Genomic DNA, 72,089 nt, shown 5'->3' with positions numbered 1-72,089 from the left:
TAATACTCCACTATCCATTTCTACAAGATCAGCTTGCCAAAGATCATCGATACCTTTTATAACTACACTTAATCTGTCAAAGTTTTTTCTAGATGGTTTGTGAATTTCTTCTATAATGTCTTCTCTAACACCTTTACCTTCTTCTAGTCAATCAGGCTTTTTAACGAATTGAGTTTTAGTAACACCGCATACAGAACAAATACCTTTCTTTAGATATCTTCCACTCTTTGTTTGTTCAATTCTAATAGTATCTTTCTTCGTATCTGTCGATTTCTTACACTTAACACAATACATCCTGTTTATTATATAGAAAATCAATAACTATCGCTGTTTAATATTATGCTATCAACATTCTCACTATCATCATCACTATCTTCGTCTTCTCTTTCTACATGCATAAGAAGCAATAGTAATTTACCATGTTTCAGATCAGAACCTTTAGATGGTCTAACTGCTAATTTATCATTTGTATTAAAGTGCAATGGAAAAGTTTCAACTAGAGAATCATTTAAATATATATCTATATAATACGTATTGTAAGATGATTCTATATGCATTAACCTACCTTTATAAAGAAATTTGTATGTGATAGATAGATTATGTATTAAAAAGAACGGAGTTTCAACATTTTCTGATATCAATCGACTATGAAGCTCTATAACATAACTCCGTTTGATGAAGTTAAGCTCTTCTTTCAACATAGCAATATCTTTTCTCACAACTGTATTATCTGATGTCATTTTAACATTACCAAAGATATCCATATTTATTATATAGCAAACGTCTTTAAGAAAGCTCTCTTTCTATGTACATTACAACAAACAATAATTGTCCTTCTTCCATAGCAGAATTTTTATTTGGTTTAATCGTAATTATATCGTTCTTCTTAAAGTCAAAAGGTATCTCTTTAATCAAAGTATCACCCAAATATATATCTAGAAAATATTTATCCAAACTTAATTCCATGTGCATTATTTTCCCATTATAGAGAAATTTGTAACCATTAGAAAGATTAAATATTCTAAAGATTGGCTCCTTAACGTTTTTAGCTCTTAATCGATATAGTAGGGGCATGGTTTCTTTTTGCATAACCAATTTAGTAGCATCCATCCTAATCTTTTCAATATCTTCTTTCTTGACGTATGTGTCTTTTAACGTTTCTAATGCATCTTCAAATCGTTTTCTATCGTTCTCTAATTGAGTTTCTATTGACCTAAGTAGATTTACGCTAACAACATCATTTAAATTTTCCAACAATTTTAATTTTTCTTCACTAATATCAACATCACCTTTTCTATCTTTAACATTACCAAATATATCTATACTCATTTATTATACAGAAAATGCCCATCCTAATTTTTCAAAACATTTCTTTAACGTCTCTATTTGTTTAGGTGAGTGTTTAAAATCAATATCAACATGAACACCGTGCTTTTTCAACAGATGGTACAATACACATTTCAAGTTAATAAACAATACTCTTTTCGGATACAGCTCCCTAAAGACCTCGTGTAAGTTTTCGAACTCATTTATAAGTGTTTCCTCCATATGTTGTAATTGTAATGGTTTTTGATCGGTTAGTTGATAGTGTATTAAATAGACATCATCATAATATTTTGTGTATTTGTTTTTCTTTAGTACTTCTAGAACATCTTTTGTTGATATTAAATCTCTTGGTATATCTCTAAGTTCATCATTTAACACCTTGAGCACCTCTTCGGGAATAATTCTATCCTGTAAAGCTTGCAAACGAGATATCTGTAACTTAAATCTTTTTCTAGTATCGTACCATGGTTTTCTTACGCAAGCAGCTTTCGTTTCTTCACAAGTACTGTAAACCCAACCACTCTCTACAGAACAATCATCACAAATGTATCCGCTCATACCTTTTGTTAATGACTTACTACCACAATTACTGCACTCTAATGGTCTAGAGCTATAATTTGACAACAACTCCTTTAAGGTAATTATTGGGCGTAACTTTTCCAACTCTTCTTCCGTGTACAAACATTTTGGTATTAGCATTTTCCATAGATCAATAGCATTATATACGTTGTTTTTATCTTTTAAGTCTATCTCACTAACATGCTGAAAATACTGATAAAAATTATATCTATCTAATGCATCTAGTTCATCCTCATGCTTCTCAAAATAATCTAAAAATCTATTGTGTATAGCTTCCATATTTATCTTAAAGAGAAACTTTTATGGATGTAAACCATAAAAGCACTTAATCATTTTTAATCATATACATAACATCACTAAAAGAATACCCTTGATTTAGAAGATTTAAAACCTTAACACAAAGATGACCACATATAACTGAATTAAAGTCTTGTATTCGTTCGTCATTGTAAAGTAAGTTTTCGGTACCAAGATATTGTACCAGTTGTTTAGGAGGAACACCACCATAAGAATCGAACACGTATTTTATGTTGTTATCTTTCCAATAGCATATCCAATGAGTACCAATGTTTTCTGATTTATCAAGGTTAACTATACCACACTCATTTACATAAGGCTTTTGTGGAAGTTCTTCACTCATAAATACACCTCTAAATCGTTTTATCTTTACTTCTTTAGCCAACCTCTCTATATCGAAGTTGGTCAATGGTTTTAGTTTTTTGACTTCTTTGGTTTACCTGCTCCCTACTTTTCTTCCATAGCTATATTGTGTCTTTTTTGTTCTTCAAGTTCTTGTTTATTCTTCTTAGCATCAAGTACAGTTTTAGTAATCGCTAATGAGCCAACTGCTCCTAAAGCTGCTAGAATGGCTGGAATTGTAAAGATAAAACCGCCAATATGCTCTTTCTTAATCTTTTTCATTTGTGCAGTAGTTAAAGTTAAATCCATTCCTTTACCTTCTTTAATTTTCTTAGATTTATCGTTAAGTTGTTTCTTTGTTAATACATGATCAATATTTAGATCCTTTAGTTCGTTATAAGGAACACTAAACATACAACCTTTAATAGAACACATCTTCCTATTTATTTAAGAGAAAATCTTGGTTTGTAAAAGTACAGTTGTTGTAGCTTCACCAAAATCAATTAAGGAATCATTCTCATCTGCTATCCTTATCTCAAAATTGTCAACCTTGTCTTTGGATATAGGGAAAAATAATGGATAAGTAGGCTCGTAAATAATACTATGTTTGAACTCAGCATCCGTTTTGAATGATGCTATAATTCCTGTTTCTCTATGTGTGTATTCTGTATCTTTAACAAACATGCCATCTGCTATATTACAGTGAACATTTATAGTATCAAACGGATGAAACTTTGGCAACTTACTTCCAATATGTGTTTTGTTCTTTTCTAAAACTTCAAAAACATTAAACCCGAGGACAGTGCCTATACTCCCAATTGTAACATCATTACTATCAGTTTCAATTTTAACTCTATTTCTTAAATGATCTTCTAATAATGTTATGTTGATGGATTGAGATTTTAAATATTCATTAAGACTGTTTAAGCTGTATTGCCCTTCTGGTATAAAAACTTGTCTATCACCATATGAGAAACTGTTTTTTTGTGTTGTTATGTTTGGTGTCAGATATGTACTGTAAAACCCAACTAGTCCTATGCTTAAGTAGTTGCTCTTGTTGTCTAATTCGTAATGGAGTTTCTTCTTTAAAACAGAAGTATCACTCGTTAACTTGAATACCTTAGCCATTTATGATATAATAAATGAACGAGTTTGATTTACCTAGAGATATTCCAAGAGAGAAAGTAATCAAGTTAATAGAAGATGTCATTCGAAAGTTAGAATACAGTTTAAAGAAGAAAAAGAGAAAACTACAAATTGTTAAATATGCATACTACACTTTGATCGCGTTGTCGGTTATTCTTTCTGCAACAACTGGGTTTATTAATATTATTATACCTGTAACAATTTACTCGATATTAACAACGTCTCTTGCAACTGGAAGTGCTATAATAACAGGTTTGTCTTCGAAGTTAAACATAAGCAAAAGAAAAGACGAATATAAAACCATTGTCACTTGTATGAACTCATTTAAAGAACAGTTAGAGATGATAATAACATTGAATGGTGAGATGGATAGCGAATATATAAAAGATACGTTGCTTAAGATCAGAGAACAACTTAAAGATATAAGATCATAAAATTTGCCCCGCTGTATTCGAAGGTCCAAAAAGTCCAAGACTTCAACGTGTATATTTTTGGTAGCACCGATCGGAGCTCCCTATCTGTTAAGTATTACGGACACCCTTCCAAATGAACAACCTCACACAACCTTCATCAACGGGTATATAGAGATTTTAAGGGTGAGCAAAACGCTCACCCTACAGTTCATCCTCAAATTGTTTGAAAGGGGTCCAGTGCTGGTGGACCCCAACGTGGGGCGGTGAATTGCCGCTCTTAACTTCTTCGTCTACATGATCTTAGATGGTGTTTCTAGGTTGTGAATACTCTAAGACAAATAAGATCATAAAAGGTGATGATTTTCTCTATAATAAATGAGTAAGAAAACTGTTAATTGGGATGTGAAAGAGATGATAAAAGAAACAACAGCTAAGAAAAGAAATGGAGAACTTATACCTGATGATATTCGTTGTCTTATCGTAGGTTCGTCGGGGTCTGGTAAAACGTTTTTGCTATTTAACTTCTTATTACAGCCAGGTTGGTTAAACAATAATTACTTCTACATATATTCTAAAAGCATGAATCAGCCAAAGTATGAGCAGTTAAAAGATCGATTTGAAAAGGCAGAACTAAAGTTTAAGAAGCAAATAGCAACGTTCTTAAGCAGTAACGACTCTATTGTACCTATTGATGAATGTGAAGAATACTCTGTTGTTGTGTTTGACGATTACATTTTGGAGAATCAAGATACTGTTAGAAATTACTTTACAAGAGGTAGGCATAGACATTTAGACTGTTTCTATCTTGCACAAACATATTCAAAAGTACCTAAACAGCTTATAAGAGATAACGTCAACTTCCTATGCATATTCAGACAAGATGATACTAATCTCAAACATGTGTATAATGAGTTTGTTGGAGGAGATATGTCTTATGATAAGTTTAAAGAGATATGTTCAAAATGTTGGCAAGAAGATTATGGTTTTATAGTAATTGATATGACAAGGAAGGTAAACAATGGTAAGTATAGGAACAAGATAAAACACTTCTTAAACGTTTGATGTTTATTGACGTTTTACGTTTTAACGTTTGACGTTTATTGACGTTCTTTGACGTTCATTGACGTTCATTGACGTTTGTTCGTTTGCTATACAATAAATGGATGAGAAAGAAATTGATAAGAATATTAAGTTGAAGGAGTTCTTGATAAAGGGATTCAAATCTTGGAAAAAAGAAAGAGCAGGTATATACGATAAATTTAAGACACAAGAGCAACCTGTAATTGATGCTATTCAAAACTTGGGAAGTGAGATCAAAGAAGTAGCAGAACAAAATAAAAATCTAATAACTGAACTTGTTCCAGTTGCACATAAGACGGCTTCAATAGATCTCAGTCTACTAGAAACACCTAAAAAGATAACTTATGATAGTTCTCCAAGTAGTAGTGATACGCCTATAACGGAAGAAATAAAACAAATGAGAAAACAAATTAAAGACAAAGTGGAAGGAGTAGAACCTTTAACAACAGCACAGTCATTTGGTAAGATTGCAACGAAATATTATAGTAAAAGAAATGATACTGTGTTTGGAATAAGAACTGTAGAAGAAGATGGAAAAATAATAAATAAGATAGGAAATTCTGAAGTTAAAGTGAATGGTGATGATTTGATAATTAATGGTAAAACTTATAAAGGAACAGAAGGTCTATGGTAATTGTTAACGACGAATACTAGTAAAACCATTGAAGATTATGATGATGATGATTTTGAACAGTACAAGGAAATAATAATAGAATCAGATGCCGCCTTCCAAAAATATAATCGAGATAAAAAGGTAGCATCTAGTAGAGGTTCAAAGTACATTAATATTATCAAGCCTATTTGGGATAATTATATTAAACCAACTTTACCCCCAACTCCTAAAAAGAACACGACACCTAAAAGGACTGGTGAAGGAACTAAACAATATACCGAGATACCTAAAGAATACGTATGGATGGATGACGTGAGAAAGCTTATAGATAGGCTAATTGTTATAGATGGAGAAGAAAAGGCTGGAAATGATAACTTTTACAATGAGAAAGTAGGTATAGTGAGTATGATTAATAGTAAGCTTTCACAGTTTATTCCTAATGATCCAAAAGGTATAGGGTATTTGATTAAGATTTTAAATACGTTACCACCACGATTCTGGAATGATGAGAAGCTTGGAAAAGGATTAGTAAATGACTTGATTAATAAACTCCCATTTGAATTACATATTCCAGGATTTTCGTACTGTGGTCCGGGAACTAAGCTACAAGAAAGATTAGAAAGAGGTGATAAAGGTATTAACCCATTAGATGAGGCTTGTAAAGAACACGATATATACTACAGAGACAATAAAGATACAGAGTCGAGACATATTGCAGATAAGGAACTGGAAACTAAAGCATGGAAAAGAGCATTGAGTAGTGACGCATCAATTAGTGAACGATTAGCTGCTTTTGGGGTTGGTACTGCTATGAATGCCAAAGTTAAGTTGGGATGGGGATTATAAGTTTTTGATTGTTAATATGCATGAGTCTTTTATGGATACGTCCCATAAAAGTGTTGTTTCAAGATTTTCTTTATAATAAATGGATAGTGTTGAGAGTTACGAGTTACAGAGTTTTAAAGCTAACACAAGAACAATTAATAATTTGAATGAAGCTAACAAAGATATTGAGTTCGATTTCAATGTGGGGGATGGGTTCGTACATCCACACAAAGCAGATTGTCATATGACTTTTGAAGTTGTTGGTGCATCAGTTGGAGGAACATTTGGTGCAAACGATACTATAAAACTTGTAGATAACTTCTTCCCATTCTTCTTTTCTCAAATTGAGGTTAGAAATCATGGTGTTGTTATAGATAAGATTGAATTACCAGGAATAACATCTACAGCTGTCGGAACATTAAAGATTTCCAAGCCAGAAGTTGAATATCTAAAACAAGCAGGATTTGAAACATGATAAACTTGGTCTAAGAAAGGACTTTAGTGTTTTGTACCCATTAAGATTAATTCCAGGCTTCTTAAGTGATTATAAAGAGGTTATGTGGAAAGGTGGATTGAGAATAACATTTACAAAGGCTAACAACAATAACGATATCTTGTACAAATGGACTGGATCAGGAGCAGCTCCTCATGATGGAAAAATAACAATAAAGAGTATGGAGATAAGAATGCCTATTGTTGAATACGAATCTAATTTCGAAAACAAGTTAAAGTTGAATATTCTTAAAGAACCCAAAATCATGTTTTCATTCCATACTTATCAATGTGTTCAAAAGACTGTTGTAGGTTCTTTCTTGGAATTTGATGTTACTACTCAATTTAATTCTAGACAATTTGATATGCCTGATTTCGTAGTTGTAATATTCCAAACTGATAGAAGTGGCAAACAAACAGCAGATGCAAGTAAGTTTGGTCATTGTAAGGTAAAGAATATCTATCTTAAGAATGGGAGGAATGAGGTATTTCCAAAAGAATCAAGAAACTTAGATATTGCTAACAAGGATTATTTTAAGATGTATGAAGATTATACTGCGTTTAAGAGAATAACGTGTGGCAACACTGAAATGTACTATGACCCTAAAGAGTTTATAGATAACAGGCCAATGTATGTGATTAATTGTAGTAAGAGGAAGAATGTATCAGTAAATGAGAGAACAAACATAAAGATTGTTGTAGACTTTGCAGAAGCTGTGGCTGCTGATACTATATGTTATGCGATTTTAATTGGGCGAAAGAACTTTACATATGACCCCAAGAATGAGAAAGTGGTAGAAGAGTTTTAGATAGTTAACAAAATATCAAAAACAATTCAAGGATCTAAGGGTCAGTATCACTGGACCTTTATCAGTTAGCCATAGACGACTTTAAAGGGTATCGAAAAGATACCCTTGCATCCTCAAACTGTTTTCATTAACGATTGTTTTATGGAAGTTTTTCCATCAAACGAAATTGACGAAAATGATTAAATATTTTTTTGGTGAAGATAAAAATTGAAAAGTGTTCATTGATTTTCTATATAATAAATACGATTGCAAAACACGTTGTTTTTTTAAACAACCTTGAAAGTCTTAAGCAGAAACAAGTTGTTGGATTAAGAGAATTAGAATTAAATACGGAATATAAGATTGTGAAAATGGAAAAGATTAAAACTAAGTTTGGAAAGAGCATTTTGGTCGAGTGTGAGGAGTCCAAGTTTTTTCTTCCACCTAGATTTACAAAACACTTAACAGATAAAATGATTGATGAGATCGTTAAAGATGGGATAAAAATCAAATACACTGCTCTAAAAGAAAACTATCCAACTGTTAAGTTCTGTATGTAAATCCAAAAAATGAACGAAAATGAATAAAAATATGTCATCAAAAGTAAAAAATGGAGTGATTAGAATGGATCCCCAAAAGAAGTTTATACTGACTAACAATTTCAATGTAATTGTGAAAAATGTGCAAACCGAAGTTCAAGTTGTTTTTGATATTAACGGCTGTCTATTCAGCTTGAATTATGATCAGTGGACAGAGTTTAAGAAGTCATTGTTTCCCATAGAGAACGAGGTTAACAGAAGATTCCATTATCAGTATCCGAACTTGTAATTTTAAGTATGTTCTAAGTGTTTTATGGTTATAAAGCCATAAAACTGACATCTTTAAACATACACAATGCATAAGGAGAAGCAGTACTTTTGAATGTCATTCGAATTTTAAATATCCATACATAAATAAGAGATTTATTTGAGTCTTTTGTAATTATATTCTTAGAGTTATGCAATTTATAAGACATTCGATAGATAGAAAATTTATTTGTCTATTGATTGCCGTTTGAATTTTGAAAATCGGTTAATAAACAACGGAAATATAACAAATTCGGAATATTATCTTTAGAGGTATGCAACCCACAATACATTCAGAAGATGGCAAATTTATTTCTCTGTCGAATGTCGTTTGAATTTTGAAAATCGGTTAATTACGGGCCGATGTATTAAATAATAACGTTATTTGGGGGTTAAACTATCAGTGTTGCCAACTCATTTTTAACAATTATCATAATTATTAGTAATGGGGTGAATTCATCCCTATATGTTTTAAAGCGATATCTTGAAAAATTAAAATCCTGGAACATTCCGAAAAAAATATTGGGTTGGAGACACTGATTCTAAAAAGAGACCTAGTGAGAACAGCATGTACAATTTGAGAATTTCTTTCTTTTATTTCAGGAAATGATGTTGAGGAAATCATGTTGAGCTATATGTAAGTCATTCTCTCTCTTGTTGGAGGTAGAAGGATATATGACGTATATCAATTACGTAATCCCATGCCGTGGGATTTCGTCATAGTTATTGCGTAGTCTCATCTCGTGGGATTACGTCATAACAGCGCCATCTGGTGTCCACTGCTAGCTAGAAGCTCTGTTGAAGGAAGAGGCTAATGCATATATATGTATGTTAATATGAGAACAAGGAAAGAGAATCGGATTAGCCAATCCTGCGCTGGTACTGAAATCGTTCAAATGAATCAGTGACAGATCACCTATTCCAGAGTTGTATGTATTCTTTGTATGTATTCCTTCTCATTGAGTTTTTAAAGCTAATTATTAACGGATTTTCATGATTCAAGTGTCAAATGAAAGCTTATAAACTGGAGATTAAGATGCAATAAAAGTATTTTGTGTAGGATCCCATTGTAAGTTTTTAGATGTAAGTTATTATGATTTTAAATGTCATAAAAGTATATTCAATCTCACTTTGGGGTATCCCTCTGTGTTAAAGTGCACAGTGGCGGTTTCTTGGGTCATTCTGTGTTGACTAAAAATATATACAAAATGTGTTAGCTAGGAGTTTTGGCCCAGAAGTAACCACCCCTAACTACTTATGTTTTATTCTAATTTTATCTTGTTTCAAAAAGAGGGTTTGGAATATTTTGAAGTAAAGATACTACATACTATTTTGCTAGTTATTTGTGTATTTTTTTTAAAAAAAGAAGTGTTTACTTTTAGGGTGGGCTGGTTTAACCAACTTTTTTTAATAACTGGTTTAAACCATAAAAATAAAAAGAATGAAAAATGCGAATCGTGTGAACGTCGTGGTGACCCTTCCAGATATCAAACCACCTGCAATAGTTTTATTTCCTTTTCACCCGGTGTCTCAGAATTAAGGTGTCTCATGATCAATTCTCGGTCGAACAAACCAAGTAGCGGTTTGGATGTCACTTTAAGCGAAAGTCTTCTCCTTGATAACCTCGGTATTACGTAAGGATGTTCAGCCTAAACGTACAAAACGATACCAAATTGTATATTTTTCCTTGCCTGAATGCCTGGTATTTTATAAAGAATCCAAAATTGCTTAAATATATTGATAGAAATTGGCAACATTTATCGATTGCCTACGTAGCTTCCAGCATTAGATTGGATTGCACTTTCAATGATATCTATGTATTAAATTTATAATTTAATACCTATATTAAATTTATAATTTAATATTAAATTTATAATTTAATAAATATTTCATAATATTTAAATTTATAATAATACCTTTAATAATTTTAGCGTACTGATTATGATACGTTGACCTTTAAATTTTACATGCAAAGCAATAACAGGGATTTCCCGTTATTGTCTTACATTTCAAGTAATGACGGGATTTTCCCGATGGCTAGGGCGGGAGATTCTCAATTTAAGAAATTTACTGACCGGGCTTCTTTAAGCGTATGGGAGTTCTTCCGGCAAAATCTCGCTGTTGCATAATAACACAAAGGCGAAGCAAACTTATTTCTGTGAATATGTAATATAAATACATAAAGCAAAAAATCTAAATAAAAAACTGGTTTAAACATCCCCCCAAAAACGGGTTTTTGGCATTTTCAAAAACAACCATGGTTCTTGTCAACTCTGCTTACTTTTGTATATAGAAGGTTAAAAAAATTTTATTATATACATTGGTTAATCCTGTGCAATTCATAATGTAAATATGTTGAAGACAAATGGTTTGAAATATCTTTTCGAAATTCATAGTTTATTTTCGAGATTTTATCTTATTATCAGCACCAACCACTAATTAAATGACTTTTTGTGTTATAGAGAAGCGAAACAAAGTCTCCTTTATCAATTTAAAGCAGAATTTTGAGAAAAAGCCCAAAATTTCCCAAGCAAAAAAGAGAAGCAGAAAAATCCGAGTTTTTTTCCAAAAACGCCGGTTTTTTCCGAGCCCTTGCTTCTCTAGCGTTATATCGAGGACTACATGAAAACACAAAAAAGTACGAAAGTGTAAAGCAGTTGGTTAGATTACATTACGTTACTTGAGGCTAGGTCAGGTTGTTACCTTCAAAACAGAGCCATGTAAACTTTTAGGATTTACATGGCATAAAAACATTACTATTGCGTACAAACACGGCGTACGGATGTATGCTACAGTGCTGGGTGCGTCCAGAGGAAGCAGGCGTGTCAGCGATGGTGGGTATGCGAGTTGGTAGTGAAACAAATGGTTTTTGGCAATGATATTAGCTTTAATAGGACTTCATATTAGTAAAGCTCCACTTGTAAACAGTATACTCTGTCTTTTACAGAATTTCAACAACTGACATTCGTTATTTTTGTGTAATTCTATAAAACGCAAACAAGGTATGTCAGAATCTTGACATATACGCGCTATTACCACACTCTCTTTTCCACCACTAAATCATAGCAAGTGTACTTCTCCGCCAAACAGTCACTTCCGCCTCCGCATACAATATCCCTTACAATATCAAACACAGCCTACAGAAATCGCTATTCCCTTCACCTGACTTTCCCTTACTCTTCCACTCAAACCAAAATAAATTCTCCAATTCACCCTGTAAATTTCCAAAAATTGGTCCGGCGATACAACACTTACACGGTAAAGTCCTTGCACAAGCACAAGGTACAGGGATTTAGTAAACGTTACCTTGAACGTAAGCACCAGAAGCCGTAAACACAACCTATACAAACCAGTGTAGTGCAAGGTGCACATAACCATGTGTATGGAATACTTACCCTTGCACTTTCAATTCCATACTCTTGATTTTCCTACATACGTTAATGGCACCCACGGAACAGTCGGAATATTATTCAGATAAAGTCACGAAAATTAGCATGTTGTGCATGTTTTTTTTTAAAAAAAAAAAAAAACTAGATTTAAAATGTACATTTTGTAATCAGCTTAACCATGAAAAATTGTTTCAAAGGAACTATGGCATAAATTACTGTTTGACTACTGAAATATAATATACATTTTAGACAAGTTAATTCATTTAAAATATCCAGATACAATTATAAATACAAAATATTCCATTTACTTTTATATGTGACTCGTTTGATTGGTTGCTAGAATCTTTTCAATCTTCACTCAAATAATGCACAGACAACACATCAACCGAAAACACACAGTATGGCGTATGTTCATGTTACCTTATTGTCATGGATACATTCTTCGGTACAAATTTACTGTACCCATAAATCTTCCATGTACCCACTAATTCATGGGTAAGGGCTGAGATGCGTTGTGTACCCACTAAAGTCTTCGGTACATTGAATTCTCATAGGTACATCAGCGAAGTTCCTTCTATTTCATGGGTAATTGTGCAAAATCATGAGTACTGTTTTTAGAGTGTATCAGCAGTGGAACAACTGACCGGTGGAAGATTTATCGTGAGTAAGTGAATAATCAATTATTCGAGCCACCTAGCCACCTTTTTATTGAAGGAAAGCAAATAGAAATGAAATGAAAGGTTGAAACCATCAAATAAAATGGAAAAAATCTACTTGACCGCTTGTAATCTCTTAATGTTCTCTTAATTTGTGTAATTCAGATTCAGCAACACATTCTTTGCACAGTTTAATTAGGTTTTATTTTAGTTGTATCGTAAAGTGGTTTCTTTGTTATTCGTTAATATTTGTGTTGAAATTAATAATTTTCATATATTTCTATTTTACGGTCAACCGTATGTGCCCAGCTTCGGGTTTTCGATAAGATATAAGTTCGGATGTAATTGTGATTTGCCGTAGTAAAGCTGGGGTGAATGCTTAGGTTTATAGAGTTTTAACAACGGCAAAAAAAAAAAAAAAAAAAACACGATTACAAACACATAGTGACCATGACAGGACAAAATGATCAATCTTCGGATGTAATTGTGCCCGAAGATACTACTGATTTACTTGGTAAACACAGTTTTGAGAAGTGTCAAAAAAGAGAAGGTTTTGTGCAATTGAAATAATGACACATTAGTTTCTGAAAGTTGTTTGTTTACACTTTGTTGTTGAAGTTAGGCGTTCGTATTTTTCACTTTTGTATTGTGAATTAGTTGTTTGTAACTTAAATAAATATAGAGAGTAAAATTACATTAGAACAAATTCAAGCATTGTTAGAGAAACAGTCTGCTAAATTAGAGCAGAAACTAGAAAATAACAGTGAACGTTTAGAATATAAAATTGAAAGCAATAGAGAATGAGTAGATGAAATAATAGGCGAATGCAAACAGTCAATAACAGAATCAGCAAATGAATGTAAACAGTGCATAACCAAATTAGCGGAAGAGTGGACGTAGAATTGAGTTGAATTAGAAGTAGACTTGATGGTTTGAGTAGTACGATTACTGATTACTGAATTCAATAATACGATTACTGAAATACGTTTGGAATTAGCTAGCCTAACCAAATGCGTTGAATCACTTAGGAAAGAATATAGGAAAAGTGTTGGGCAATTACAGGCATCCATACAAGCGGTAGAGATTGAGAGTAGAGAAACCACCGAGGCCCAACAGCGTGATATTGATACTTTGAAAGAGGAAGTGCAAGGGGTAAAAGGCCAAGTAGAGAAAATAGAAGAACACCAGGTGCTCACAGACAGAAAATGCGAGATTGATAGTTTTTGTATGAATAGACAGGAAAGTGCCGTACGCGAATTAAACGGATATGTAAAGGAACTCTAGGAAAAGAGAGGTGAGATAGGTGAAGAAGTATAAGGGCAACGGCAAATTCTAAAACTTAACAGTGAACGGTCAGATGGAACTGAACAAACCTTAGAAAGTTTTAGTGAACACCATAAAGCTACTGTTGAAATGATAATGGAGCATTTTGAGAAATTGCCCGCTGTTACCGTAAAATCCGAACATGATCAAAATATTATCAAAATATGATCAAAATACGTCACCACGTAAAGAGAATCAGTTCGATCATGAGTACCACGGCTCACATTATCAAAGTGAAGGATTCAAATCCGACGGTCCCCTAGTGTATTTATGAATATGTAATATTTGGCATAATTTGAATGAAATTTGTCGTGACTAGTGATGGGCAGTGGGAATATTCCCGGTGGGAAGGAATTTAAAAATGGGAATATTCCCGGTTTTTCCCCTGGCCTATAAATTCCCGGGAAGGAATTTATTTCCATTTCTTTAAATCATCTTCCAAATTATAAGAACCATATGACTAATTACTTTATTTTAATATATTATGATGTACTTCTAGGTTTTAAAGAATTTGGAGGTTAAAAAATTTAAAATTGACGGTACTTTATATAACTAATAATATCCCTAATAGCACAAAATCTTCCCTAGGATGTCCTATGGCCCTCCCGCCCGGGAAAACGGGACTATCCCGGGACGCTCCCATAGGACTCCTGCGACATCCATGGGACTGACACGGGAATTCCAGATGTCCGCGTTTGTCCCGGGAAACGGGACGACCCGTGGGACTCCAGCGGGAGTCATGCAGGAAGAATCCCGTAGGAAACCAGAGGATAGTCAGGCAGAACCACGTACGCGAATGGGATAATCCCGGGACGATCCCGTGGGACTCCTGAGGTATCCGTGAAATCCTGATGTGAATCCTACGGGACTTCAAACGGAAGCTCATGTGTAACCGTGTAGCATTGCACCAGAAAAGATGATGTGAATCTATTGACTGTTTTCAGGCTCTGGTTTCAGATTTGCAAACACAATGTACAGTGCAAATCAAACGGAATATGTATTATTTCACGTGTAGCTACTTGAGAGGCGCCTTTGAAAAGCCAGAGCCTAAAAATAACCAATAGCTTCACTCTGTAATTACCGATAGAGCTATCGTGCAATACCACATGGTGGCCTGTACATGAACTTCCGCTTCAAAGTCCCAGTGAGTCTCTTCAGGTACATATTTATAGGCTATAGGCAGTGGCGTATTTACGATTTTGTTTCTTGAGGGGCTTTGCTATCTTTCAGGGGAGGGCTTTCCCTGGAAATGTGAAAATTCTGCAAGATATTTCATTTACTTTACTATACTAAGTAAGATTTCGGGGGGGCTTAAGCCCGGAAGCCTCCCCCCTAAATACGCCACTGGCTATAGGTAAACATTTCAAAAGCAAATGTTTGACTCGTTGATTTGCACTCTCTATTACCGCAGTAACGTTTCCAATGATATTAGCTATGGTTAGGTAAATTTAAATTTCGTGAGAAAATATATCAATTGGTGCCTTTGGACAATCTCCTTGTTGGCGAGATAAACTGCAAAATGTAGCCAGTGGATGCTTGACGCCACATTGTATCATCATCAAATCCTTCAGACGTCTTCCTTGTGACAAAGTGATCTGTACGATTCAACATAGTCATATATGGGACTATGCGAAATAAGAACGAAGATGTAGCTATTTACAATATATAAGTTATCTGCATATAGTATTTTTCCACATTACTTGTAATAATAACTAACTTAGTGTTGTTCAGCTGTAAATTTCTCCTCAAGGGATAGAAAGAAAATAAGAATGGAACATGATTCAACTAGGAAAAAAAAAAAACTGCCTTTTCTGAAACATGAACCTAATTAATCATTAATAACCGAACGTCACGTTTGGATCGTAGTTATCTAGCATCTGTGTAGCAAAGAAAGATTTGCTTAATAAAACAAATGGGTTACACACGTACAAGCTTTTATTCAAAAGGTATCATACATGAAGGGATTTTTTCACCCTTTCAAAATATACCTCTAGGGTTTTATAATGTGAGCATTTGCATGTTCATTTCAGCTTTTTGTGTGTTCATTTGCCTGTCAACATCGCGCTTTGTTCATCCCTTTTCCCTACAAAATGGAAAAGGAAAAAAATTCTGTTAAAAGACGAAGTGAGTGCAAATATTCATAAAAAATAGCCACATAAAAATCTAATAATTACGTTAAATACGTATGGATGTATGGAAAGTAGTAGGGAGATGACACTTGTTGGAATTACTCGCTTTATTATTATGATCCAGTCATAAGACAATGAGACCTGTTTTGCTTGAATTGAAAAATCTTTTCGCTAGAAATATGTAAGTACATGTGATGCTGCGAATCAGTCGCGCTTCTGACAAGAAGTGAATATAATACTAAGTATTAATTATAAACCAACAACGAACTTTAAAAAGCAGAGAAAGCACACCAAGTTTGGATTTAGTTCGCATAGCGATGAATATATAAAGTTAGCCTTTAAATCAGTAATCAAGTCAAAAGGCAAAGACAAGCAACATAGCTAACTGTCCAGGCCAATCGAGGCACACACACATTCCAGTTCGAGCTTTGGATAATGACGTTTGTCTCTTTTATTCATTGTTGAACATTACTGTCCCTTGAGGTAAGTAAAAAATTGTTTCAACGAAAGAAAAAAAAACTCTATCCATTGAATTCATTTACTTTCTTTTGTATCAGATGTCATGTAAAAAGTGGAAAACGGAACATATGAAGCCAAATTACTAGCATTACTTCGTTACAAACCTTGAGATAGAAGTTAGAAAGGAGCAACTAAGTAATAAACAAAATACAATATTGATACAAGTATTTGCAATGGGATGACCAAAAATTACCCGAACCGTACAAAAAAGAACAAGATTTCCGCTGGACACACACACACACACACACACAATGAAGATAATGTGAATCAACTGTGGTGTAGAAAAGGATGTCTACTGGTACTTGAAATACTGGTAATCTACTGGTATTTGATTTTCTTACTGGAAATATTGGAATGTACTGGAAATTATTGTCTAATACTGGAGAAATGTAAAGATTTCCTTTGAGACCCTTCAAGATGGCAGTCCCATTATCTGGGTGTAGGTGATGATAAAATGAATTGGTCAAACATTGAAAGAACTTGGTAATTCGAGAAAGAAAATCAATAGTGTTTCCTTTTTTTAACCCACTAGTTTCTATGCATTCTTTCCATCAGAATATTGAAGAACTAGCTTTATCAACACATTTTAGAGCTTCTTGAATATCATAGTATGACCTTTTTTTTTTTAAATCCAGGCTGGTGTTTTGAAAATTTGTAAGTCTAGACGTCAACTCCAGTAAACACCCTGTAGAATCCCGAAGGACGATCGCCCCCAAGCAGTCTTTTGGCATGTTTATAGTTTATGTGAAAGTATATCGTGTAGGATTTCTTGGGACATGGCAAAACAACATTAAAAACGAAGACTGCCTGACCTGTATGGAGATAAAAATACAGAACTATAATAATTACAATAGCCATCTACACTGGCGCGCGTTGGTCATAAAACGTATTTAGTAGCGACACATTCCACTTCGTAAATGGGTTTCCATGCCTATCGCGGGTGCGTTACACATGCAAAGAGAGTGTATTATTAATTTTACAACGACTTTTCTGAACTATTAAGTAGGATCGCACAATGGTGTCTTTGGTGCGACATCAACAATACATTATAATACAGAATAATTTTCTGTATTATAATTGATTGCTTGAAGCTTCCGTTCACCACGTCGACTAAGCAAGAGCAAGCAATTTACAAACCTAAAAGTGTCAATATGTTACTTACGTATCTCTCTTTTCATTCTTTCCGTAGCGTGACGAAGCCAGCTTTGAACTGGTCTTTTGATCTCAGCATCTGTAGCAAATTTGCTGGACGCGTGTTGCCTCACTGTCTCTGGAAATATAATATTGCTGAATGAGAAAAACTGGCAAATTTCTGCACTAGATATGTGTGATAACAAGAAGGAATATGAAATATTCGACATGCATTTCAATAGGTGAAATGAGGTTCCAAAAGTTATGGGATACAAAGATAATAGGGCTATCGTGCTATGCCTTCTCGAGCATGGCGAGTGCAGCAACTTGGAATGGCATGGACTCGACAAGTCGGTGGAAATCCTTCATAAAGTCTTGGTTGTTGGCTATTATGACGCGATTGTTGCAAGTAAAACGTGTGCACAAATGGTTCGTACGATGATATCGTACATGTTTCTATTAACTTTATGTCTAGCAGTATAGTTGGCCGATTCATTGTTTAGAATGCTCTGCAAATCAATCGCGAATAATTTTGGCTTGCTGATATTTTCTCGGTCAATCGGACTCGAGGATCCAAGAATGCCATATAAACACGCACCACATAATTACAGGCCACAAGCTTGTAACTGCCTTGTTGACAACTTGAGTCTACGGCGTCTAGAGTCTCCGCCACATACGCACTCTACCATCAGTTCGTATCAACTGGGATCATGATCAGTATGGCTATCCGGCATATTGGCAGTTATCAAGAGCAACACACACATTGATAGTTTTTGTCGTAGAAGCAACATCACGGTCAATGACCTTTTACAGAAGTTCAAGTAACAGAAGTCGAGTGCTATGTGCATTTATATTTGTTTACCGCAACACATGAAGTGGTTCTATACCGCTATCCCATAACTTGTAGGACTTTAGTGTATTTCAAAAACAACATCCTAATTTTATTTAAAATCACGAAGCATTTCAGACACGTGGTAGCTTGTAATTCTACCTTATAACTAAGTTTAGAGGTTTTTCAAAACATGAGAAATATTTGTGTACTATACCACGATTAAAAAAAAATATCCTGGATAACGCAATCTGCTCAACATTATAAAAAAATCTACTATCCATTCTTCTTTCTCAAAAATAAATTTTAAAATAGAATGAAACAACAGTTCACGATCATTAAATTTTAAGAAAAGTCAATTATGATATTAAACAAGTATCAAGAAACTAAGAGAATAATTTTATGTAAGCTGGTATAAAATACTAAATTCACAATCCTCAATTTAAATTGTCGAAACATATCGACATTTATTTTCTCATACAAATGCTTTGGAAAAACTGAGTTCTGTGAACAAATTACTTCGGAGAATTGTCTTACAATACTAACCTCTGGATAATTTTTGTGGTGGATGGTCGAATCGAGTGGAAACACATACAAATTCTAGTTAATCGTATTAAATAATAATAAAAGAAAATATATAATAAATCATAATATATTACCTGTAAGAACATCACAAAGCGCAAGGGCTGAGAATGATGTCTTCGTCTTTCCGCCTGTCCAACTTATTTCCGCTGCTAACATGTTGGTTAGAATTCGCTTCATTATATTCGTAACAATACTGTCAATATTAGTACCCCCTATCTTACGGAGCTCTGCAATCTGAAATATAACATTTAACATTAAATTACGCACCAAATTTATCAGAGTACAAATGTAAAATTCTATTGATTGCAAACTTGGTAATTTCAGGAATTATCAGGTCTTAGCACTTTAAACGTTATGAACTTCATAAATTTTTTTAGAGGTATTTTTTGTAATTATTTTTGAAAAAAAGTATTTCAATTACAATAGCGATACTAACACATTAAAGTATACTTCATTCTTATCGAAGTTGGTTGTTTTCAATGTTTCAGTTAAAAATATTTCTCGGACAGTAAGAAACACCAAAAAAATACTCAATATATTGTACACATAGCGAGAACATACACCATTATATTCACGATACATACTAAGATTTATCGCACAACAAAAAATTTTCGAAGACTGGGCTTCGGCTAAATGTTTGTCTCCGACGGTGTGGACAAGAAAAAAAAAGAAACTAAATCAAGATAAAAAGAAAGAAATAAAGCAAATTTTTTAGGCACTCAAGGTGTATCTGACACATTCAAGCCGGTTGTCTGGTTGTGTAGATTTATTAGTTTCATTTGGTGTCTCTTGTGGTTTGTTTTTTGAAAAATGTTGATTGATTTGTCTGTTGTAGGTATGGTAAATGCCTCTTTTATTGATGATTTTTTTCCGTATGTAGGTTTTTTTAAAGAACATATTGGTTGAGCACATATGTAACCATGATCAACGTTTTTAAAAAATGTTCTAGCAGGGTCTTAGCTCTTCGTAGTCTCCTGTGGCAACGGGCCTGCTACATCTTAAACATACACATATCGTTAATAAAACTGAATAAGAAACATATTTGAGGCTGGCTACTCTTTTGGGATTTCAAAACTCCCTTACTCCAAGTTTTCTCACAAAATTTTACACTAAGTTACTCAAATGGGTACTTTCGAATTTTGAAAATAAATAACACACTTCAGCTATACTATAGTGGATAAGAAAAGCTAAGTAAGGAATTGTAGAAGCATAAGAATATTTTAAATGTTACAGAAGTTATAAATATGTATCTCTATTTGGCAACTTTCAGTCTGAAGCTTAGCACAATTTACATTACCATTAGTGCACCACAAAAATACAGTAGTCTACCTCTGTATGCACGTTTACATTACAAGAAACCTAAACTAAAAGGAAAACGTAAATTTCAAGATGATGATCAAAAACAAGAACTGAAAAACTGATTGTTACTACTCTAATTTAAATTTAAAATTTCAAAGCATGGGACCTAAAACTGCAAGCAAGTTACGCCACAAACGTTCCTTATACATTTAAAAGTGATCACCAGCATAACAAAAACGAGTAGTAAAAAACTGCACAATTGTAAGTTAAAATACTTCGATTTGACAAATGTACATGACTCGCACATGTCCTGTTACCTATAATTTATATGTATAACATAGGAGAACCGAACTACCGCTCTTCTTTTAATCACGTAATAGTTTACTTCTTTTAGTGCTCAGCCAACAGAAATGGGGATACTATTTGTCTCACCCATAAGAACAGTATGAGTTCCTTTACAATAAGACATACAGAAACAAACTGGTTTGGCAGTGATTCTTATGTTTTCAGTTAAGCTCAAATTTCCCGTTTTTTAAAAAAGAAATCCCTGAATTTTCCAGAATCTTCAAATTCAGTGGCTTTTCGCGGTAGGTGGCAACCCTATATTTGTCGTTTGTAAGAAAACATACATTTTCTTCTCGTAACTAAATATATTCAACAAATACGGAGCTAAACATACCAAACGTCTCCTAAATGCTGGATCATTTGCAATCCTCCTCTCACACTCATAGAGGTCGTCCAGCGTTTGAAGAGGGAAATTCTCCAGCGGTGATCTTCCGTTATATTCCTCTACTCGTTGGTTATCATTCGTCTTAAACGTTCCAATAGTGTCTAACTTTTCTTCTGAAGACAATCCACTTCCCGATATGCTTTCATCATATGTTAGCCTCTGTGAAGAATATAGGGGTTCCTCCACATCTAAAGTATTACCTCGAACATTTGCTGACACGTAACCAGTGATCGGGGACGTTCCATTGTTTGATTCAATATTAACTTCCTTATCTGATGATACAGTCTTCTCACAGATAGTTAACATTAATTCATCTGTCACTTCTTTTATCCGTCTTCGTAAATGCCTCGAAGATATGCAATCTGCGGATTTTCTCTTTCTTTCCATTTCCTACAATTAGTGAAAAAAATCAATGCTTGAAATTTCAGCAGGGCTCGCAAAAGTCATGTTTCAAAACAGAAACAGCTTTGAGTTAGCACAATTACCAGACTTTTTTTTGTTAGTGTTTAAACCAGGTTTTTTGGTTTAAATTGATTTGCTTTAATTATTTAGATTACATGTGAATAGAACTAATTTCGTTTGACCTTAGCAAGCTCCCTCATGGCTGTATGGTTAGCGTACGCGCCTTTGATGCTGGAGACTCGGATTCGCGATGGGTGCTCATGTGACTCAGATTCCACGTTAAGCTGTAGTTGCACGTCTCATATAGCCATGCTACTGAGAGACCCTCCACTCCAAGCCCAGATTGTCCTTAACATCTTTATGTAACAGCGGAGACCTTATGAAGGATGGAACCTAAAGCTTAAAGTGGGATCAAATCACTTACCCAGTTTCACCCAAGAAAAACTGTCCTCCGCCTGGCCTCGAACCCAAGACCTAGCTCGACCCTCTGTAGACTCATGTACAGAGGAGACCTGAAAGAAATGTGTTATATTGATCTTGCGTACTTGTGAATATTTTAAGTTATTTTAGAAAGACAACTGCACAAGTGAAATCACTGTACAGATTATTGAGGTGAGCGAGCTTTTTTTTTAACAGAACTAGCAGTGGCGTATTTAGGGGGGGGGCTTCCGGGCTTAAGCCCCCCCGAAATCTTACTTACTATAGTAAAGTATATGAAATATCTTGCAGAATTTTCACATTTTCAGGCAAAGCCCTCCCCGAAAGTTAGCAAAGCCCCCCCCCCCGAAAGAAAATCGTAAATACGCCACTGAGAACTAGTCCCAGGTATTTGGTGACCGAACTTGGCAGGATCATAGCCGACTAAGTTTCAGAACTAGAAGTTGCGAAACCTTATTGGCTACATCCACATCTTATCAATTGGACATTTCAGTTTTAATTTTAAAGTTCCAGACTTTTTTAAGAAATAAACGTCGCTTTTAGCGAATTGGCTATTATACAGTGACAATAAAATAAATTTTAACACCATGTGCGTTGATTTCCTCGGGGTTTTCCCATTTCCTTACATTTCTTTCATTTCACCATTTAACTTATTATTATCATCAGTCTCCTTTAGCCTAGGGCATAACCCTAGGAAAATTAGTATGCAAAATATCTGCTTATGAAAAATCACACCGGCACGATTAAAACGGGAGCTTTTCGATGTAAAATATATATATACCGCTCAGCTCTGTACTGAAACTGCACAATCCCGATTCACAGAATACTATCCGCATTAGAATAAAGTGAAGTGGGCGAAGCCCAAATTCTGTTGTTCCCTAGTAAAAAATCAGATTGTAATTATGCTAAGGTACTGATTGCACCAAACCGAACAAGGTGCTTTTTACGAAAACTTGTATTTTAAGCGCATGACTTATCTTCATTACGTCATTTTTATCGATGTCTACTTTCGGAACAGCCTTTTATGTTGTGAAAGGGCTCATCAACCTCCTGTTGCATAAGGATGTTAACGCTACACAAACTTAGTTATATGTAACCTAAATGAATAAAGAAATCAATTTGAACAAAAAGTAACAATGTAAAAAAAATATGGTTTAATCAAATTCTTTTCTTTCGACAAAACATGGTTTCTGCCAACCCTGGCAATAAGAAGGATTTATGAACAGTAAGCACAATACGTTGTAGCTTTCCATTACTTTTACATCCAACATCGCCTTCCATCACTCACTGGCCGGTGTAGGACAAAAGCTCACTAGACCTTTTGTCTAAGCTGACTAAACATATAAATAAAAGAAACATATGACTCGGATAGTCATCCATAATTTTCGATTATATTTGCGAATTACCACTTTTACGTAAATCACACCGTGCAGATTAAGAATAAGGTAACCTGTTCCATCCAATATTACCCTTCACACATATTGTTTTTCTATTTTCCTCCTCTTTTCAGAATACAACCCTCGCTCAGCTTTTACAATTTGATTTACTGCAGTACTTTTATCTTTTCTTATATTACAAATCGTTGTCATAAAAAAATCTAAACTAGTATATTTTAATATATTAGCATTAAATTAGGTTTGCGTATTTTGCGAATAAAATACAATAAAGTGCGTGAAGAGTGCAGTTGCCTAACTGGGATGGCATTTAGTATCTCCCCCAACTCGATCCATGACTTCGGAACTGGTACTGCAGCTCAGTGAACCATTGTGCTAATGAAAAAAAGAAAAAAAAAAACTGCGGGGTTTCTCACCCCTTTCGCTCGTTCAGCTATATTTCGTAACGCAACTAAGTCACTGTTTTTCAGGGTAGGCAAAAAACATGGTTTTTATTGAAAAAACTAAAAAAACCGTCTTTTGGGGTTTAAACCAGGTTTATTTGGTTAAAATTATTTGCTCTATATATTCATATCATATATGGACAGAAATCAGTTTGTTTCGCCTTGATGTTATTATGCAACAGCCGGGTTATGCTGGAAGGGGTCACATAAGCTTAAAGCGGAATAAAAAGTGCTTCTCGAGTTACATCCGAGAGAAATTGTCCTCCATTTGAACTCGGAACCAGGACTAATTGGCCACAAATGCGATACGTCTGCCGACTCACTCACCAAGGAATCCTGATAAAAATACGTTGTACTGATCTTTACATGCTTCTTAATATAGCTCTCAAGAGTCATTTCAGAAGGACACATTATACTGAAACATTATACTGAATTACATATGGACAATTTCAAAGTACTACGGAGTACAGAAGAACTAATTTAATTCAAGTTAGTTAACAACGACTTATATTGGTCCAAATTAAAGAAATACAACTATTTAATTTGCATATCACAAAGATACGAATTTTTGGGTCCACTTTGGCTCAGACTCATTTATACATAAATAGATATCGAAGATACTTCTCATTTCACTAAATGCCTCTCGTGGGGTCTGTATGACCCTCCCCCCCACACACAAAGTACGGAATTTCGATGCATTTTATCAATAGTAAACATTGAAACAAAACAACATTTAGAATGTTTCTTTGATTGCAATTACATAACAATAATAACTACAAAAAAAATCACAAAACAAACATTTATAAACTTACATAAAAAGAGTTGCTTTTGTAGTATAATCTTTTTGAGTAATGAATGAAAAAAAACAGCTGGTTTAAACCAGCCAACCCTGCTTTTTTTTAAAATCAATATCACTACCGTAAAAGACTGGAGGAGAAACAAAAAGCAACCCCCTAATTGAATTTCATTAAGACTTTAGTTCTTCGCATAAAATCTTTCGTCACTGGTGCCTGATAACCCGTATCACGCTTCACAGTCTCGATATTTGGAAATTCTAACCTTTCAACCTCCGTTACGTTTTGAAGGGGTTCGACTATTATTTGTAGTTGTAATTCGCAAATATGTTCGGGGGGCTTCTAACACCGTTCGCTCGCTCAGGTAGACCTACATTTCGTAAAGTAAATAAACCACTTTTAATTGAAACATTAATATAGTGGAGAGATGTAACTCAAGCTACGTAAAAAAAAAAAAAAAAAAAAAGCCTCCACCGTACCCTTTAAACGGTTTCATTGCATCGTCTTTGCAAGTTTCAACACTATGATGAAATTTGCATGAGATACGTCAGGTTAAAATTTGTAAAAAGGCAGATTCTGTTGCGCTGCTTTTAAGTGCAACACTGTTGTGTTTGCTTAAGTCACTTCACAACAGAAAAGAAACACAAAACATATGATGAAAGCAGTTTTAATTGAAAATAATCAATGTTCATCAATTTCGCTAACACCTTGGCGGATTAACTTTAGCAGACGGCTCTACCAGAAGAAAAATGTATACGTCGAAAAATATTAGTAGTAAAATAGTGAAACGGTAATATAATTGTTTAAACTCATAAACCATATGGGGCCGCGGTGGCTGAGAGGTAGAGCGTTTATCTCTGGTGCTTGGGGTTCCAGGTTCGATCCCAGCTCGCGCCAAGTGAACTCTGTGGTGGACAAACACCGTCTCCTCCCACTTTCTTCATTCCACCATTTCATTCATTTCTGATTATCACCGTTTCCCTTAGCCTCGGTGCACAATCGTGAGACGTTAAACTAGATATTTCATTTCATTCAATTTCATAAACCATATGTGGGAGTAAGTAACATAGGAAAGTATGTTATGGTGGAACTATTTGCTAAGACAGAAGGCGGCTGAATACAAGTTAGGAACGAGATGGTAAGTGTTGTATCTGAAAATTTGGGAAATGGTTAGAAACAATGGTTGCAGTGCAAAGGCAAGGTTCTAGATTACTGGTCCCCCTTCCCATTGAGCAGTAATAAAGACAGAAAACAACATGCCCTGCGGGGCTCTAACCCGCCTTCACTCGCTAACGCTCGCTCGGCAATACTGTATCAGTTAAATGTATAAACTTTAGTACAGAAAGAAATCTACCCATCTACTAATTTACATCGGGGACCAGTAATCTAGAACCTTCCCCATGCAAATCATGTGTCACTTCAAAGGTAGAAAACAACTTGCCCTGCGGGGCTTCTAAGCCCCTTCAGTCGATCAGCTATAAGTTTTGAGAAGCGTTTTGTAACACTAGTGCTCCAAATCTAGTAAAAAATAACTAGACAATATTTGCTCATCTTCGCTTTACCACACATATCTTAACAAAATCCCAGAGGCTGGTGCTGGACACTTAATGGCTGCTTATCAGTTTGGTACATCAGGTACAATGCAGATTTTATGGTAAATCAGTTTGCGTGCTTATTCTTAAACTGAACGCCATAATTTCAGCATGAAATAACAGTGTGAAATAAGAATAAGAAGGTTTTAGATAATTATTTGAAACATAAAAAGTGAAAAATATTTTAAAAGATTCCGACCTATTGTAAATCTGCCCATATTAATCCATTGTTCATAGCATTCCTGCTCTGTTGAACTTTAAACATTGAGTACTACGGCTGTACGATCACCATTTCATCATTTTTTTTTACAACTAGAATAACAACAACTCTTTTTTTCTTTAAAATCACTAAAATTTTCATTTCACACACTTACCGAAATCAATTATACTGCAGACTAAAATCTGTTGGAACACAAAATATTCCACTAACATCTACCACTGCGTCACAGCTGAACCTCACATATTCCTTCCAATACCACAAACCACAATGCAATTATGACAAACAAATGACGGTTCCGAACGCGCACCACAGCACTGAGGACCAGGCGAAATTTTATAGTTTATATTTTCTTTTCTGCAGATTTTTAAACATATTCTTTTATTGTGAGAGAAATACATATAACTGTGAATTTCTATTTCCCGTTGCTAGTGGCCATCCTGCGGGACAACCGTGGGATTCCCATCCATATAGACCCATGCCTGTCCCAAGCGGGACTTCCCTGGGATTACCTATTTATATCCTGAATTTTTTAGGATCGTTGTGGGTCGTATGGTACGTCCCGTGGACTACTTGTGCTATTAGGGATGATTTTTTAAGTTCCATTTCCATTTGCAGTAAAACGTAAGGTAATTGTTTAGTATTGGGGGGGGGGGGCAAAAATAGCAAAAAGTAGGATGATTTAGGGAAGAAATGAGTTGATAGTGATGTTCAAGTAGTCAAGAGAGTATCGAACACATTTGTTTAGGGCAGTAACGGATTTATACAAAACGGAAAGGTAAGTGGAAGTGATTTATGTGAAAAAAGAAAGTGAATTGTCGGTAACGAAGATAAAAAAAAAAACAATGTGCCATGGGGGGTTCTAACCCGCCTTCATTCGCTAACGCTCGCTCTACAATGCTGTCTGAATTTAATGTTGGTAACGTAATTTAACGTATGAAACCATAAAACAACCGCATCGGAATAGAATATCGCAAAAAAGTAGGTGCATAAGCTGGCTCCCAATTTTAAAGAACAGCCAAAATTAGCAAAGTACTAATTTACAAATGAAGAAAATTAACCATTTTGTAAAATAATTTAGAATTATGTATAATTAGAGATCAAGTGCTCTTAATAAACCTTGAACCACCATTAGTAATAGACGTCGGTCTGTCTGCTCTCTCTGACACGAATTTCTGAAGAGGTAGGCTACTTGGACTTCTTTTACATGTGATTTAACGTATGGAATTTCAAGAAATAGATAGAATGAAGGGTCGTGTATGGAATCAAGTTGAGTAAATCCACTTACATATAAATTTAAACTGTTACTATATAATTTTTTCACACATATTTAATTGATAGAACGTATTGTAAATAAATATACATTTATGTGTACTGTCTAAAAATAATCAAGTGGTAATAAGGCAACATAGACCGTTCAGAATGTACATTTTAAAGAATCCTCTGAGGACAACAATAATAATATATTGTGATATAATAATTAATTGAACTTCGAAATCATAATATAGTAATATAATGCAATTTTCTTTCTGATTTTACATAAATTCCCGGATAAATTCCCATTTTGGGAATCTTCCCGGGAATATTCCCTAAAAATATCTTTCCGGGAATTTACCCATCACTAGTCGTGACATCCTCATATATATATATATATATATATATATATATATATATATATATATATATATATATGTATATATATATATATATATATATATATATATATATATATATATATATATATATATATATACCTTCTGCGTGTGTGTGCCCCTCCAAATATCCAGAGAAATGGGCGCCCTTGCGTAGTACTATATACCTAGGTACTTGCTAGAAATTAGAGAAGGTTATTCGTTTTATACCCACCCATTTTCGGTTCGGTGCTGCCACCTGGCGTATCATACTGGAATTATGGTCACCTTACAAGGGCAGTGTTTGTCTGACCTGGAATACTAGCAGACACAGTTAAAGATGCTTCTATCATGGAATCTGGAAAGTCCTCAAAACTGTCTCTTCTCTTCTTTGAGATATTTGTTAGAGATTTATGACCCCGTTACCTGAAAATCAACGTTGCTACTTCCCTCTATTGTGCCTTTCTTTTATCTACCATTAATTTTTTTTTTTTTTAATGCTGAATTTTGTTGTTTATGAAAGGTTACGGAAGTACGGCAACATTGAAAAGAATGACAGCGCACGTGCTGCTTAAGATCAGCCCTGGGTTGTGTGGGGGGAAATGTGTAGTGTTTGGGGCAAGAGATCTCTAAATTTGTCTCCAATAGTTACAGTAGGTGCGTCAGTGATGGTAGTGACTGTTATCAAATGGCACCGAAAATCAACGTCTTATTCCACGAGAGGCTTACACATACACACAAAAGCCACAACCAGTTATTGTTCTCAAGTGAAAAAATTGTGTTAAAATATTAAATTGTTCGCACTAACTATCTTAAGTCGCGGCACAAGTCACAATCAAAAGTAGCATTTAAAGCAATAATAGCAAGTGTATTAAATAAAATTAGTACCGGTATACGCAACGGGAGATCGACAGTCAATCATACCGCAATGGCATACAGAAATACAGGATTTGCTATTCCCGCGAAAACGATAAAGATGGATGGATACCTTCTGAAACACGAGAATAGCGGTATGTGAGAGTGAGCTACACTAGCGACAAAAGATCTCACTTGAACGAAAGATGAACTAAAGAAGTATATATCCGTGTTCCTTTTCATTTTCCTCCGGCTGCTACAAACAAACAATCAATTGCGTAGAGAGCGATCGTGGCTAAGGAAATAAGGATCTGCAGAAGAAGATGATTTTAAATATAAAGTTGCTTTTGTGAACGTTCTTGTAAATCATTTCATTAAGACTGGCAACTTAAAATATAAGGGAAGTATAAGAACAGTGTTATATTCTTATTATATTTCAATTCACAATAGCTGGTGAGGCGTCTGTTAAGTTGGAATTGATGTGCAAAGAAGAAACTGCTTTTGACTTACCTCAGGAAGATCCACTCGAAGGGAAAGGGTGGACATACGAACTGATGACTGACAAGAAAGAGTTAATATTATCCACAACGGAAGGAGAGGAAACAATGGACAAGGATACAGCTATGTGTTCTTTGGATGTGAAACTAAACGTTGATAGGGTGAAATCAGAATTAGCAATAGAAGATGATCCTGAATTTGAAAGGAATATAGAAACGCCTAGAAAAATAGTAGTTCAGGAGACTTGCGCGTCGTACTCTAATGACTTGCAACAATTAACAACAAAAAGTTTAAATTCACTTCGCCCAGAAAGGTAATGTTCAATTTTTCATATACTAATTGGCTCAGATTGATAATACGGTTACATGCGTTCGGAAAGTTTGTTGGCTAAAAGCAATACTTCACGAGAAATATTTAGATATGGGAGATATCTCGAACGTAAGTTGGTAACCTACAATTAGTAAATTGCAAGGCACAGATAGATAAGCTGTATACCATATAAAAATAAAATCGATACGACTAATACAAATCTTATGTAGTTTAGATCTTGATAAACTAATTATTTCTTTATTATTGATCACACACTTCTCACTAATTGTTGCACATATTTAAAATTAGGGTGCTCGACAATATTGTTTTATTTATATAGAGACTTATGTAAAATAAGAAATCGTGAGAATGGTATATATCCTAATATTTTGCAAATTTAATCGTGGAATGTATTATATTGGAACAAGAACTATGGACGTTTGTGTTTTTACTTAGAATTTAGCTCAAATGTGTCTAGCCTCATTTTTCCGGAGGGCTTCGAGAGACATTAGTAAAATACAAGAGAAAGAATATTTTAACCATCGATGGATGTTCGTTAATTGTAGAGGTCCATACATCAAACCATTTCATAGCTGCACTCATTTCTTTCAAGGAAGTCGACTTTTTACATTCCCAGGAATCATTTCTAGAGTATGGACCTTAATTTCTCAATGTATAATAACTGTAGGGGTTTAGTGAACGTACATGATGTGTGAATTATTGTACAGACTACGCTAACCAGCATGTGCTAGATAGCCGGTAAAAATAAGGTTCCTATGCAGATTAGAGCATTACGCAGAATGTTGGTAAACGAGGATAGCGCAAAATTCTGTATTTAGGATAAACTTACATGTCTTACGTGTTGAATGTGTTCTTGTACGTTCCTAAGTATTTTATAGGTAACATCTTGAAATGCTTTCTTTGCTTGTATATTTGTGTTCCAAACTAACGCAATATATTAGGGACGTAATTCCTTAGTTATATGAATTCCTTCCTTCCCAAAGGTAGTTCTAGTTTTGTGTCATGATTTGCCACATTGAATGTTGATATTTCATTTCGCTTACAGTGGTAACTAGCTACCGTAACACGGGGTTACTTTGCACATTGAGCATTACTTCCCATAAAATATGAAAAGAGATTCAGTCATCTGTTAGTAAAACCCTGAATTGTAAACAGATTGGTAGTAGTTCATAGTTTTCTCACTGGGTGTCTGTACAGTCATATGGTACTATGTTACTGTGGCGCCACATATTCTGTCTGCTTGTATGTGTGGAATGCGGTGAGCGGGTAATTGAATTTTGGCTTCATGGCGACGATCGTGGTAACTATTCTACAACCAACTTTACTGAATAAATAACTTAGTTCTTTTCATTTTTAGTAGTTAAGTTTAACAAATTTGGATTTGTGCTTTTTACAATTTAGAAATTTATAAGAACATCCCTAGGTGGCGAATACAAAGAAAGTTTGAATTCGTTCTATTTCAAGCGCTTTCCAATTCGATTTTTTTTTTTTTTTTTTTTTTTTTTGCGCTGCTCTGAGCCTATCGTAGAAGTATGTATTTGACATCTAGGTATTCCTAGTAGAAGTGGCAAGTAGCTCGCGAGTTTTTTTTTTTTTTTTTTAATGAAGAAGGAAGTATTAATGTTTGTACTGACAAACAATGAAAGACATTTTGATCGTAGCTTTAAAGTTGTTTCAAACTTCGTGATCAGAACGGCTCCTACTCTGCGGATGGTATAATTTGAGAACGTTTCATTTCTTTTAGCCGAGTGAAATAAATTGAGATCTTATTTGAACATATAAAGGAAAGTAAGAATATCTCAGATACAAACCATGAAAAATTTCCAAACCATTCTATTTTTAACATCTTTTAAACTTTAACAGCTATTGCTAGTTATTTCGCTTCTAACTGCAGTGAATGTAATTTGAGATAACGTCTTTCTTATTAGGTGAGTTAAATAAATTTTGTTACTCTGCTTTTAGATTTTAGATAGAAGTGAGAATGGCCATAGATACAAGTCCCGCAGGATTTTGTGTTTTTTTTATTTAAGAACGGTTTTGGAATAGAAGATTAAGAATAGATTTATCAATACAAAATAGCTATGCAAAGTATCTCTTTTGACAATAGAGAATCTTAATATGTTTTAAAAATGTGCCCGACGTCGGTTTCTTCTTTTTGGGTTCCCTTTAAAGGGCGGTTGTCATTATGACTACAAATCGAATTCTAAGTGACGTTAGTTTCAATTTTTGTTATGGGGCAGCAACATTTTATCAAATAATGTTCTCGTTGTACTGTTGAAAAGGGTATTTTATAAACGACTTTTCGTTCTTCTACATAGAAATGTAGAACTTCTGTATAGATCATCATTATTATTTAAATTCATTTCAGAACGATGTTAAATCAAATTTTATTGTGGGTTAATGAGACGTACTCATAAAATGTCAGCGAAGCGTTATTTATTTATTTGTAAATTAGCCCTTTTAGAGTCCAGATTAAGAATATCATAAATACGATATTATTAAGTACATCCCGCCTTTCGAACAAAATTTCTTAGTATGATAGAAAACTACATAGTATAAGCTGCATTTCATTCTTGAATGTAGGTTTTGCATTTGTAAAGCACGATGATGGTTGAGTCCAAGTTTTTATGAGACAAAGATTTAAATTCCTTTAAGAAAAATTATTTTCCACTTTATTATATTTCTTACACGGGAGAATATATTCTATTATCCAATCGAAAGTGCAGGAACGTGAGAGTAAAACTAACCAAGACAGACGAAAAGGTTATGGAGCTAATGGTTTATAGTTTACTTGTGTATTAGTTTTCTGATATATTTTGTGTTTCCACGTATTTTTCCTTTCTTTATTTTGCATTTTTCTCAATTTTTAAGGTGTTTTCACACCATTTTAGACTAAATTCCACCAAGATATGAGTTTTCTATCATTTTGTCAGTACTTGTGTGAATTGATAGCTTTTCCCATAGTTCATACTGCCTTTTGGACAGGTCTCTATTTTTGCTCTTAAAGTTGTAAACGCTGAGCTATTCCATATAAAATCAGGAAGTTCACGAGTGAAGCCTTAAAAATTAAAGTTAGATTTTATGTTTCAAATGAAATTGACGTTTGTTTGATTTGCACTTGCTGATGGCTCAAAGCTCATAGGATACAGGCTTGGGTGTCGTTTCTAAGCTTGTGCATCACCCTTTACAAGAATTTCCATTAACAACCCTGGATTTCTTTAATTTGTTTTATTGTTTTCTTTTGAGATTTTAGCTTGCATTCTCCGTTTTTTGTTGACTACTTACACCTTTATCTCGGGCACTTGCGTAATGCTTTTTCATCCTTGTAAGTGTCTATTTCCTTTGTTTTTTTTCTGGTTAGTTATAATTCAGTAGTTTACGAAAATGCATTTTAAAATTTGCATCGTCCCTGAATTTTAAACTCAATCTTTTTCTCCTTCGTTTCCTTCTGCTTTTTAACCCTTAAGAGGAAATATGTGTATGTCAGACACCTATGGTTTTTCTTTGTATTACATTGGCAATACTGATTCACTCAATGTATCGGTTCTCTCAGTACCTTCCAATTATTTAGTTGTATGTCTGTCGCAGTAGTCCATTGTTGGCGTAATGTCTGAGTGAACATTTATCGATGATTTTAGAAAGAGGCACACATTTCCATTATTGTTTATATTTTTGCGTGATTATTGGACACACATTTCCTGAAGAGAGTTTTGCTTTCAAAAATTTTTGTGGTTTACTTTTATTTACCATGAAATAGAAGCTATTGAGCTCTTGAAACACACTATTTTGTTTGTGTGAGATTTTATGTATTTGCAAAATATAGACCTAGTACTTCGAGAAAGAAATTTAAGAATGAAACTGTAAGTACAGCAGATCCTTATTTCACGGGAAAAATTCCAAAAATGTTGAAAGTACAGAAGTAATTTATATTATTGTCTTCAGTAGATTCTGACTGAGACACCTAATTTTTTCCTCAAATCAAGAATTACCTACTGAAAGTGAGGACGATACCAATTCTGATACAGTGCCAGGTGTGAGCTCAAGTAGTAACAGAACTGTCAATGTGAGCAGCCCTAGTGAAGTTTCATGTGGTAACGAAGGCCTTAGATACAGAGGTAAAAACAGGTTTGTTTGGAATTGAAATGAACCTCTAAGAAACCGAAGAGTTCTCATCAAAACATAGTCAGAGGGATTCCTGGTATAGTCACCCATGTAAGAAATCTGGGAAAAAAATCCTGTCTAACTTATGTAATGATGATATAATTCAGGAGATTTCAATATGAAGTTGGAAGAAAATCGAAACAAATTTGAAGTAAATTAGAGCAAAGTCAAAATACAGATCTACTGACCTATCTGAAAATAAAGCCCTTATTGCTCTCCTAATATTGTGTTCTATTTGCAAATCAGGCAACGAAGACATGTATTCACCATTTTCAAGACACTTTGGGACGACCTCTATTTAAAGCTACCATGTTCGTTAAACGTTTCCAAGCTCTTGGACAAATAGAACATTTGAACAGGGCAGCTACATGTTGACAAATAGCATATTTGCGGGGAAGTAATATGTAGAATTATACTAATTTAAAATTTGTCAGTTCTTAAATTTATATTCTATTTTTATTTAGAATTCTGGAATCATTATATCATGTATTTCAAATAAGTACATAATAATAACAATAATTTACAAACTCTATGCTTCTCAAATGTATTTGTTTATTTAGAATGTATGAGATGTTACTACGTCGCTACATATCAATACAAACAAAATTTTACTATCTCAAGGTATCAGATTATATAAAGCGCAACCTTAAATTGGTATGCTTAATGAAATCACGTATCTTGTGCAAAATTTTAAAAGTTGTTATATCGTCCCTTTGTTTCTTTGTAATCACAGTGACAGTTTCTTGTAGCTGCAATTGCAAAAGCCTCTTTCGTTTTTAAATTTTCTGACACAAAAAGTAATAATATTAGTGACAACGGATCTCTATTTTCACTTATAATAAATGTTTATTCCATATAGCACAAAATAAGTTTTTTGGTATGTACCTGAGTTAACTCTGATATCGTATGTGTCGTGTGGGACATAAGTCTTTGACCAGGTAATGGCGACAGTATTGAAACAAGTGCAGAGTGTGAGAATTAAATCCGCCATGTCTGTAGTTTTGTGTGCAGAAGATACATACTTCTGGGTCATTATCGCAGTGGGTCATGGTGAGTGGTGAGTTGCAGTGAGTCGCGTGCTGTTGACCCAGTATCGACTGCCCCACCGACTCAATGACCAACTCCAGCTGTGGCACTTTCCAGAATATCCGTACAGATTTTGGAAAAGTTCTAAAGGATATGTAATTGTTACATTTTAATTTAAGGTATTGCTAGTCTGCTGTTTTATTTTTGAATGGAATTACGATTCGCCCTGACTTTTTCTACATATTGTTTTTGTGAGAATACTTTAATGAACAATAGAAAATACAACTGTTTTTCGATTCGGATTGGTTTGGGTTAACAGCTTGAAAATGAAATCACTTAATGTCCAACGCTTATGCCTGTTAGGCTAAGGAAAACTATGATTGGAATAAGAGTAGAAACTGGATGCAGTTAGCTAAGGATAGAAAACAGTGGAGAGCTTTTGTGAACGCGGCATTGAACCTCCGGGTTCCATAGGCCATAGAGACAGAGAGAGATAGACAGAGAGAGAGTCTTTATCATTCGCATAGACATTTATAGAAATATTAAGTAATTTTTCGACGTTTGGAATATCGCTTAATTTTACAGGAAAATGAATATTTTTTAGTATGGATTCTAAGTTTGACAATAGTTCATCATCTTTTGGTACTCGTTCAGGATGTGAATTTGTAGGATATAAGGCACTGTATAATGAGTATAAGAAGCATTTTTCGTCTTCATTTTTACATTAATTACTGCCTTTTTGTTTGAATCTGTTTAGGTAATGTATGATGATCCTCTGTATGGTATATATTTAACGATTGCTTGTTCAAAAAAGTTAATGTTTATAAGAGCCCAGCCAGAACTTCAAGCTTGAAACTGATCTATTCTTGTTCTTATTGCTTGTTTCATATTAGTTAGTGGTTCCTTTACATTGGTTGATTGATATATTACTCGGTTTTCAGTATTAAAATAAAACTCTTGCATTTCTTTTCCTTTCTTATATTTAGAACAAACATAGATTAATTTTCAATGAGCCATGTTTTTGTAAGCTGAGTTGTATTCTGTTCAATATAGCTTTAGATGTTTTAATATTATGTTCTAATGGATCTTCTGGTTTGTATTGTGTTGTGAATCTCCATGTTTCTAATTTTTATTTAAATGTAGTATTTTGACGATTTACATCGATTGGTATTAATTCAGATTTGATTTTTGGTTCTTCAAATGCTTCTTTTTTAATGCAAACAGTTTTAAAGCTCTCTTCCTACCTAATATCTTAGGTTTTTGTTTTTCCAATATGTTTTTTTTTAAATGGGAAAGTTTTGCTAAAGTTTAATCTGTTTTGTTCATCTTCATATTCTTTAATACGGTCTATGAGTTCTGTTTTTCCTTAATCGGGAATAACTTTTGATCCCCTTTCCTTTACATAAGTTTTTTTTTTTAACTCCACTACTGTGCGCTTAATTAAATTCATAATTGCCCTCTTGTTTTTATTATACAAAAAATAATTTTTAATCATTTTCGTTATCTAATACAACAGCTAATATTCATGTGACGTAGGAAATCTCGATGTCTATTAGCATATTGTGTTAGAACATGGCCTTTATGGGAATAACCCATGAAAGTTACTAATGATCTAATGAAAACTAATTAATTTTTATTATTTTTTTTTCAAATCTACCTCACCTATCATTTGTAGGCTCAAGTTCTTTGTCACTATCATTTGTGGGCTAAAGTATTTTGTCGCTATCCCAATTTTATTCTTGTGTATATCTTTCTAATACTTCATTCTCTTTTTCTTTTAATAGCATTTCTTGTTCTTTTAATATTTGTTTTTCTAGTAGTACTGATATGAGTTGAAGATCTTGATGAATAAGGTTAAGTTTATTCTGTATCCATTCATACTGCTTATCCATATTTATAAAATACAGAAATGAACAAAAATGAATACCTACTTTATTATTATTATAAAAAAGGAGGTTATGGAAAGGAAAACTGTCCCCCAACTTAAGCAATAATGTAGAGAGAACGGAGTACATGGTTATTCAAAGCTTAGAAAAGCAGAAATAATAGCCTTAATCAACGAGCACAGAAATAAGTCGCTAGCAACAACTGCTGAAAATTCACAACATCCAAGTAAACAAGATAAAACAATGATGAATAAAGATGAGCTTATAAAAGACACGATTCACAGGTTAAATCCTGAGCATATTGTAAACTACTTTCAGAATCCGCTTTGTAGAAATATAGTTATAAATGCACTTAGTAGTCGAAAATTCAAAGAATGGAAACAAACTTTAGAAATAAAGAACTTACCCGATAACTTTCTACATATCTTCAAGAACAAGATACATTGGTGTTCAGTTACATCAACCCATAAACTGTCACTTTCTTTTATAGAACGTTATGAAGAACACATCAATTGGGTCAGATTATCAAACAGGAGAGACTTAGTTAGATACGAAAACATTATTAATAAGTATAGTGATAAACTTTTCTAAGACAAATTGTGTGAGCGAAGGTATGATTCATGTTGTTATCATCATTTAAAACCAGATTACGTACGAAACCACAAAGAACATACAAGATGACATATTCATTGGGAAGACTACACGTATGAATACGCTCAACAAATAAGTGAAAATTATGTTAATGAATTTAAAGAAAAAGTTGATTGGCTCGTGTTTGGTGAAGAAAATGACTGGAGAAATATTCGCAAAAACAAGCTATTGAGGTTTGCCCACAATTCCAAGAATACTTACTTTGGAGCATACTCTCTTGCAAAACAGATTTGCTTAAACTTACATTCCTAAAAACCTTTAAAGACAAACTCTGTTGGGATATAGTTTCTAAAAATTGTCGCATCTCAGGAAAAGAACTAACAGCCTTCTTGAGAGAATTTGATTCTATTATCGATTTGCACGATATTACACCACTGCTAGATGAAGCACATGTGAGAAATAACAAAATAAAGTTTACTGGTCAAATGTTTGTTTACACGATAAAAGCGAAAAATTCGTTCTCGAGTTCGAAAGCAAAGATTTAGAGTAAAAACAGCATAATACGCACTTGTTGCGATAGGAAGTTCTCAGAAAACTTTCTAATGAAAATCACAGGTAAGATCGATATGTTTAAATTGTTAAGAGTAAATAAGCATGTGACGAGTCCCTCAGAAACAAACTAATGCTACTCTTAACAAGTTTACATTTAATAGAGAACTCAGAAGAATGCTCAATATGCAAAGAAACAAAAACTGAATTATGTAAAATGACGTGTAAGCTTGTGTTCTGTGTTGAATATTTGCTTACCTATTTAAGAATTAATAACACTTGTCCTTTCTGTAGAACAGTTATTATACTTAACAACAACAACAATGAATAGCCTGAAGAAAATCCTGATTTTGATAATCCGTTTTTTTTTTCTGTGGAAGATTGGAAATAATAACATCGAATATTGATGTTAAGTTTTTATGAAATGATAATCATAAAAGTTATATCGAAAGATTTTACATAGGACTCGATGTTAAACGATAATAGAAACAATCATTTTTTTTAATTTCTTTAAGCAAATCTTCTGATAGTTACGTCCAAAACTCATTACCCTTACCTTTACGAATATCTAATTCTTTTTGCACTAGGTTGAATAACTTAATACTGTTAGGATCTCGAAACTTTTCGTATATTATCTCATGATCTGGATATTTTTTTCTGCCTCATTAAGAGGCTTATATAGACTTCTCTTTTGGCATCTGATAGCATAATAAGGGAAAGAATAATTAAGTTTGTTCTTCTTGTATATGATTAGGCAATTATCTTTTGAATCATCGTCTGTATATGGTGCTGCTCTTTTTTTAAGCCCTTGTTCTTAAGACTTATCTTTCCGTCTGTATTTCTATATCCTGCATTCGTGTTTGGAGTAATTCGTTGCTAACTCTATATTGCTTAAAGTCTTGGATGAAATAGTCGTCGATAATATCATAACACTTATTGTAAAAATCTTTAGATAACAAAAAGGCAACAGCTAGAAATACTTCTTGTGTACATAAGTTCCACATATGATTAAGGTTGCTTCTTTGTCTCCTCCTTTTATTAGGTATAAGGAAGAGCAATTCCTATAATTAGAGGAGTTGGTTAATTCTAGCTCATAGTATCTTATTAACTCTTGTGACTTTATTTTTTAACCAATTATCTAACCTCTTACCAACATCTTGACACAACTTAGTAGCAATGAAAAATCTTGTACTCTTATCCACAATCAATTTAAAATCTCCAAAAATAGCATACCAATAATTGTCTTTAATCTGTTCGTAACAAATAACGTTTAAACTATCCATAGTACTCGTATTTATTGTTTAGAAAATATGTTTTAACATTATTTTGTTACCAGCTAGTTTTACTGTATAAGGTGAGTTTTTGAAGTGGCCCGAATTTCGTCCACTTAGTTTGTTATTGTAATATTCTAATATTTCATTTGAACCTTTATTTTCTAACTTTTTTTTAAAATCTACTACCTCCCATTGCACACAATTTAGTAGCATTGAAGTAACCTGTGTTCTTATCTATAATCAGTTTAAAATCACCAAAGATACCATACCAATATCTTTAGTCTGTTCGTAACATATCTCATTTAAACATTGATCCATACTAACCTATTATGGTTATTATTCCATAAAAATAATATTTAAATTTATACTACAACATTACTTTTATCTATCCAGCTATTATGTGAATCATCAAATACTAACCATTTAACGTATGCTTTGTCACCTTTCTTTCTCAACACCTCCACTAAGTATTCATCTTTATGTTTCGTCTTTAATAGTTCTGGTTCGTAAAAGCTACCTTGCACATCCTCTTTTTCTAAAGCTTTAATTCTATACGTAGGTGCATTAGATGGTATAACTTCGCTAATAACAAATACTTCTGTTGACCAATTAGGTGTATATCCCTTTTCAAATAACCCTTTCGATTTACTTATTTGCTTATTCTTTTTATTCACTTCTATAGGCTTTAAACCAATGGTTCTATGCATACGATTATTATACTTGTTAAATAATGTTGGTATTATTTCTATCCATTTATAATCTCCTTGTGTTGTAAATTTTTCCACATGCTTTGTTTAAGAGTTCTATTGAATCTCTCAACAACAGAAGCTTTCTTGCCCCTATGGGTTGAGTAATGATTAATCTTATTTTCCTTTATCACCTTCTTAAATTCTTTATTGTAAAACTCTGCCTTGATCAATTTGTAAGTTACTAGGTTTTCCCGTTCTTAATATGGATTCAAATGCTTCTGTAACATTTTTACCGCTCTTATCTTTAACAGGAACAGCAAAAGCATATTTCGAAAACACATCTATAATCAATAGCAAATACTTATAGCCTTTGTTTAACTTGGAGATACCTTTTAACATGCCACTATGCATTTCCACAAGATCTGCTTGCCATAAATCATCTATACCTTTAACAATAACATTTAACCTAGGATAATTCTTACCGGAACGTTTGTGAATTTCTTCTATAATTTCTTCTCTAATACCTTTACCTTGTTCTAGTCAATCTTTCTTTTTAACGAATTACGATTTAGTAACACCACATACTGAACCAATACCTTTCTTACTATATCTTCCATTCTGTTTTTTCTATTCTAATAGTGTTTTTCTTCGTATCTGTTGATTTCTTACACTTAACACAATACATCCTGTTTATTATATAGAAATTTAAAATTCATAATTACCTAATACTACCCTCCTAACATTATCATTATCACTTAATTCGTTTACGTATTCATCTTCATCCTCTCTTTCTACATACATAATAAGCATTAAGGATTTGCCTTGTTTCAAATCAGAATTTTTGGATGGTCTAATTGTTAACTGATCATTTATATTAAAGTGTAATGGAAAACTTTCAAATAGAATGTTATTTAAAAATGTGTCTATAAGTTATGAATTGAAACTTGATTCTGTATGCATTAACTACTTCTATAAAGAAATTTGTAGGCAGCAGCTAAATTATATACAAAAATTACTGGTTTCTGAACATCATATTTTGCCAATCGACATGGTAATTCTACAGTTTCTTTTTGTGTAAACTCTTCGTTTGCTTATTCGAGCTGCTCTAATGTTACAAAATCTTGTTTATCGATAGCATTAGATACATTAACCAATCTTTTATTCTTAAAATCAACCCAGGATGTATAATTTGACGTAAAAACTTCTTTATTACTTTTAATGTTAGATGTAAGTTTTAGATGTAAGTATTTTATGATTTTAAATGTCATTAAAGCCTATGCGCAAAGCACCTTGCTCAATCTCACCTTACTCAATCTGAGCTGGTCAAAGATATTTTCAAAATGGGTTGGCCTAGAGTTTGGCCCAGGAGTTAGGTTATTACACTACTGTCCTTTACCCAAAGAAAGGGTGTTACTTCGAAAGGGTGTTGTGATAAAGACACATCCTACTTAGGTTCTGTTTGATTTTCTTCATTATCCAGTAGCTGACACCTTTTTCCTATCTTTTCTTTGCATAGTATCTCATAAGTCAATTCATCCTTATATAGGGTTAAAAGAATTTATTTTCGTTTCCGTAACTTCAGTATGTTTATTTACATTGCTGTAGGACGTAATATTGAGGTCTCAAATATTCAATAATAATAATAATAATAATAATAATAATAATAATAATAATAATATAGGTAACAATTTCCGTATGAAGACACATTGTATTAAAATCTGTAAAATCGCCCGTAGCGTTAGCCAGAAGTTACAAAATAGTCGGGATTAGAGAGAAGTGTCAGGATCAACAGGACATACCCTCAGAAACGTCCCTACAACTAGCTAAATGTTATAACGGAAAGTTTCGAGGCAAATTTCGTTTAGAAAGTATGGATTCTGAACTCACAAGAGCCGTAAGAAAATTTGTTTTCAAGTAATGGTTATGCCGGCTAAGCTACAGAACACGTCGATGATGAGAATGAAAGAAATATTGAAATAAAGAAAGTACGAGGAAGCAGAACACGGAGGAAACCTATACACCCGTTGTTTGTTCAGCACAATGCATACTAGGCGGGAGCTAGGTGGAACAGGTTGTACCATTAAATTTACAACACTTGAATAATAATAATAATAATAATAATAATAATAATAATAATAATAATGCTATTAAAAGTTTATAGTTGCACTAAAATTCGACAAAACTTACTTAAACGTAGGGGTTTCGAGGAAGGGGTACAGCTACTCTAATATAAACGAAAGCTTTTTGCTAATATTTCGTGTAGAAAATATTCTACTTTACGTTTCCAGGAAAATAACTCTAATACAAAGACCTGAATATAATTGAGCACCAAAGCTTGCAATAAAATAACGTGTGGAGTTTGCAGATGTAATTATAAAAGCCTTGCTACAAAAATATATACACAGACCATAAATCAGTGAACTCTGAAGTACAAAGTAGCAAAATAATATATAAGATTCAGTCTGCATAGCAATTGTTGCTTAAAGAGTGGCACATACTATTTCTAGAATTGAGATAAGACGAGAAATGTTTACGATACTTTTCGTCTCGTCTCGATTCTCATCTCCAAAGTATGACGATAGAGTGAGTTAGCCTTGTCCCGTCTGGAATTAAAATGTTAAGTCTCATCCCGATTTTGTTTGGTTTGTTTTTAGAATCGAGATGAGAAATTCGTCTTTTCGTGGGCAACGTTACACAAAACCATTTTTTTTTATTTCTGCTTGTAGTGGTATGACCTGAGCGATAACAAATTTTTAATTTTTAAATATTTTTCCGGATAATATTTATTATCCCTAGTATTATTCCTGAAAATTTGATAGTTGAAGTGTTGAAATAAACGAGTATTTATTTATTTATTTATTTATGTATTTATGACTTCTTTTACGTGGCGAAGTTAAGGATCTGCAGCCTTCTCCGAGCACTTAACCACGTGCATACATTATATGTATATTAAATAAAAACACCAACATAGAAAATATTAACAATTATAAAAGAAATGTATTGAACCATATAAGAAAACAATATACTACTTAATTTTAAAAAAATGGTTAAGCACTTCAAAAAACAAAAATTGAAAAATAATATTCAATAGGGGAAACGAAAATAACATGGAGAAACCAAAAATTGCATATTGCATATAGCAGTACTAGAGGTATGAATAAGCTGTACAAACTAACATAGGTTACCTATTGTTTGTGTGTCCATATGTGGGTTATTAATAATCTGGTAAAACAAAGATGCCTCATGTGCTACCAGTGTCCTTATCTTTACTTAAGGGAAGGGAATATATCGATTTTTTTTAAAATTTGGCGACTGTGGAAACCTTGTGTATTAATTGAGGTAAACTGTTCCAGAGGCGTGTAGTACTTACTGTGAAGGATTTTGAGTATGAATCAGAATTGTGACTGGGGATGGAGAGCAAGAAATTATCTTGTGATCTTGTGCTTCTAGTATGAAAATCTCATAAATATAAAAATCTACGGGCTAGATACGATGGTTCTGACGTAGTAAGTATTTTGTACAATAGGGTAAGATTATATAAATTTCTTCCTCCGACTAACGCCAGCCATGACAGTTTTTTATAAAAAGATGTGAGATGTTCCCTGTAAGTTATATTGAAAATAAATCTATTGCAGGCATTTTGCACTCTTCGCAAGTGCTTTGATTGATTTTCTGTTAGATCAGAATAGACTGAGTCGCAGTAGTGAAGATGTAGGAACACCAGTACCTTGACAAATTTGATCCTCAAAGATATTGGTAAAAAAATCCTTAGTCGATTTAACGTATGTAGGGCACCAAATGCTCTCTAACAAACTCCATTTATTTGATCTGACCAGGAGAGATTTTGATTTATTACGACTCCGAAATTTTTGGCAGCTGTAGAAAATGGAATAACAGTATTGGACAATATTATATTTGGGAGCTGATAGATATTAATAGAAGAAAGAATTCTTGGGGAGCCAATTAAGATGCACTGCGATTTTGGTGCATTTAATTTTAACCCATGAGCCGTAGACCAATCTCTGATTTTGTTTAACTCAGTATTTATTTTCTCAATCGCATTTTTAATATCTTGTTGGGGAAAAGAAGCATATAACTGAAAATCATCAGCGTTAATATGGTATTTACAATAGGTGAGAATTTTAGGGAGATCATAATGTAAAGGGCAAAGAGAAGGGGACCTAGTACGCTACCCTGCGGCACTCCACTGTTGATACAATGCCATGTCGATATGTGATCCTGATTGATCACTACTCTTTGTTTACGTTCGTGAAGGTAAGAATGAAACCATTTAACCACTGATTCAGAAAAATTAAACAATAATGATAATTTCTGAAGTAATATATCAAAATCAAAGGTTTGAAATGCCTTACTATAGTCAAGTAGAGTAAGGAGCGTCAGTTTTCTGTTATAAATAGCCAATGTTATATCCTCCGTTATGCTTACTAGTAAAGTTCATGTGCTATGATTACTTCGAAAACCAGATTGAAATGTATCCAATAAATTATTTGTTGTTAAGTATTCCCGAATTTGATCATTTACAATATATTCAAAAACTTTTGAAAGCTCGGGAAGGACACTGATTGGACGATAGTCTGCAATATTATCAGCGTTGTTCTTGTTTGGAAGTGGGGGGACCTTAGCGAGTTTCCATACTGTGGGAAAAGTACCTGTGGCAAGAGAGTAATTAAAAATGTCAGTGATAGGATTAAGTACATGCAGTAAGATTTTCGTGATCATGGTTATTGAAATATCATCTGTACCAGTGGCTTTATATTTAATTCTTTGTATCGCTTTTAATACATGTGCAGGCTGTACGTGAGAAGAGGAGAACAGAGAGTTAATTTCCAAAGGTACAATATTATTCATTGTTTGCAGTTTCATGGAGGCTGGTACCATACAGGTTTGACAGAAAAAAGTGTTCAATTCGTCTGGCGTATAGTTAACAGCGTTCTTGGCTATGTTTCTCCCAACACCCAATACTTTAGCCATTTCCAAAGAACTGCTCCATTATTTTGGAATTCAAGTATTTAATAGGCAAAGCGCCGTTTTGCCTTCGTTACTTCTTGAGTGCAACGGTTTCTTAACATCCTATTGTTTTCGAATTTCGTATTAGGATTTATTGTGCTATCACTGGAAGGATCGCTATTTTAAACATGTCTCCTGTATGCTCTATAAGCTTAATCTGTCCGAGCCATTAACGAACGTAATACATCGGTTTAGCATGGTGATAGGTGTTGCGTAACACGTTTCTTAACTAATGGGGCGTGTCTATCATAGAAATTTATTATTAAAGAATTATTAAAGAAGTATTCAAATATTTGAATGTAATAAAGCGTGTGTTATCGCTGGTCAATCGCCATCAACATTCCTAAAGTAAAAAAAAAAAAAAAAAAGAAAAATGCTCGACGTGTATTCGATCGAAAAAGTTCCAGATTACTGGCCAATCGCCTAGACCACTGAACTACAATCACTACGCTGTAAATGATTCGTCTTTAGTCTGGTTACTTTAAGTTCTCTCCCTCACCTTGGAAATTGTATATTATTTTTTTTCTTCGTTTCAAAATGTCTTTCGTATTCCTCTTATGATGATATAAGTGAATGATTTTCGATAGAGTTTATTTTAATAAGTTCAGTTGTTCTTAAACCTTTGATACACAAATTTCTTTTTTCTCCACATGAAACTACAGATAAGACAGATTTAATTCTCGTACTGTGCATTTGTTTCAAAGCAGCCACGGTCAAAGAGTTATGACAGCAACGGTATAAACGATGGCTCAATTTGATATATTGAAACAAACTACAGCCTCTTATTTTGAGAATAGAAAGATATGGAAACTACTCAGTGTTACTCCATTTCATATTTGTACAATATTTCATGTAATAAAAAAATTGAGTGTAATTTTACCATGAAATAAAGAGAATGATTATTTTTTTGTTGCTACTTAATCATTATCTCCATTCACATTTCCTTATTTGTTGAATTTGTTACAGGCGCGATAACGTATTACCATTCCACGGAGAAGACGACTCGTGTATTACTTTAAAGGAAACCATTTTTCATTCACATGAGGAATCTCATACTTCGATGCAGTTTGGCAAGGGGTTTCATCCATCACTTTTGTCAAGGCATATTCTAGCTCAGGAGAGTGAAAAGCGTAATACCTACCGAAAGAGTGAAAAACACTTTAGTCAAAGTACAACTTTGTCAAGCAATAACTTAGTGCACACAGGTCAAAAATCCCACAAATGCGGAGTATGTGGAATGGAATTTAGTGTATGTTCATGTTTGGCTACGCACATGTTAAATCGTACAGGAGCAAGGTTACAGACATGCCAAGAGTGTGGTAAGTCATTTACTCGACGTTCATATTTGGCTAGACACATGTTAATCCACACAGGAGATAAACCTCACGCGTGCCAAGAGTGTGGTAAGGGCTTTAAACGACGTTCTGATTTGGCTACACACACGTTAATCCACACAGGAGAAAGACCTCACACGTGCCAAGAGTGTGGTAAGGCATTTAAACAACGCTCCCATTTGTCTTCACACCTGTCGCTCCACACAGAAGAAAAACCTCACACGTGCCAAGAGTGTGGTATGGGATTTAGTGTACGTTCACATTTGGCTAAACACATGTCAGTCCACAAAGGAGAAAGAAGCTACACATGCCACGACTGTGGTAAGGGTTTTAAGCATCGTTCAGCTTTGGTTAGACACCTGTTGATCCACACAGGAAAAAAAACTTACATGTGCAACGAGTGTGGTAAGGGATTTAGTGTACGTTCACTTTTGGCTAGACACATGTTAATCCACACAGGAGAAAAACCTTACACATGCAACGAGTGTGGTAAAAGATTTAATCATCGTTCAGCTTTGGTTAGACACTTCTTAATCCACACAGGAGAAAAAACACACACGTGCCAAGAGTGTGGTAAGGGATTTAATCGACGTTCCAATTTGTCTTCACACCTGTCAATCCACACAGAAGAAAAACCTCACACGTGCCAAGAGTGTGGTAAGGGATTTAGTGTAAGTTCACATTTGGCTAGACACCTAAAAATCCACACAGGAGAAAAACCACACACGTGCCAAGAGTGTGGTAAGGGATTTAGTGTACGTTCACATTTGGCTACACACATGTTAAACCACACTGGAGAAAAACCTCACACATGCCAAGAGTGTAGTAAGAGATTTAGTGTACGTTCACATTTGGCTACACACATGTTAATCCACACAGGAGAAAAACCTCACACGTGCCAAGAGTGTGGTAAGGGATTTAATCGACGTTCACATTTGGCTAGACACCTGATAATCCACACAGGAGAAAAACCTCACACGTGCCAAGAGTGTGGTAAGGGATTTAGTGTACGTACACATTTGGCTACACACATGTTAATCCACACAGAAGAAAAACCTTACACATGCAACGAGTGTAGTAAGGGATTTAATCATCGTTCAGCTTTGGTTAGACACTTGTTAATCCACACAGGAGAAAAAACACACACGTGCAAAGAGTGTGGTAAGGGATTTAATCGACGTTCCAATTTGTCTTCACACATGTCAATCCACACAGTAGTAAAGCATCACACGTTCCAAGAGTAGGTGAGGGATTTAAACATCGTGCATCTTTGGTTACACACGTTAATTCATAAAAGATATAAAGCTCACACTTGCCAAAGTGTGGTTGAGTATTTGAATGAAATTCAGATTTGGCTACACACATGTTAATCCACACAGGAGAAAAACCTTACACAGGCAATGGGTGTGGTAAAGCATTTAATCGACGTTCCAGTTTGGCTTCTCAAATGTCAATCCACACAGTAGTAAAGCATCACACGTGCCAAAAGTGTGGTCAGGAATTTAAACATCGTGCAACTTTTGTTACACACGTTAATTCACAAAAGATATAAAGCTCACACTTGCCAAAGTGTAGTTAAGTATTTAAATGAATGTCAGAGTTGGCTACACGCATGTTAATCCACACCCGATCCAAAATCTCACACGTTTCAAAACCCTGGAATGGAATTTATTCAACGTTCATACGTGTTAAGCCAAATAGGACGTAAATCTCTCACATGGAAAATGATGAAAATGATTTAGTCTACGTTCAATCCTTGCAAGGCATTTCAGTACACAAGTGACAAACCAAAGAGATGCATAGAACGTAGCCTGCTATTTACTCAAGGTTCACATTGAGCAAGTTAATTGTTAATCCACACAAGACAAGAGTCTCACACGCGCGGAGTGTAGAAATACATTTACTGGCAGTTCTTATTTGGCAAATCGTATGGTAAAACACATAGTTCAATAACGACAGATATGCGAAGGAACTTCAATAGGATTTAGTTTAGAATCAGCTTGGCAAGACACGTAAATAGACATGGCATATAGAAAAGAATTTGCCGCTCTCACAAGTTAAGTTTTGGCAGAAATATTATGTGCACGATAAATACACTGCTAAAGAGGACTACAAAAGAATTAAATATTAAAGGAGTCAGACCACATTAAGCCCTTGAAATGTAACTGCCCTTTGGCATGGAATGTAAGTTGTGAAGGACAACTTGTTAAGTCCGTATTTTGGGGGCAGATGTTACAGGAAATTGGATCCGCATCTACTCCACGAATAGCTCTTCTGCTTTGCCGCCACAGCGATTGCTGTATAGTGTAAAGGTGGCTGACGCCGACGAAGATTCAAATGACGATTTTGCAAAGGAACATTTATCTAGAGATAAAAATTTTATATATAGTCCTTGAGAGTTCTTGTATGTAAGGGAGTTAAGGGCAACAAGTTTCAGCGACATCCATAGTGAGGGCGCACCTTCCTCATCAGCTACAAGTGTTGATCCAGCGGAGAAACATGTCAATTCCAACACTAGAACTTTCTGGACCATCTGCATTTTAGCTGCATCTTGCTTGTCGATACATGGTTGCGCAGTTCCATTTTCACCGCAAATATTTATATTTCCCGTTTTTACGACATTCTTTTATGCTCTTTGACAGAAAATTTGAAGATAAGAAGCGATCATAAACTCAAGTCTTTGTCCCTTCCACATGGGTTAAACTGATCAGATAAACTTTACGTTAAAATTGTATTAAGGTGGCATGTGCCAAAAGATGAGTGACTAATAATATTGAAAACGATTGCATTCCAGTTGTTGTCGTCTTTGATTTCAGATCCAGATTAATAGCATTTTTATCCAAAGTGTTAACGATTTTACCGGAATTCGTGGTGTTTGTGCGAAAAGAGGGTCTGTACCAAAATTTCGACGCAAATATATTCTACTCTTTTTCGCCCACAGTCGCTTCTCAAGCGCGGGATGATGATATAAGGTGAATGTGCATGTGGGTTGATAAAAATGAAGTTCGAAGCTATGTTTCGCATTTCTTACTTATTCTCTTGTATACTTAGAAGTTTTTGAGTATACTGACTTAACAACTTTTCACTCGTTTTATAAGAAAATTGTTAAATCAGGTTTTAAATTTTCTTCAAAAACGTTCTGTTTACCTTATAAAAATCGGGTACTGTAAGACAACGTCACACCTGTCAAAACGAACCAGCATACAAAGTTTTACACCATTGTATTAATATATCGGTATTTCAACACATTTCTATAAAATTTAAAGCATGATCCTGTAAAATGAAGCAATAATGAGTTAGCAACTTCTGATTTGAGTGCTTCATATAGTTCGCGTTCAAGCTTGGCAAGACAAATTTTAATATACACAAGTGGAAAACTTCACATATACGAAGAGTTTGGAACACTACTTGGTCTATACTCAAGTTTGGAAGGATATTTTAATACACAGATGAAACTCTCACACATATGACAACACACAGGCGAAAAGAAGATTTATATGGAGCTCACGTTTTACAATGCACAGGAGAAAACATACTATTAAATACTAAGGAAAAAACTAAAGCGTTCTACGTGTGTAGAAAGGGCTTAATTAAAGTTTCTATTTCCCAACAGATATATTAATACAGATGGGGAGTAACTGCTGAGTCAAGACTATGAAGAACGGTATAATCGAAGTTCAATTTTGATGAAACATGCTATCTCATACGGGTGAAAGATGGTTGTGCATAATTGTGAAAAGCGTTTACATCAAGTCCATATTTTGTTAGTGGAAAGACATTGTAAGATATGTGAAACTAATTACTAAAAAATCATGTTTGTTCATAAAAAGTATATTCAATTTACACACGTGATAAAGTATACAAATGCGAAACATCTTAGTTATCAAAAGTGCGATAAAATTCGTTCAATATTACGTATCAATCTCACGTACTGCCAATTCACGTTTCCGCTCGCGACGACGGTAATTCGGCCGTGATTGATTATTCAGCATTGCGCATGATGCAAAAAGTATGTTTTGGAGCATTTAGGTTTAGTAAATCAAGACAAATCATTGTTGACCAAACGTATAAGTTTAATACTGCTAAATATGAGTAAAACACTGTACAAAACACAAAATAACAGATTCCAACCTAAACAATATCCATGTCACTGAGCTTGTTGTTATAATGCTGATATTTATTGCAGAGAGCAGTAATGATTGAATGCTTTTTGCATGTTTTTCCACAATATGTAGACTCAAGTCGGGTTCAAAGTTAATCAACATCCACTTCACTGCTCTCTTTCTGAGATTGCTTGCATGTATTGCAAGTAGTGATAATTGTTAACTGCAATCTGAACATGTATTTTCCACAATCATTACATTCAAGGCGAGTTCTGTTGCTTTCCCTTGACCCGCAGATGTAGGAAATATCTCTTCGGATTGGTTACACTGCTTCGTCATCGGTAGTTAATTTTCTGTATTGTGCCAAGCACACCAGCAATTTTTTTTTTTTTTTTTTTTTTTTGGCAAAGTTGATATTTTACGATGAGCTTTCAGGTTTTCGTTTATTATTTCTAATGCTAACACGTATAGATATGGGTTTGTAATATTTTTTATGTTAGGGCAGTTAAAAATGAAACAGCGGATGAAAAATAATGAAACTTTTATTTACAATTTTATGTAAATGCGAAACAAAAAATCACGTTTTGGCTCCCTCTGACGGCAGATTGGCCGTCCACCCTCCACTACCAACTTTGGGATTGTACTGAACGGGAAGTAATGAATTTGATAATTTTCTAGCAGAGGATTGGTATGTTTAAAGTAGCGAGATATTGCTTTTGCATTACACATTACTTTCTAATCCACATTTACAAATGGAAGAGAATCGGGCTGTTTTCCAAGAACAGGGAAAACAGGATTCCCTGAAACATCTATTAAAAATGAGCGAAAGTGGAAAAGAAATAATATATGATTTCGAACACAGAAAGGTCCAGCTTATATTGTCCTGGCCAAAGGCTCTCAGGCCGGAGTGAAAATAAGAGTAACTCATACTCTGGGGGAGTGATAGATAAATGAGATAAGGTGGACGAGTAAACGGATTGAACAGGGAGATACGTCGATAATGCAGTTGAGAATTTATTACAAAATAATTTATTAAAATTTTCTGTTCTTCCCTCAATTTGTGCACCTGATATAACATTGTACTTTAAAAGACTTATGCTAGAAGTTTTAGATCTAGATCTGATAAGATACCAACATTGTTTAGTGTTGCTGATGCTGATGTCTTTTTTTTTTAAGATATAATCTAGGTGTTTGCTGCATCTCAATAGCTTTTTTATATTAAGAAATATCAGAAATTATTTTAAGATATGTATTCATTTGGAAATGCACACCACAATTCCCAAAGGTTTTTTTTTTTTTTATTTTGTAATGTGTAGCGACTCTGTTCGCCGTGCCTCATTGGAAATTTCATTGTTTTTACTTTTTTGAACAGTAGAAATATTTATTGTTACATTAAAAACATGAGGGAAAGAATCCAGTGCCTCGTCTATAGTTCAATTTAGTAAAAGTGTCCACTGTATCACCTGTTGCACTTTGCAAATTTCACCCAAAGGGGCCTTCCTTCAATCAGGTACAAACTTTCTTTTTGAGTTGGATTGCTGGCTTCCGGGATTGAGGTAAGATAGGGAACGGGCAAGTCGCGGTCTGGGAGAAGGAACTCTTTATATGAGATGACGGATTATATCAGAAAAATAGACATGACATAATTTAAGCTGCTATTTTTACGCGCGTTATGAAAATCGTACAATCCCAAGTCGAGTGCTTGAGTAGAATGTTCGACAAAGGAATGTCATTTGTGTGATGTTATCCCATGTTTACTGTAGTTCCATATGTAACCCCAAGATATATTCACCAAAATGAAGAATTTTGTCACCTTGTGACAACATTTGGAAATGATTCGTGGCATGTTTCAATTAAACTTGAGGACTGTTCGTATATGGTCTGCAGAAACACCGGACGAAGTTTGTTTTGGATAGACTTACTTGGGCTCAAATAATTTCACACTTACGTACGAGATCATTCTGTGTTCTGCTGCCCTATTTATTTTAATACTACAAATAATCCGCCCCTGTGGTCTTGCGGTCGTTTATCTATGTAGAGAATTGGTTGAGAAAAGGCATTCCACTGTTCCTTACCAATACTTTCAGACACGTTTCAATTACCACTAAACAGCCATATTCCAGCAACTAACTAATATTCATGCCACAGTCCGTAAAATTGTTTATAATGCATTGTACATTTAGACAGTATAGTTTAAACGTGGTTTTTTTCACTGCACTTTTGATCAGCATTCTTCTGTACATCACCACATTAAACGCAGAATATGGAGCACCTGACGGCACACTTCTCTAGGGTGGGATCACGTTGTTCTAGTCACGCTCACTCTTTTCTTACCATCTGGGTTGAACATTGTAAATTATATTAATCTGTAGCAATAGGTGAAAACGGTATATCACTGCATTTCCAGCTGGAGATACTGTCAAACGCAGACTCTAGCCGTAACCTTACTACCGGGTTCACAATGGAAATAAAAAAGCACAGAAATAGCACAAATATTTTTCCCGAAGCAGGAGCACGAACTTTATGCATTTTTTTTAACTTTATGCATAGACTATCCTAAGTACATACAAAGATTTCGTATTGCAAAATTTAACACACAGATTTACGGTGCGGATACCCGCATCACCCATAATTTATCAAAATCTTTTGATCCTCTAACCAAAAGTTTTCCAAAGAGCTTTCCTTTTTTGATTACCTAGTCCTACTCTGGAGCTATACCAATGCATAACTTTCCCCATATTACAGTACTATATCGAAAAACTAAATCTCACCTATATCAGCAAACGCTTCCAAACTCAGCACCCTTTATTCATACAATATCTATTACCTCACTTTAGATCCTACACGAAATCGCTATCAGCATACCCCTTGTCCCTAATGTTTACGCCCTGTTACTACACTTTACCCTCGTGACATTCATTGTTCTTAACCCTACAGTGGTAACGTAAAAGAAAATTTCATGAATGGTAACACTTTGCTTCCTTGCCTGATAAGATGTGAACTAGGATTTAAATTTCTATTATATTTACAATATTAAATACAAACACCAGATAGTGGATACGCTTTAAGCGAAACTGTACATTCACTTTATTGAAGCAATATCTTTCTTGTTATAATTAAGTTCGACACCTATGTGACTATTTTATTGCTTAAATACCAGCACTCAAAATAAAATATTTATTAACTAGAAAGAAGTAATCAAGGATATCTCCTAATAGGGGTGTATTACACATAAGGAAACTCATTATGTTCACTGTTGACTCATTATATTCCATATCGAAAAGGCAAGACTTCACGAGAAACTAATCAACTTTGTTTATATTCATAAACTATTAGCATTTGGCAACCACACTCTTCAAAACGTTCATCTTTTGCACAACCATGAATATTACACGTTCAGCACGCAGCTCGCAACATTCTTCACTTTGATTTTCATGCCACTTACAATGGTTCGTACGTGCAATTTCATGTATCTTCACTCGAAACAAATATTTAACTTCATAGTGATCATATATACCTAGGTATTTGACTATGACTTTTATTTCTATTTCTCAACATTCTCTTCTACTTACTTCATAAACTCATATTTGAACAATTATTATACGAGGGACAATTTCACACACTGCTTATCAGTAAAACGCACCTCACTTCCAAATTTAATTGCAAATTTACCGGCTATCAACTCATTCGACACGATAAGAAGCTTCCGACTCGACACGCCACCAGCGCCGTGACAATATATTTTATCCTTACACATGGTATAGTATTGTCTCTCCGTCTAATATTCCAAAACATCTAATCATAACTATTTATTACAGATTTTTATGTGTCACAATGACAGTCATCTATGTTCGACCAGGTCGTCCTATTCCCCTCCCATTCCAATATATTTCAAATAATTTCCGACATTACCTGATCTCTTCCAATATTAACATCCATAGCCGCTCAGACCGAGAAAAAACAGCTTTTAACAATTTTATCCCTCCCTCCACTACATGCTTCATTCACCCATTACCAAAACCAATCCGTTCCTGATCTAACACTATTCCTGACATAGTGATCACATGGTCTCTCGCCCACAGTATTTTCATCTACATTCTAGATCCTCTGGGTAGTTAACATATGCCCATTACACTCACTCAAAAAGTTTCCACTACTCCCTCCTCCGTCTGAGCACCTTCTCGGCTAATACTTCGCTACTAAACTTACTAAACATATATACTATCAGCGGCTTATCCTCCTTTTACACCTTTGAATACCAAAACTGGGTCAATTTGGCCAAGATGATCTTTTATAAAGAAATGCCACAAAATCAAAAAGAGGTAGTGGGCTAATATTTTTGGTATTCTTCCATTAGCAACCATTTTTACCTTTGGAAATCATTTCAGTTGAATTCATATAAAAAACAACAAAATACCCCCAAAAATGGCAGAAAGTGTAGCTAGGTCATTTTCACCCAGTTTTGGATACCTCGCGGCACGGCCCACAAAAATATCGTTTTATTATTATTATTATTATTATTATTATTTTGCCAATTGAAATGAAACCTGGAATAATCACTTCTCCGTTCTACCGAGCTTTGATTCGGGTAAGAGTAATATATTATTTTATGAAACTCCTTTTTTCCCCACTCTTTCCCACGTCCACACGTCACTACATATTTCCTTTTCAGCAATTGTTATATTTTGGTTCAGTTCCCTAAAACATCTGGTTTTATTAGAGCAAGACACGTGATTCTTCACCCCTTAAAAGTAATCTGTCACAAGCTTGTTTGCAAAGCGCATTGCACCAGCAAACCGCTCTGCAAGGACTGTCAGGTGTAATCAAAATACAATGTGTGACAAAATTTATTCCTAACAAAGCGTATTTCTAATGTTACAGTACTATAATTCAGGTATTGTTTGAAAGAATCAAAAGCCGCCACTGACAGTGTATACAGCGTATGAAATTTACTGTAAGAAGCACGAATGGGTCAAAATAACCCACGCTTAGTACTTTACCTAACATTTTAGGTTTGGTTCTCTAAGGGTTAATCCACTCTAATCTCTACCACCAATCATTCAACTCGCAATTGAGCTTTTCATCCCTCAAACCGCATATATATCACCTCATTATCCTAAAATTCCTCCGCGCTACTTTCGTCTAGTTAAACACTCACGTCAAATCTATACAGAATATGTTTGCACTGGCAACCACGAAGCTCTTCAGCAACATAGAACCCTCCACCGAACAGTGTATAAATTACGACAGTGGATTAAAACCTCAAACACAATTTCTGCCTTATCACACCCTTCGCAATATTAGATGCGTTTCAACGCATTAGCTGGTAAATTTACCCAAACCTCTTATCCTCTCTTACATCACGATCAGGAATTGTACAGAGACCAAGGAAAAGCTAAAACCTTTGCTTCCTAATTATATTATATTATTTTTACACCTCTATCATTCACTTAGCATTTTAGGCCTAATTATCATCCTGTAGGCATTACAACTTCAATTCACCACATATCCATCTTCAACTCAACATATATACTCACAAAGCACTCACTACCTTCATTTCTACCACTGAAATCACTAATTTCATCTATCATAAATGTTTTAATGACCCGAAAATCAATAACATCTATCGACATGTAAGACAAAGTCCACGAATACTGCTAAATCTTACAAATCATCCAAGTTTTTCTTGTTTTTGAAAATCAACAATACCGTCCGATACAGCTCAACAGAATCTTCACCAAAATTCTAGGGAAAAAATATCGTCAAATGACTTCATTCTCATGTTTCTCATTACTATCTTTACTACACCATCAAGCAGGCTCCCGACCACAAATTACCATCAACGATCAGATTCTGCATCTCCTCAGCTGCATCCATAAGCAGTATAATACCACCAAGCCATCCTGCCTGGTACTCTTTAAATTAGAAAAGGCATTTAATGACGTGTAGCGTTAGGGTTTGCCTTCAAACCTGCTACACTTTCGCCTTATCGCATTTATCCGTTTTATTTACAATTTCTTGTCTGGCCACCGTACTTACGAATACCTTAATCAACAGTCATATCAAATGATATTTATGCACTCAGCCGTATTTAAGGCTCTTTACTATCACCCTTATTATATCTGTTTTATGTTGTTGACATGCCTCTTTCCCCACAAAATATTCAGTTATTTCCATACGCTGATGATACAGCTTTTTTTGCAATTTGCAGTATTATACACTAAGTAAACAACGCCTTACAACCAATAATACAGACGTTTGGTCTGTGGTGCAATAAATGGCTACTGAAATCCAATGCTGCTAAAACCCAAACTACAGCATTTCTGGCCCCTAAGAAACGCTCCAGATTTCACAGTAATTCACTTTCATCACTGTTAACGACAACTCTTTTACAATCTCCAAAACTGTTAATACTTAAGACTCACCATAGATAGACACCTCAGATGGAAGACTTATGTCCAGGATATCAATAGAAAAGCATATATTTGACTCAATCTATTAAAACGACTTACTGGCACAATCTGGAGTAGTTCTACAAACCTACTCTTAAACACTTATGTAGTCTTCCTTCGACCTGTGATTAGTTACGGCCATACCGTTAGGTCTCGGCAGCAACGCCCTTTTTTTTTATCAAAAACTTAAGGTTCTCGAACACCACACACTCAGAATTCCATACCACATCAAACTCCCGAGCTCTGCTCCTGAGCTTTATGATCGCGTGACTTTTCCATACATTTGGTTCCATGTAGAAAAGCTTTGCCTCAAATACTTCCGGAACGTTCCATCCTCATCGTTTACTCCTCTCTGATTCCATCAACGCTCATGTTTATTTTTATATCGTTCACAGCATCAGTCATTCTACCTCTTCCTCCTCTTTACAATGTATCATTATTCCTTACCACCGAATCATCAAGATCTTCCCCTCATCAGAAAGTTTCTTCTCTATCACCATCCGCACAACATCATACAATCATATTCTACACAATAATTCCTTTGTCACTAACAGAGCTATCCATCCCTTTGAATAATGCTTGAAGAAGTCCCCGAGGGATAAGAATATCCTATATCCGTCATTTTACAATATACTATAGTTTCTCTCGTCCAAACGCACCTCTTCTCATAGATTTCACTCAACAACGCAATATGATGAAATGTAAATCCAAATATTTTCATCATGGTGTTCATAATTCATTGTACAATTTCCTTTCTCCACCATCATTATAATTACGATTGTAAAGATCGTAATGTCCTATTTACTCACGTTGTTTATGACATAAAATTACAAAATTTTGAAAATCTCTTAGACCATCTTTAACTCCTTTCTCGAAATACCCTTCACTTCTCTTTCCCACATGGAGGGCATAACCCTTGAGCGGGTGGTTATCTAAAACAAACGTGCGCCATACATTTACATTATTTCAATTATTATGTTATTTCTAAAGGGTGTCTTATAGGGAATTTATGTCTTGAAGCAAAGTAAAGTTCTTTGTTTATAACTTTGTCACAAAACTGAAGTCGCTGTAAGACCGTAAGTAAAATTTTGCCCAAATATGTACCCCGTTGGCACTTTCAGATAATGAATTATTTTATTTAAATTCCGTATCAGGGGGCCAACACAAATATAGGGAATAAGTGTGAGGTTTAGGACAGTTGGAGATGTGGGACAATGATATACCTCTCTGGTGATTTGTGTTAAGCCATAGCGGTTGCTAGCAGATGTGGCGGCTACGTTTAAAGAGCATTGTTACCAGGTTCTGAACGTGCACAAGGTTTTAGAAGCAAAGACAGATTTTCCTTCACCGCTGATAACTATTATATTAGATGTATATTATAAACATATTTCACAATATGAAGAGGTAGTAGAGGATTTGATATAAAAGTAGAGAGTTAGGTATTGAAAGTACATTTAGTATATTTTTGTATGATTCTAATACCAGAGTGCGTAGCTTTATAGTGACAGTAGTTGAAATGGGTATACAGGGAGAATTATAACAATTAGTTGAGGAGGATTGGGACACTGTCCCACTCCTATCTGCTCACAAGTGTGAAAACGTTGGGTACATTTATTATAATTCCTGTGTTCCCGCTTGGCTAACGCTATATTTATTTAGTACTTTTTCTCATCAGTGTTTCAGAAAAACGCCAAGGAAGTGGAAGAAGATAAACATAGACTAAATACAAACAGCAGTGATATTCTGCAAGCCGTAAAGATAGTAGTAGAGAAAAAGAAGAGTATTTGAGAGGTAGGAAGAGAACACAACATATTGAAAAGTACAAGCAAGACTCAAATGGAGATGCTGTAATATTTCAAGGAAATCTCTTTGTGAGAAACTCTCGTTAGCGCAAGTAAGACGAACTATGGGTTTAGAACGAGGCACGGACGAACTTTGACTTACGCATATGAAAATGCCTTGAAGAAGAATATGCTAGAATTTTAAACTGTGCAGAAAAGTGCGGGATATGGCTGGCTTAATGGTTTTATGGAGCATCCCCCTCAGTTATCACTGCGATCCCTGGAATCAAAAGTTTATCAAAAAGTACCAGCTTCAATAACCAGAACGTGGACGACTTTTTCAACAATTTGAAATCAGCATATGAGAAATGAAACTTCACTCTGAAGTGTACTTTCAACTGTGGTCAAACTGGATTTAGTACCATAAACACAACGCCATCTGTGATAGCTTCACGAGGACAGAATCAATTCGGACAGGTAACTTGAGTGGAACGTGCTGAACAAGTGACAGTCCTATGTACCTTCAATGCAGTTAGGAATAGAATTCCTCCAATTTTTTATATTCGAGCGTAGGGTCAAGAATTTCTTTCTGATAGCTTGGTATTAACAAGGATCACTGGATGGATGATTGCTGAGATATTTGGTGTTTGGTTAGAACACATTAATAAAATTTCAAAATATTCGAAAGAAAATCCAATCATATTGCTCCTCGAACACCACGAAAACCACGTAAACATCATTGTGGTAGAGAATGCTTCCCAAATTGGCGTGTTATGAACATTTTAACCCGGATTGCAGTCAAACTGCAACTGGTGGATGTTTCGCTTTATGGACTTCTGAAAACCCATTACAATCGGGTGTGCGATGACTGGCTGATTAATAACCAAGGAGAAACTATTTCTCCACATTCTATTGATGAGTATATAGGACGGGTATACCACAATATGACACAATAGAATATCATATCTCGATTTAAAAAGACTGTAATATACCCTTTCAACAGTGCTTCTTTTACAGAAGACTAATTTCTGATATCTTTAGTAAATGACCGTCCAAATCCCTCGTTGAACAGAAACGCACCGTTTCACCAGCAAAATCTATAGGCAACCTTACCACGCAGAATGTTGCTGTCATATCTGAGGGTATGGACCATGGTTCATCAGAGCTTCTGCCTCAAAGCTCGCTTATATTAGCTATCCAAGAAACTACATATGTTATATTTTGCAGCAATATCTTCCACTGCGTTAGTATTCACTCAGAATATCAGTCCTTTTCCGAAGGATGCCTACCCCTCTTAATAAAACCAACCGTGAGAAAAAGAGGAGTGGTCGAACAAGAATACTAACAGCAACTCCAGGAAAGATGAAGCCAAAGAAGAAGGCTTTGCACAACAAAAGCGAAAGAGATGTCGGTATTAGAATTCATTTACAACAAGTAAGAGGAAGGTTGATACGAACTCAGAGTCCTCAATCGAAGACAGTATTTTCTCTCAAGAACAGTGGGTTGATATATCCTTTTGTAGTTCTGTTAGTGATGTAGGTTTATCAATGAACGAAATAGGATGGGAAAACACTAATGTCAATGTTGAAAACAGTAATATTATACTTCTTAAATTTTACATCAATAATGCGTACAGTTTCTGCCAGGTTTTCCAGACCAATTACTAATGGTTGAGATCACTCAATGCTAATGGTTACTTCTTCTTTTCAAATTAAATAATATGTTTCAGAGTAACTTCCGAATTTCTTTTCATGAAGTGAGTAGTGTGTTTTCTTGGAATGTAAATAATTATAAAGTGGAAGTTATTATGTATATTGTTGAAATTATTAATATGTCAGTCGATGTAATTGTAAACTTAATAAAAAAAATAAGAAATAGCTCAACTCTGCGCTGCACAGCATTATTAGTTTGATAGAGATTATTATTATAGTCCGATGTGTCCAATTCTGCTCTGAGTTTATGGGAGTAGGTGATGGTGATGATGGACGACATAGTAGACTGAAGAACGTGAGATGAATCGGGTTCGGGACAACCCTGAGAAGTCACATGGATAGGATGTTTATCTACCTAAATGCCCACTTAACGAGAGCTAGGATCAAAACAGGAATCCTACATATCAGAACTGATCGGTCTACTACTGAGCCACTTCGAGAACCGGAAACATTCATGTTGGAAATGACGTAATTCTTTCTACTCCATATCTTATCCCGAATTGCATCCAAAGCACCGAGAATTATCAAAAACCCTAAAGAAAATACACATACTTCATATTATGTGAAATCAAATGTACATTCTAGTTATCCATATTCTTCTCCACAACCACATTTCAAAAGCCTGCAATCTTTTATCGTCTCTTTTGCTTAAGTCCATGTTTCTGTCCCATTGAGAGAAAATGTATAAAGCAATCTAAACATCTGAAAAGAAAACAGGCTCGCAATTATAGTATCGGTGTCTAAACGTATGAACAAGTGCTATGACTATGGGCTATCTAGAAGCAAATGTCATTAAGACGTTTGGATAGTTTATCTATTCATGTTACAATGTTCAATATTAATGTTTACAGCGTTGAATATTAATGAAAAACGCAAGTAGAACTCTGCAAAAATTGAGTCACTCACAACATATTATAATAATGCTTAAATATAGTTAGTGATGCCCACGAGACAAGATTTGAGGGTGTCTCGTCTCGAAATTTTTTTTCGACAGTTCTCTCTCGTCTCGAAAACCGTATATATTTTCTATTGAAATAGATCTGTCTCGTTTCGAATCTTGTAACGATAATTCCGTATCATCTCGTGCGTATCACTAAGTATAGTGCGTGACGTAACAAAAAAAGCAAAATCACGAACCTTAATCCTTCAATAAATCCCAAGTTTTAATTAATCTTTAGTCTAATTTTTGAATAGATTTTATAAATGTTAAAATAACTTATTCGTATGTTTAGTTTGGACCCTCAAAAGCTTTGGATTCCTTCCGAAATAAGTTCCTGCGCACGTGACTGAATATTAGATATTCATGATTTTTGTATATACATAGTTGGACTTCCGTCCTTGTTCAGTTTCATCCCTTAGTAATTATAATACTTCAATATGAACGACTCGATTATGTCATATACAGAAACAGTATCAATCAATATTGGATACGCTTAGTTAACTATCTACTCTCTGTATTTCGCGATTCATCGCCATATTTAATTTCACACTATTAATAGAAAAACTCCAATTTAATCTTTTCAGGTGGCTAAAGCGCGTAGCTCCATGGTAGATTCATAATAATTAGCGACTTGCTTTTCGAAGTGACTGAAAATCTTACCTGGTGAGGGATAACGCGCTCTTCAGTGTCCGAATTCTCGTTTATATTCGCGAGATCAAACTAGTTAAAATTCTTTGCAGTGTTACCTCTTACGAGAGAACCTATCCAAGTGAAACTCTGACTTCGAGTCGAGACTATGGCCTTTGGATACCTTGTCCCAAAAGAACATATCACGAAGAGGGATATCCTCGATCGCAACCATTGCGGAGATAAAACTTGAAAAGTTAGATATTGAGCTCCATACTATATATTACAAATTCGGATTCCGGGTCATTTTTTTCGGGAACGGTCCCGTAAGGAAACGTAGCCTATATATATCAAATTAGTGTGGAGAGCCCAGCACCTTTTGAATGAAAAATTTGTGTCCCCGGGGCACTCGCAGGGTCCCAGGCGAAGTCCAACTCAAAATTTGCAAATCGAACCTGGGGTCAAGTAGCATACTGTATAAGAGCTATTGTTAAATAAAATAAGATAGAGCAAATCTCAACTCTCTACGATAACGCTGTGCAAACGGGCAAGTGGTCAAAATGTCAATACAACCTACATCAGAAAATCTATGGCTAAGCTTCTAAATCCGTTAAGTTGCGACTATAACAAAACAGAAAAATGCGTTTAAAAGTGCAAGGTATTGAAGTCAAACAAATTGCTGCAGTCTCTCACAGAGTTGCACAACGGATCTTATCCAGGTATAAGTGTGACTTCGAATGACCTATGGACCATAGAATGACCATGGCCATTGGCTTTCGTGTCCTAGAAGAGGAAGATTACATTGTTAACCGCAACCGTCGTGGAGGGTGAGAAGGTCAAAAGCCAACGGTATATGCGTCGCACATCGGGACCCCAAATTCACAGATTCCACCGTGGAATTTCTATTATAAGGTTGAAGAAAACTGGAATTATGGTGCAGAAATAAAATACATCGGAGGATGCTTTTGAGAGAGTGACTCTGCAGAAATTTCCTTTACTTCAACACCTTGCACTTTTAAACTTGTTTTTCTGTTTTGTTATTGTCGCAACTTAACGGATTTAGAAGCTTGGCCATAGATTTTCTGATGTAGGTTGTATTGACATTTTGACCACTTGCCCGTTTGCACAGGGTTATCTTAGAGAGTTAAGATTTGTTCCATCTTATTTTATTTAACATTAGCTCTCATACAGTATGCTACTTGACCCCAGCATCTATTTGCAAATTTTGAGTTGGACTTCGCCTGGGAATCTGCAAGGGCCCCGGGGACACAAATGTTTCATTCAAAAGGTTCTGGGCTCCCCACACTAATTTGATATGTATTCGCTGAGTTTCCTTAGCAGACCGTTTCTGAAAAATCTGACCCGGAATCCGACTTTGTTATGTATAGTATGGAGCTCAATTTCTAAATTTTCACGCTTATGTCTTCACAAAGGTTGCGATAGAGGATGTATTCCTTTTCATGTTATGTTCTTTTGGGAGAAGGTATCCAACGGCCATAGCCTTAACTCGAAGTCAGAGATACAGTTAGATAGGTTCCCTCGTTGGAGTTTATTTTTTAGTTACTTTGTTGTTAAGCGTTTTATATTTTCTAATCTAATCTTTATATATATATATATATATATATATATATATATATATATATATATATATATATATATATATATATATATATATATGGCTATTTTTACTCTATTACTTTGTCGAGCTTATATCTAAACATCAATTTTCTCTAGAAGTCTTTGCTTTGAACAAGACGCATGTTTTGAGCATTGGCCTTATCGTAACGGGAATGAATAGCTTCGATGCTGACATCACATTAAACCTTAATTAATTAATCAGTCAATTGTAGATATCGTGCCACATAGGATCGGTGTTAAAGAGGGAAGTTAAATTTCCATCCATCAATCAATATAACATAATAAAGAAAACAGCGAAACATATTTCATTTTATACTCTTAAACAAACAGTCCTTGTGAATTGAATGATGTTAATTACTGAGTGGCTGGTCACAAAGCGATTCAGCCACTAGATGTCAATGTAGGAAAATCCATTCACAAGGAGATGATAATAAACCATTCTTATTGTATTAGGGAATTATAGGTACATGCGAACTACCAATTCGAAAGACTTTCATCAAATATTGTACATTTGCCATTTCCATCAAGTTAGAAATCGCTTTAGCTTTGGAGGAAAGTCATTTACACTTAGTGATCTGCATGGACCAGGCTCAGTCTGAGACCCGCAATCCGCTTCGGCCTACAGGTCGCACTTGGGAGGACCAGCTCATTTCCCTCTTTGGATCGGGTCTTGCTCGGGCGGGTTCGATACTGCTTTCTCTTCAGGGCAAGACGGGCTCGAGACGATTAATTGCAGTTCTTTAATAATGTTTCTTATTAAATGATAGTTGGAATATAGCTAAGCGTTGAAGTCTTTGCACGGCTGCACGTGTACTGAAAGACATTGCAGACAATGCAATTTGTACAGTTAGTGATCCTTAGCTGTAAGACCAGGCTCGGGCCAAGACCTTTTAAAACTTAATGGCCAGGTTGGGTTCGAGCCAAAAACCTCCAAATCTTTGCGGGTCCGAGTTGGACTGGAGTTAGCTACGTTAGCGATGGATTGGGCTTGGGGCGAAAAGTTCGGCTCATATATTTCTCTAGTACAACTTCAGCAACTCTAGTTCATGAAGCAAAAAGAAGGGGGTATAGAAAGAAAAATCTGCAAACCAATAATTTTAATGAAATAAGACTTGTTTGTCAATTCATAATATCAGGGTATGGCAGATCGCTTTAGCTTGGTTTCAAATTATATGAATGCTAAATTTAAATCTTATTTGTAGAACGGATACACATGTGCAAAAAATTGCGCGTATACTGCCACTCACGATTTTTCGCGTTTATTTCATTTTCCGTACATTTATGGGTAAAATTTAGTTATTAGCATGTGGTAATAATAGAAAGCAATCCATCTAAGGAGATATTTTCAAAAAAATATAATAAAATAATAAAAATATGAGCAAAAGCAAAATTATGCTCGGTTCTGTCTTTACTTGCAACGATGATTTCTATGGGTTTTTCAGTAGCAGAGCACGATTGCGGAGGATATACAGTAGGGGAGTCAAGGAGTTGGATCAAGGAACTGGACACTGTAGCAAAATGTTGCATTTATTGGTTAAAACGTAGTGTGCAGATTGCCTGCCAAATATAAATTAGCTTCTGTAACTAAGATGTCTTTCGAAAATATAGAATTAAACAGAAAAACTCTTATCTTAAGGTTCGAAGCGAATACGAACCATGGTTATGAAGATTATTTCTTAAGAAAAAAGAGCAAACACAGCGTTGCCTCCGTTGTTAGGTGGATAGAGTGGCGGACTCGTTGTTATTTTTTTATTATGACATCACAACGAATCCCATCCCATCCCATATATTTTTTTACAAAACATTATGGGAAGTGTATAATTGATATATCCTTTAATCGACGTATTTATTCAGTATTAGAATACGTGTACTATTGGAAACAGTTATTGTTTTCAGTTTATGGTCTTGTATGTTTCACCTCCCCTACCCGTTCTTAAACAGCAGACAACTCACTTCGGATTTGTGTGTCAGGAACAGGAAAAAGAGCATACGCGACCTTGACAGTCTTTCCACTGTTACCCATTGTTATATCGACATGACGTTATATCGAATGACGCTTGTTGTCATGAAAAAAGATTGAAAGGAAAAAAGCTGATGTCAAATTATCGTTTGTGTGTGTGCTTGTGTTTTTTCTTTTTAGAGTATTGACTTTCTCTCTATCTTTCCTTTTTAATATCCAAAAGTGCAAGAAATGCAACCAAAGTCTGTGTAAGGAATGTTTTTATTGAACGAAACTAAATTATAAAGATCTATGTATGCTGAACACGAATACTTCCAAAAGATAGAATGATAATGAACGATAATCATACCATATTTCAACATTATATAGTAGCGGGAAAAACTGATATTAAAATTAAATAACAAACAGGCATAAGCTTTTTTTCTAGCATGGCAACACATTAAACATAACTCATTAAATTTTAGGAATTGCAAGTTATCACTTTACGTGTCATTGTATTCCTATTAGTTTTCACGTTCGAGCGACGAAAGAAATTGTAGTAATAGTGATAAAAATCGAATTCGAGATTTCAATGAATTCACGTTTCACGCCCCCACATATCGAAAAAGTATTTTTGATGTATGTTAATCTGTTCGTCTGTCGGTTCGTCACGTTTTTACATACATTCAAATAGAGCCCATACTGTTCGACGTATCTGGAGCGAGTTATAGACGTGAAGTTTCAATAACACTTTATCGTTTCGAATTCTATATCCCTCGACACCTAAAAATAAGAGCAGTTTACTGAAGGATGAAAATTTAAAATAATTAAATTGTCTCAAAAACAGCTGTAAAGATGTTGCTTATTTTCTAGAAATATAGTATGAATCATTGCTCTGAAAAAATACGTAAGGTCTAATTTACTGTATGGGATGCGTTTTTTCGAACAATCTTCTCAATCACATTTCATAAATAAATGTATCAGTAATAACCTAATAATATTACACAACTCGTTTGTCCAGAAAAGATACACAAGGGATATTTTATTCTTGGGGACGACTTTTTTGACGATTTTCTCAGAAAGTACTCAGACGTTTTGCTCATATTTCACATACAATTATTTCCTTAAGAATTCTAATATATGGCATAAGTTATTTCTAAGAGAAATATGACCACTCCGTACTTTAATTTTGGACGTAAGTTGCTTCCAACAAAGTTTTCCAAGGCACATTATTTTTTTTCGCATTTCCCAAATAAATGTTTCAGTAATAGCTGCAGCCTAACACGAGTCAGTTTAAGAAATTCGAGCGAGAAAATTCAGTGCGTTTCATCCCTACCCATTCTGAAATATATTTTTAAATGTTACACCTAATCACAATTTTCCTAACAAAATCGAAGCTTCTTTTTAAATGTGCTTTGTTGTGGCCAAATGGTTCAAGTGCATTGGTTCTGGATTTGATTCCCGGTGAGAGCTAGTGTATTTTTATCCAACGTTAAGATATAGGTGCAAAGAGAAAAGTGTTTAAACAAGCCTAATCAAGCTAATGAATAATACAAAGAAATAATACAATATTACGAAATTATAGAAGAAACGTTCTTAATATTAGATATTTGCATGTGAAATGTCCAACCGATGACAGTCAACTCCAAAGGTAAGAAAGTGAAACATCCAATATCAGGTTAATCAGTGGTCTCTAGTTAAAGCGATCCTACTAGGAAGTGATTGAGATACCAAAAAATGTTGTAATTGCTGGTAGACATGTTAGGAGAATACATTGGGTGAGAGAGTTTAACTCATGAATAGTCTGCACCTTCGTTGAGTATTGAAGTGCGTTGGTCTATATACGTTTGCATTGAAATGAGTATTAATACACAATATCTGTTGAATATTACGGAGGCTTGTGGACGGGTTTGCAGTGCATTTCACGGAGTTCGATATTGTAAGGATCCTAGCGAACTACTGAGCCTTCCCCACTGTAAACTATAAGTTAAATTCGTGCTTAATTAAAAACTATTTGTTTAAATTTAACACTGATAACCGTTATCACCTGTGCACTACGGGCAACAATCCGCTAGTACTTCTTCAGTTTTGCCCTTTGTTTTAGCGCCATAAATGTGTTTGTTCATAAATTTCTTTGTCTATGATTTTGCATATACGTAGCGTGGGCATTAGATTTTGACTTCTACTTCATATGCATCTAATTACAAACACACGTATAGAATGAACACAATAAACTTGGAATATATAGTTTGTGTACAGAAAATCATACACGAGACGCTGCACGGGAGAGCAGTGTGCATACTTTTGGCAGTCGACTTCCTAAGAAATTTATAATAATAATAATGATAATAATAAACAGAAAACGAAACTGTTATTTACATAATTTATTTATTTAAGTATGTAAGTGCAATGTACTTAAGTTTCTCTCTCTCTCTCTCTCTCTCTCTCTCTCTCTCTCTCTCTCTCTCTCTCTTTGAAGGCAACAACCCTTAGGGTACCAAGACGTAGGAAAGGACTTGTGGCACTCACGACTATAGGGTGGTGTGTGTTTGGCACATCGGCTAATCTTGTTGTTAGTCCCATTTTTTGGACCGGGTGAGTTATTCACGGTAGAATATACAAGAAAATATACCTTTCTTTTACTTTTAAAGTAAATAATTACACTCATTCCCTCAATGTGATACTTGTTTGTTTAACTGTATACAGATAACTAATCCGTGGAAGAATCGTTGATAATAATAAATAAAATAAACTCGACAAATATTCTTGTAAATAACAAGTAAAAGTTTGCGTTACACTGTTCATTTTGCTGGGCACGCCAGTGTGCCGTGTTATCCGGTTGTGGCACACTGGAATATAGGGTATGGCTTTCTATTTTTTCCCAGCTATTTTAACTGCTTCAATTGAAATGAATCTATAATAATAAGAGAGTGAATTTAGTATTCCTATCCTTCGATTTGAAAGTAAGGTCCACTAGAATTGTATATATAAAAATAATAATACTCAGAATTCTATACAACAGTTTGTTTTATTCGAAATGACATACTTCCTGCAACTGTTTGGGTTGGAATTATTTGAAATCAAATCTTTAAATTTTACGACCTACGGTTATACCGGCTAGGCTAAAGGACACGGTGATGATGAGAAATGAATGAAATGGTGGAATGAAGAAAGTGGGAGAAAACGGGAGAACCCCCGAGAAAACCCTTGTTCATGGTGTTTCTCCACCACAAAATTCACTTGGTGCGAGCTGGGGTCGAACCAAAGATCCCATGCACCAAAGATGAACGCTTTATCACTGAGCCACCGGCCCCTCTGAAATTATTTATAGGAGAGATGACTACTTAATGAAAACTTGATATCGAACACATTTGTTTAAAAATACCAGCTTTTTGTGAAATATTGCTTAATATTCAAGAAATCCTAAGTCAATAATAATAATAATAATAATAATAATAATAATAATAATAATAATAATAATAATAATAATAATAATAATAATAATAATAATAAATTGAAAACTCTCTGGACCTAGTGCATTGGCACAATTCCAACAAATTAAAAAGAATTTGTTTCCTTCATGTAAGTGTAAAAGGACTTGATCCCTGTTGCTTTCAATATACGAAGAAATTGTCCAACTGTCAAATGAGATGCTACATAAAATGCCCTATGCAACATAATGTAGTATAGAGCCATCATTTCAGGTTGTCTAAAGAACACTTTCGTTTTAGCAAGAAATCCACCCACCCACCCTTGCTTCATTTTTCTGTTGTTTTGATTTTATCATAAATACTGTACAAAATGCTGTCGCTGAAAAACAATCACCGAATTCACTATCCTGTGATAAAAAGCAGTGGCAAGCTGGCCACAATGTTTTTAAAATCCAGGTATTACTATTTAGACTTGGGTGTACTGAAGCATTTCGTAAAGTATAGCCCGACTTACGGGGAAAAGAATGAAACCATTATACGGGATAATTTGTTAGGTCTAAGGTACAAAAGATATTTCATGGTGCAGTTCACCGATAAGAATTTTAATTTAGAAGACCTTATCGATCTAAGATTCAGGAGGCATTTCTTGTCTATTATAACTGGAATTGCAGAGTCAAATACTGGTTTTCGAGAATCCATTTTCTTCGTATTAAAATCCGAACAGCACAATTACACATTATGTGCCTTATTCAAGTCGAGAGCAGACCAGGTTACTGTTACGCTTCCGCAATAGGTTCAATTGCTCTCAAGCGATTCAAATAGCGGAATTTGTATCAACAGTCGCACAATACGAAAAAGAGGCGAAATTGGTTATAGCGAGCGACAAATTATTGCTAGATTTGGTAGCGTTCACGAATCTCTTCAGAGAGAGAAATTCTTGGTTATGTAGGTAGAGAAGTGAAACGGTGGTAAATGTAAATAGTTGTTAATATAAGGATTTTATATATTAGTTATATTTTATTCCGCATTGATATATATACCGTAGCATTTAAGTTAAGATTATAATAGAATTAGATTAGTATTGTTGTTAGTGGTATTATTATTATCATTATTATTTGACTATTAGATTAGGTAAGAAGTATAGGTTTAAGGATTATAAGTTAGATAACACAACTGTTTTGGTGATTAGGATTATATATATTATTATTATTAGTAAATATTACGTTGAAAAGTTAGGAAGATTAAATTTTAGAAAATGGAAATATGTCTCGAGGACATATATAAAGACTAGACAAATAAATAAACATGACTAATAGAGAGATAGAAAGTAGTAAATAGAGAAATGTTAAGTTAACATCTGTATTAAGAGTGAATAGTAAAAGAGAATTTAAAAAGTAATTATGTGTATATGACAAGTAACAAATGTGACTGTGAAGAAGAATGAAAAAATATATAATAATTGCTATCTCGAAGGAACATCTAGGTTAATATAAATATTAAAAGGCAAGAAAGAACGGAATATTAAAATAAATCATGTAAATTAATGTTAATGAGTTAGCTAGCAGAAAATTTAAAAAAAGAATTGGTTAAAATAACAAAATTTTGGAGAATCTTTCAGAAGGTCAGAGTACTAGATAAGAGGGAAGTCCCATTCTCGTTGAGTTCAATATGGGCGATTATCCAAAACGTCAATGAGAATATTTTATGTATTACGTCACGTAAGTCTTCAGTGATAAAGAATGAAGAGACACAGAGGTTGCCTCGTTTATCACTCGAAAGCAGTGAATATTTTTTTAGGTGAATCCGACTTATTTAGCAGAAGACCCGACGAATACAAAAGTAAAATTTAAATTAAATAAATGAATAAGGCTAATGTGATTAACATATTAGAGTATAGGGGTAAGATAAACATAAGTGTTTTTTAAGATAATAGTAACTTGGATTAAGATAGCACTATAGAATATAGATTTTATATCTAGTGGAGTGCTTGTTTAGGAAAATATAGTTAAGAGTCTAGCTGATCATTTATTTGAATATGGAATGAGAGAAGAGATGTAATAGAGAGTGGATCCGAATAGAAAGAGACTAAAAAGAAGGAGAATAGCAGTAGATAAATAGAGATAGCATAGAGATAGATTAAGAGAATATTGACTACAAGAATATGGATACGATATTGACATTTATATAACCAGATTTAGACAAATAAGATAAGAGTATAATCGCTAAAATAAAATAAATATAGTTATAGAGAAGAATAGAGAAAATAGAGATATAGATAAAAGTAGAAATGAATAAAAATAGAGATATATAGAAATAAATAAAGATAGAAATAAGTGAAGTTAGCATGGTATAGAATAAATAGTGAAGATTATAATATATTATAAATAGTAGAAAAAGAAAGAAAGAAGATAGTTTTAGGGAATTAAAAAGACATAAGTGTTTTACTAGTCTAAAGATAGCCCTAAACAAGTAAGAAATGTTTCGAGACGGTAAAGAACATCTAGTTCATAGTGACAGATTTAAAAGCTACTGTTTCACAAGCTAGGCCATTTCGCAATAAGATAAGATAATATAAGATTAAAGAAGTAATTATAAGATTATTACCCAGGGATATTTTGTTTACTCTACTTGGACATGAGATAAGAAATATACGATTAAGACGACGGCGAAAGTTATATTGTTGTTGGTTGGCCCCCGACGCAAAAGACTTAGCTACTGTACCGATTAAGGATAATGAATATACGGATTGGACATAGATTTTCAAATGAATATACAGATTGGACAAAAATATATAATAATTATCTACACATTAGGTAATTTGTAGTTTATAATTAAATAGACGACATAATAGCTAAAAGTCAGCTTAGCTATAATTATTTTGACTTGACATAGATTTAAAATGATAGATGAAAAAATACCGTTTACGAGTATGGAGAAAGAAAGTGTTTTTTTTTTAAATGGAGATAAAAGTGAAATTTTATTTTAGGAGAATAGCAGT

The 72,089-nt window shown here is 34.4% G+C and overlaps 2 protein-coding genes across 2 annotated transcripts; one reads left to right on the top strand and one right to left on the bottom strand.

Moving 5' to 3' along the window:
- Positions 1 to 16,040: 16,040 nt before the first annotated feature.
- Positions 16,041 to 26,870, bottom strand: LOC145689089 (uncharacterized). Its single transcript, XM_081763218.1, has 6 exons — positions 26,774 to 26,870; positions 22,163 to 22,250; positions 21,286 to 21,726; positions 19,382 to 19,541; positions 17,925 to 18,032; positions 16,041 to 16,197 (listed from the first exon to the last, which is right to left on the bottom strand). Exons 3-6 carry the CDS (start codon positions 21,721 to 21,723, stop codon positions 16,157 to 16,159), a joined length of 747 nt encoding a protein of 248 aa, XP_081619344.1. The 5' UTR covers positions 21,724 to 21,726; positions 22,163 to 22,250; positions 26,774 to 26,870; the 3' UTR covers positions 16,041 to 16,156.
- A 1,685-nt stretch (positions 26,871 to 28,555) lies between these two features.
- LOC145690989 (uncharacterized) lies at positions 28,556 to 53,548 on the top strand. The gene is made up of 2 exons (XM_081766465.1): positions 28,556 to 29,913; positions 46,101 to 53,548. Exons 1-2 carry the CDS (start codon positions 29,582 to 29,584, stop codon positions 47,710 to 47,712), a joined length of 1,944 nt encoding a protein of 647 aa, XP_081622591.1. The 5' UTR covers positions 28,556 to 29,581; the 3' UTR covers positions 47,713 to 53,548.
- Positions 53,549 to 72,089: the final 18,541 nt, after the last annotated feature.

The sequence above is a fragment of the Thermobia domestica genome, chromosome 7, assembly GCF_964235325.1.
Source record: "Thermobia domestica chromosome 7, izTheDome1.hap1.1, whole genome shotgun sequence".
In the NCBI taxonomy this organism is placed as follows: Eukaryota; Metazoa; Arthropoda; class Insecta; order Zygentoma; family Lepismatidae; genus Thermobia; species Thermobia domestica.
This window is presented reverse-complemented; position numbering and strand designations above follow the sequence as displayed.

Excerpts from the sequence above, each read along its gene's own strand:
- LOC145689089 (XM_081763218.1), bottom strand. The coding sequence starts at position 21,723 with ATGGAAAGAAAGAGAAAATCCGCAGATTGCATATCTTCGAGGCATTTA. Across the intron at positions 19,542-21,285 it reads CAGCATTTAGGAGACGTTTG|ATTGCAGAGCTCCGTAAGAT; the intron begins GTATGTTTAGCT and ends GTTATATTTCAG. Across the intron at positions 18,033-19,381 it reads GCTTTGTGATGTTCTTACAG|AGACAGTGAGGCAACACGCG; the intron begins GTAATATATTAT and ends TTATATTTCCAG.
- LOC145690989 (XM_081766465.1), top strand. The coding sequence starts at position 29,582 with ATGTGCAAAGAAGAAACTGCTTTTGACTTACCTCAGGAAGATCCACTC. Across the intron at positions 29,914-46,100 it reads AATTCACTTCGCCCAGAAAG|GCGCGATAACGTATTACCAT; the intron begins GTAATGTTCAAT and ends AATTTGTTACAG.